Source organism: Sorex araneus, chromosome X (genome assembly GCF_027595985.1).
Source record: "Sorex araneus isolate mSorAra2 chromosome X, mSorAra2.pri, whole genome shotgun sequence".
NCBI lineage: Eukaryota > Metazoa > Chordata > Mammalia > Eulipotyphla > Soricidae > Sorex > Sorex araneus.
The window spans coordinates 183,365,375-183,436,501 of NC_073313.1; the positions used below are offsets into that span (position 1 = coordinate 183,365,375).

At 45.5% G+C, this 71,127-nt stretch overlaps 2 protein-coding genes across 3 annotated transcripts; one reads left to right on the forward strand and one right to left on the reverse strand.

Annotated features, from left to right (window-relative positions):
• Window positions 1–432: 432 nt before the first annotated feature.
• NIFK (nucleolar protein interacting with the FHA domain of MKI67) lies at window positions 433–10,513 on the reverse strand. Its single transcript, XM_004608184.2, has 7 exons — window positions 10,340–10,513; window positions 8,911–9,051; window positions 7,821–7,929; window positions 6,202–6,413; window positions 4,257–4,304; window positions 4,049–4,135; window positions 433–1,898 (listed from the first exon to the last, which is right to left on the reverse strand). Exons 1-7 carry the CDS (start codon window positions 10,445–10,447, stop codon window positions 1,713–1,715), a joined length of 891 nt encoding a protein of 296 aa, XP_004608241.1. The 5' UTR covers window positions 10,448–10,513; the 3' UTR covers window positions 433–1,712.
• A 2,932-nt stretch (window positions 10,514–13,445) lies between these two features.
• TSN (translin) lies at window positions 13,446–27,971 on the forward strand. 2 transcript variants are annotated; one of them, XM_004608140.3, is made up of 6 exons: window positions 13,451–13,649; window positions 14,918–15,011; window positions 17,230–17,326; window positions 23,069–23,184; window positions 25,240–25,319; window positions 25,980–27,971. In XM_004608140.3, the coding sequence occupies exons 1-6, from the start codon at window positions 13,584–13,586 to the stop codon at window positions 26,211–26,213; spliced, it is 687 nt and encodes a 228-aa protein (XP_004608197.1). In that variant the 5' UTR covers window positions 13,451–13,583; the 3' UTR covers window positions 26,214–27,971. The 2 variants fall into 2 exon arrangements, with proteins under 2 accessions (XP_004608198.2, XP_004608197.1); XM_004608141.2 differs by lacking the exon at window positions 25,240–25,319 and having other exon boundaries at window positions 13,446–13,649.
• Window positions 27,972–71,127: the final 43,156 nt, after the last annotated feature.

Below are 71,127 nucleotides of genomic sequence, written 5' to 3' on the forward strand. Positions count from 1 at the left end.
TACTGCAAATATATTGTTGTATTCTCAGCACTAATTAACAACAAATGGATCAACTGAAAAACATTTAAGATGCGAGTATTAAATAGCTATTAAGTTTTTTAAAATATTAAACACAGGGACAGGGATACTATAGCAGGTTGCCACACAGAGTATACAGGGGCTTAAGGCACCTGTTTTGTACTAGGGTGGCCCGGAGTTGATCGTCAGGAGTGAATCTTGAGTAAGAACCAGGAAGCAGCCCTGAAGCCCAGGCAGGTGTGGCCCCCCAAATCAAACATGTCCAAGATTTAACATGGAAAGGAAAAAGTATTGCTGGTAATTTTTGAATGAATCTGAGCTATAGTGTTAATAACTAAGCACATTTCAAGAATTCAAGAATCTAAAAATACTTGAGAAGATAAAAAAGCTTTATAAGATAAACGTAAGTCTCACTTGTACACAAAATGCAGAGTTTATTCGCTGGTTAATGAATCTTGAAATACAAACCCACATAAATAATGGCAATTAATTCAAGCCGGCATACTCAAAGTTTAACATTGTCAAAAAATAATCAAATATGTAAATGAAGCTGTATTAGTAACAGAACTTTTTCTCAGTTCCCATAAACTGAACTTACGTTTGTCTATTTCAGTCTGATCCAATACTGAAGTGACAGAGCCCTCCACATTACAAGTGCACGGTCAAGTGATTTATCAGATGGTAACAAAGGATACAGCTTAGCACTTAAACCCATTAACAGTAGTCTTTTCAGGCAGATGAACTAAAAATAGTATTGTGTAAAAAAAAAAAAAACCAACAAAGATGGGGCCAGGGCGAGTACAGTGGGCAAGGTACTGGTCTTGTGCATGTGGCCCAACCTGATTTCACCCCCATCACATAGAATCCTGTGAGATTCCTAAGCACAGAGTCAGGAGTATATCCTGAGCATCACCTGGTGTGCCAAACATAACAAAAATGGGACCAGATAATTATAAAAGCAGGTAGGGTGTTTGCCTCGTGCAACGCCAACCTGGACTCAATCCCCGGCATGGTCCTATATGGTCCCTGAACACCACTAGGAATAGTTCCTGAGTGCAGGGTGAAGAGTAACCTCCGAGCACTGCCAGGTGTGGCACCCAAATCAGACCAAACCCCCACAGGACAAACCAAACCAACAACAAAACCCCAAAGATGATGACAGAGAGGCAGCATGAATCCGGTACTGAGAGTTCCTATGCAAGCTTGTATTTCATTTTGCATGTCTTTTTTTTTTTTTTTTTTTGCTTTTTGGGTCACACCTGGTGATGCACAGGGGTTACTGCTGACTTTGCACTCAGAAATTACTCCTGGCAGTGCTCAGGGGACCATATGGGATGCTGGCAATCAAACCTGGGTTGGCTGCGTGCAAGGCAAACACCCTACCCACTGTGCTATCAATCCAGCCCCTGCATATCTTATTCTGTTTTGAGTCACACCCGGAGTGTTCAGGGGACCATATGTGATGCCAAGGATGAACAGGAACCAATCACATTCAAGGCAAGTCCTCCTGTACTATTGTACTATTTTTCTGGTCCATTGGTTAAGCCCAAATAACTGTTTTCCTTACTGACATTAACCAACAGATTTTTCCTCCCAAAATTTTCTAGGTGGCTGCACTGAATTATATATATATTTATAAATCAGTTCTTGTAATAAAAACATTTCCCCCAATACTATACACAACACATTCAGGATCACTGATTGCTTTTTTTCTGTCTTTTTCTCTTTGAACGTGCAGGTGTCTGAGATGCTTGTTCGTCTTCTTTTACTTCAGATACAGGTTGTTTGAAAATAATTTCATCATCGTTATCATCATTCATGTTAAGTACTTCGGATTTTCGTTTCTCCAAAAATGTTGGTGTACAAACTGGTGTGGGGCCCTGGGTTAAAAAAGATAAGAAACGTTAACTAGAACATTGGAAAGATTAGTTAGGGATGACTTCAGTTCCATTGCCTCCTCTCAATTTACAAATTATGCTGTGTTATTTTGGGTTTCCGGTTGTGACTGCCTAGCTACTGGAAAATGGGGGATCTGGGCGGAAGAGGCCCAGTCCCAATCCGAGCAGGCTTGGAGATCTCAATACCCAGTCCCGCACACATGGGTTCCTCTGCTGGCTCCTTCATGCGTGAAGCTCGTCCAAATGTGTGGATAGGGGCCCTGAGCATGGCTGTGGCTGGGTTCCGAAGGTCTTTGGCTTCCAGGGCTCTGCTCGGGGTGGGGAGGGAAACTCAACCCTCCCTCTGAGGGGCCCCGGTGAAGACAGCCAGGCGCGGGGGCAAGAGACCCCGGCACCCTGTAATCCCATCAATGGCCAACATCCAGAGACTATAAAATTAAGCTCCCGGAAGAGAGCGACGCAGAGTGTCTTGCCCCCGCGCCTGGCTGTCTTCACCAGGGCCCCTCGGAGCGGGTGGGTTGAGTTTCCCTCCCTGCCCTGAGTAGAGCCCCGGCAGACGAAGACCTCGGAACCCAGCCACAGCCATGCTCAAGGCCCCTCTACAATATAGCTTATTTTAGGTACAAAATAAAAGTCCCATGTTAAGACTTAAGTTTATAAACACTGTGTTTATTTCTTCCTACTGTCTCAAAAATGCAATAAACCGCAGCACACCCACCCCCCACAACTGCTGCTATGTAAGCTCATCTACTGGCCCAGCTCCAGACTCATGGAATTCTCAGGAGATCAACCGGTTACAAAAATCTGTGATATACCTAGCAGTGCTTGGCTGAGAACTTTGGAGTGCCCTCCAAAGGGGGGTGGGCCAAATTTCTGCTCTGCCAAGCCCCCAGTCTCATGCACACATTCCAGCTGTCAACATGTGCCTCTGGCTAGACTGCACCTCACGACTGAGCTCCCAAGAGACATCAAACTGCCCAGAATTTCAGGCACACTGTTTTTTCACACCCTGCTATGCACAGGGGTTATTCCTGACTCTGCACTCAGGAATTCTCTTAGCTGTGCTTGGGGGACCATATGGGATGCTGGGAATCGAACCCGGGTTGGCTGTGTACAAGGCAAATGCCCTACCCGCTGTGCTATTGCTCCAGCCCCTCAGGTAACTGGAGGTCTTTTTTCCCCTGAAAACTCTGGGCCTTCCTGGAGACAACACCTGCCACCCCATACTTCCAGAAATGCTGGTAACCACCGGCATGTAAGCTTACAGCCCAGTTGATACTCTGGATTTTCTGGATATCTCCAAACTCTACAATACTAACATCCCAGTTGAACACCAAATTGGATGGGAATGTAACACAGAAGCCAACTAAGCTTGATGAATCACAGAAGGCTCAACTAGCAACAACGGCTTAGTAAACCCCCAGACAAGGACTCAATGTTCCCATAATGAGATACAACAAGTTCACAAATTCTCTTCTACTGAAGCATTTTTTGATCATCCCATTAGCCTTTTAGTGATATGAAGCAACATAAAATAATTTTGGGCCAGGTATGGGGGCAGACTTGAGGGGTGGCTGGGAAAAAGGGTGCAATAATGGAGTGAAGGTGACAGTGATGATGGGATTGGGGTTGGAATACCGAATGCCTAAAACAAAATTATCATGAACTTTGAAAAGCACTTTTTTTTTTTTTGCTTTTTGGGTCACACCCGGCGATGCACAGGGGTTACTCCTGGCTTTGCACTCAGGAATTACTCCTGGCGGTGCTCAGGGGACCATATGTGATGCTGGGAATCGAACCCGGGTCGGCCGCGTGCAAGGCAAACGCCCTACCCGCTGTGCTATTGCTCCAGTCCCTGAAAAGCACGGTTTTAAAATAAAGTGGAAAACATTTGCAATAAACCCATAGTATCGTTTGTTAAGCAGCAAAAATTTATCCAAACATTACAAGGTTAAATTTGAAAACTCAACAAAGTAATGGAAACAGGGAATTGCTTTTCCTCCTTCAAAGCTGATCCCAGGATATGTTGAGTATGTAACCTATTCTCTCCCACCAATGCAAATCAAGTGCCTTGCTGCCACTGAGTGGCAGAACTGAAGAGTACCACCACCAAACCCAGAGTACCATTTTACCTGGCTATCCACAGTGTTTTCAGAAGTTTTAGGACTGATTTTGTTATCAACTTTTGTCATCTTCTTCCTCTTCTTGTTCTTCCCTGTCTTTAAAGGTACATTCAACAAATTTTAAGAGATTTTATTAACACATTTATCAGCAAAGGCAGTCATGAATATATTTTCCTATTTATCTCTCTTTAAGTATGTGAGGTAGATAAAATTTTACCTTGGTCTTTTCAGAATCCCCAGAGCTGGACTCCTCGGTGTGTAAAACCTTATGTAAACATAAGAAAACATTACACTGGCAGTCTCACATGCCTAGATTTTCAGTTTACCATTAAATCCTTATCTACACAGATGCCAGCTGATTCCTTCTAAATGAGAATTGCAATTACATTAAAAAAAAAAAAAAAAAACACCACCTATGAATGATCCCAAGTAAAGGGCAACAGTAGAGGGGCTGAGTTAAGGAATGGGCAGAAACTGTACAGGCTGAAGTAAGAAAACCCCAGCCTGGAGCCAGCCAGTCTTGAATCAGGTGAAAAAGCAGGCCTTGGTAATCACCTGTTCTGGCTAATGGGGGGGCAGGATAGGGGGATGACAAGGTGGTTGGGACTGGCCTTCCCCACGATCTAAGGAGCAGACACAGGACAATCAGTTCTTGCAGGCCTGTCTCTAGGTTTCTAGAAGTTCACAAGTGTACCTGGGCCCAAAGAACTGTGATATACCTAATGATTTTCTGTGGGGGCAAGTGGGTCAATAATCAACAGGAACTGGGCCCAAAGGAAGGCACGCCAGCCTTCTTGGATAGGATTTGTTGTTGGTGCTGGTGCTGCAAACTGTTAATTCATTAAGCCACATCCAAGGGTGAGCCTCCAGAGGTACATGACAGTGTTAACACTGTTAAAGGAAGCAGGGGGACGGAGAGACAGTATAGGCACCTGCATGTGGTTCCCCTGACCATCACTGGGGATCACTCCTGAGCATAGGGCAAGAGAAGCTCCCATGTAACTCAGGGCAAGGCCCAACTTGCCCTCCAGTACAGATCTAATATACATGGGAATAAACGCACCACCGATCAATAAATGAACTTTTTGGAAATAAGCCAGAGTCTATAGAATATCCAAAACAGTCTCTGTATTTTATAAATATTTTTGCTGCCCGAGTATGGCAGAGAAGACACTTGCCTTGGATGTGGCTGACTTGGGCGCCATCCCTGGAAGCACATATGGTCCTCTCGGCCCCACCAAAAGTTATCTCTGTGCGCAGAGCCAAGAGCAAGTCCTGAGCATCACCAGGTATGGTCCCAAACTCTAGGTGTGACCGCCCATTCCCCCAAAACACTGGATTCAAGTAATCAATAATACATCTTCATGCTGGTGACTCTGGTACAACAGAATCCCTGCTCATTTAATTGGGGGGGGGGGAGGTTTGGGGTTGGGGTGGTGACAGAGTACTCAGCAGCAGTTAGGGGCCAACTCCTGGTGGAGTTCAGAGAAACTGAAACTGGGTTGGCTGTGAGCAAAGCTATGGCCTCACCTACCATGCTGTGTCTCCAACCCCCTGGTTAATAATTATACGCACTTGAAGAATATTCTCATTGTGGGCCAGGGAGATGGCTCACAAGGCTCAGAGTGGACGATTTGGATGTTGGGATCCCAGGTTCAATACTGGCACGTGTTCCTATGAACACTGAGCTCTGAGCAGAGGGAAGACAGCAGACCGTTGGTGACCGTCGGCCCCTCCCTCGGAGAGTCAAGCTGTCAACAATCTTGCATTACCAGAAATGTCTGGTTCCTGGCTTGAGTGCGGCCAATTTACAATCTTAGTATTTACTGATACAAGGAAACAAGGTTTAACTCTAGCCATATCTTTTTCTCTTGAGGGGGGCACCGGTGGTGGTGGCAGTGGTATTTGGGCCATACCCAGCAGTGCTCAGGGTTTATTCCTGACTCTGTGCTCAGGGGACTGTATGTGGTACCAGGGATCAAAATGAGATCGGTGGTGTGCAAGTCAAGTGCCTGATCTCTGTCCTCTCTCCAGTGCCTGGTAAGAACTTTTGTGAGTAACCCACAAGCACTGTTTTTCGGTTAAACAGAGACATGCTACAGTTAGAGAGGTACGACACCTGCCCCATAAAAACACAAACACCATCCCTTGAGAGCATTTACCAGAGAAGGGAAACTATAATCAATCCCCCTTTTCGCCAACTTCTTTCTGAGTAGTTTTTCTTTCTTCACAAATCGTTTCTCCATCCGCAGCTTTTGAACAAGATTCCGGTTCTTATTATACCGCCGTACTGCTGGAAATGACGGCTTTTTAAATGGCTTATACCACTCTCTAAAAAGTTCTTCATGTACCTTTTCTGGCGGCACAACATAACCTATATTGAACACAGGAAAAATATTTTAGATCAAGTAGGAGAGAGAGGATTTTAATGTTCAGAATTTCCAGGGTCATTCCTCACATCACACTTGAGATATGCTCCCACTCACGTGTAGGTCTCTGAAGGAAGAAAACAAAACCAAAAAACCAAACAACCAGTATCCAAAGGGAAAAAACAAAATCACACAATTTACCTTGCAGCTGCAATCAGCCTGTCTCCCTGTTATGCTACAGAATGGAGACCAATGCCCTCAAACTTGCTTAGTACTTTTATTCTTTTCTTTCTCCTATGTCTCGTTTTCCCACTTCCTACAGTTTTATTAAAATCACATCTAAAATAATAATTTATCTGCGAATGTAGTTCAGGGGAGTATACACTTTATCTGGATGACAACCTGGGTTCAACACGAGCACCTGGGTTGGAGATACAGTTCAGTGGGTAGGACACTTGCCTGGCACATAGCCAACCTGCGCTCTCTTCTTGGTACCACAAGTCCGCTAGGAGAAAACTCCTGAGTGCAGAGCCAGGCAAAACCCTGAGCACTGTCAGGTGTAATGGACAGAAAGGAAGGGGGAGAGAGGGGACCTGTGGCTCACCCTGGTATCACATGGACTCCAAGATCTTGGTCAGTCCAAAATGGCCTGGCTAATGGATGGACACGGACACGAACATGGACACACGGACACACTCTCTCTCACGTACATATTATTTATAGGAGCCAATTCTGGGGATGTTTTAGCCTGGCTAATGGATGGCTATGGCTACACCAGCAGCACCGGGGACTTAGTGATCCCTTCTCTATCCCAGCTACCTTCTCCCCCAGCTCATGAGGCAGGCTTCTAATTGTAGAGCAATTTTCCTGGCTCTTGTCTCTACTGTCCTTGAAAATCACAGATTCATAAAATTGCCAGCAACCCGAATTCCCACACCTATTTCCATTCCAACCTCCCGCTCCTCACACATTCCTCCAAGGGCAAACGCTCCTCCTGCATTGCTATGGCCCCCGCCAGGATGGTCTCTATCTTCACTCCCTCCCCCTAAACCTGCTTAGGGGGATTTAAACCTAAACCTTCCTTTAGGTTTCAACTTAAACAATTTTCCCTTGGGGGAAATTTCAATATGACGTTAGGATTAGGTTTAACTGCTCATGAAATCTCATGAAATACAATCTTTCAAAAAAAGGAAAGAAATACAATCTTTGAGTAACTCGTCCCAATTTCTCCTCAGCATAACACTACTACTGGTCTGGAAAAGCTAAATTTTCCATCCAGGTGAACTGTCTAGAAAGTGCACTTAAACCCCTGCACCATTCCTTGAGAGAACCACTGCAGAGATGCAGAACAGGCAGGACACACCACTCATCACCTTCAGACACTCCTGTAAGCCCAGAGGGGCATCACTTACACTTCAACATTCTTTCACCAAAAAGATAGTTGTCCATTGTTTCAGCAACTATTTTGGCAACATCTTCTGATTCAAACTCCACGAAGGCATATCCTTTGCTATTTCCAGTCTGAAATGGAAAATCCATCACAGTAACAATGAAATCCATCAAGTTCTGAATTTAAATAATGCAGATTAACTCCATTATTAAATATCAGTATGACACCTTTAACTCCAACTTTAATTCAAAGATATCATGCAACAGGAAAAGATCTAAAATAATCCGACCATGTCACTAACTTTAAGGTATTCTGAATTAGAATTTATTATTTATTTATTTGGGGGGGTGGGGAATCCCTGGTGATCCTAAGAGCATACTCCTGACTCGGCACTCGGGAAAACCAACAATCTGAAAAACTCAGGTTACTCCTAGCAGTGCTTAGGGGACCATATGGAACGCTGGGGATCAAACCTTGTCCAGCAACATGCAAGGCAAGTGCCCTACTTTCAATATTATTGCTCACACCTCTGGACTGAAATCAACTTCACAGCAACACTGATCATATAAAGGACATTTAGTAGGTCCCTGTAGTCCTTTGCTCCTTATTAGCATCCATATTATTCACATATCCCTATTATTCATCTATCAACACTCATAATATTGAGCAATGCTTCAGAAAATGCAGATATTAACATTTTTTATATTTATTTCGGGTGGGATTTCTTTCCTCCCCCCTCCCCCGTCCCCCAGCAGTGCTCAGGGCTTATTCTTGGCTCTATGCTCAGGGAACACTTCTGGTGGTGCTGGGAAACACAATGACAGGGATAGATACGGGGTTAGTCTAATGCAAGGCAAGCCTCAACCCCTGTATAATATCTCTGGCCGACATTATTTAGGAAAAAAAAGTGTTTTTTGAGGAGTTGAACATGCCTGTTGGTGTTCAGGGCTTATTCCTGGCAAACTGGGATCGAACTTGGTAGATTGCATGCAAGGCAAGCACCCTACTGGCCCTACCAACTGCACTATGTCTCTGGCCTACATTTTTGCTCTTGTGGCTATTTCACATAAACTGTCAGCTTTTGAAAATTAAACTCAAGACAAAAATCTTACCTTTGGACTCCTGCACAGTTTGAGTTTCGTGACAGCGCCAAATTGAGAGAAGTACTGGAGGAGCTGAGTTTCATAAAGTGCAGGTGGTAAATGGCCCACATAGATCACTCCAGGAGTAAGTTTTTCAGATCGTTGGTTTTTCTGAAATCACAATGACCAGGCAAACACATATTTAACTCCCTGCTTCTTGGTCCAAGACAAGAACTTAAGAGGGTACCTTGTGCTTGCAATAACCACAGTAAACTAAAAACTCAGCTGTTTAAAGTCTATCTCCCTATTAAGCCATTCACCAGCACCCAGCACAGTATAAACGCTCAATAATTATGTTAAATCAAGGGTCCTTTCCAAAAAAGGTTACCTTTTTGGGGGGTAGAGATATGTGTGTGGGGTCACACCCGGCTATGCTCAAGGTACACTTCTGGCTCTGCACTCAGGCATCACTCCTGGTGTTGCCTGGGGGGTACATCTGGTGTGCAAGGCAAAGGCACTATTGCTAGGGGCCCCTCTAACACGTGATTTAAGGTCTTTTGGTGGCGTACTACATAAACACACCTTGAAGACGCCTGCTCGGCTACTCCTATCCATCTAATCAATTTCGAGGACTTTTCCGGCATCGCGCCCACGCCTCCTACAAACACAAGTTTGAATCCTCCCAACGTGCGTTCTCTGCTACAAAAACAGGGTAAAAGGGGCTGGGTAGACATGGGACTTGCTAGCACCTGGCACTTGCCAGGCAGGTTTTTTTTTTTCTTTTGGGGTCACACACGGTGATGCTCAGGGGTTCCTCCTGGCTCTGCACTCAGGAATTACTCCTGGCGGTGCTTGAGTGGCCGTCTGGGATGCGGGGATTCGAACCTGGGGTTGGCAACATGGTAAGGCAAACGCCCGCCCAACTGTCCTATCGCTCTTGCCCCCAAGTAGTGTCTTTTTGGCTTTTTTTCTTGGCGGGGGAGGGGAGGTCACACCCGGCGATGGTCAGAGGTTCCTCCTGGGTCCGCCCTCAGGAATCACTCCCGGCAGTGCTCGGGGGACCATCTGGGATGCCGAGGTTGGAACCAGGGTCCACCGCGTGCAAGGCCTTCCCTCCGGCCCCCAAGCGGTGTCTTTTAAGCGTTTTATAAAAGGCATGGGCCAGGGAGACGGCTCAGCGCTCGCTTTGCAAGGGCGAGGCCCACACCTCCCAACCTCACGTGTGCGACCTCCTCCTCCCCCAGGAGCTCCCGGGATACAGCGGGCTTCCCTTAACACACCCAGGTTTGGGGTGGGGAGGGGAGAAGAAATGCACAACTTAAAACGGCTCCCCAGACCTCCCGAGTCCCGGGCGGGGTGCGGCTCATCCCCCAGGCGGGGGTCCCGGCCCCCGGCCCGCGCCTCCCCGGCGAGCTCCGTCACTCCCCGGGCAGGCCCGTTGGCCGGGGCTTCCGCTCACCGTCTTCTTGGCGCGCCGGCGGATTTGCGCCACCTCCTTCCGAAACTGCTCATCTGTCTCCGGGTTCAGCGACAGCAGCGGCTTGGCGGGGCCGCCCCGAGAAGCCATGGCGAGAGCAGCCCGCGACCCAGCACACGCGGCGCACCCGGAAATGCAGCCGGCGCCTCCGGAGCGGAAGTGGGAGGAGCTCGCGGCGGAGCGCGGGGGCGGGACGACTCCCGGAGAAGCTCGGGCGCCCCCGATTGGTGGGGTGCCCCTGTCTCTCGCATGGGGTGGGGCGACGCGCGGGGGTGGGGGTGGGGCGACGCCCACCGGCGCTCGGGCGCCCCCTATTGGTGAGATGCCCCTGAATCTCGCGCGGGGGCGGGGCGATGCCTGCAGGAGCTCGGGCGCCCCTATTGGCGGGGTGCCCCTGAATCTCGCTCTCCAGCCTCTTAGTGGGCTTCACTTTTATGCCTTCTTGGAGGTCAATTGGTATTTTTTAAAAAATAATTTTATTTAGTTTTGGTTATAGGCCACACCCAGTGATGCTCAGGGTTCACTTCTGGCCCTACATTCAGGGATCACTGCCGACTCTGGCTTAGTTGGGACTGTGTGAAGTACTGGGGGCAGAATCCAGGTAAGCTGTATGCAAAGCAAGTTCTCTGCTACTAGCTATACTCTCTGACCCGGGAAAAGTTGTTATTAAACATAAATTCCAGGGAAAGGGAGACAAGCCAAAGGATTGGACTTCAATTCTGGGCACCGCAAAATCCACCCAGCACCATCAGGTGTGATCCTTCAGGCATAGTAGCTCTGCATATCCGTCCCAAGCTCACACGACTAGATCTAGTGTCATTGGTCTTTGAGTTTCCTGAGCCCCATTTGGAAGCCCTTCTTCAAATAAACTCTAAAAGAATATCTATCCTCTTATTAGCTATTCACTGATTTTCAGTATTTTTCTCTTTCACTTCTGTTTTTTTTGGGGGGGGCCACACCTAGCGGTGCTCAGGGGTTACTCCTGGCTCTGCAGCCTCAGGAATCCACTCTTGGTGGGTTTGGGGGACCATATGGGATGCCAGGGATTGTGCAAGGCGAGCACCCTGCCTGTTGTACTCCCTGGCCTCTTTGCTTGTTCCTTGAAACCTGATGAGTGGGTTGGTGCTAGAGGAGAGTTTATGATGTGACTAAGTGAGTGAAGGGTGGTTTCCTTTTGGTTCTGAGTGCTGAGGATGGAACCCTGGGGCTCATATGAGCAAAGTCAGAGCTCTAAGGCTTGTTCCATACTCCCCAGCTGGGAGGTTGCATTTGACTGGAGATCAAGATCTGAGGGCTGGAGAGAGCAGTATGTGAGACCAGAAAGCCCTACAGTGCTGTGATTGACAGTTTGACAGTGACCCTAGGCTGGAACTAAGCTAATGCATTTGGTGGTGGCCAAGACTGAGGACAAGCTGGAGCCAAACAGCTCTGTGCTCTGTGCATCAGGTTTCATCATCATCATCATCCAGTTGATTGTTGATTTTCTCGAACAGTCTTAGTAAGTCTCCATTCGTCCTAGCCCTGAGATTTTAGAAGTCTCTCTTTACTTGTTTTTACCAATGGTGCCGCATTGGAGGCTTTTTAAGGGCCGGGGAATGAGACCCATCATTGTTACTGGTTTTGGCATATGTAAACGCCATGGAGAGTTTGCCAGGCTCTTTCATGCAGGCAGGAAACTCTCGGTAGCTTGCTAGGTTCTCCGAGAGGAAGAATTAGGCTATAAGGTCCAAGAGCTTGGTTTTATAGTCTCTGGATGTTGGCTGTTGATGGGATTACACGGCACCAGGGGCAGTTTCTGGGTGTGACCGCCTAGCTATTGGAAAATGGGGGATCTGGGCTGAAAAGGCCCAGTCCCAATATAAGTAGCCTTGGAGATCTCAGCCCCGGGTCCCACACAGCTGGGTTCCTCTGCCGGTTCCTTCATGCTTGAGGCTCGTCCAAATGTGTGGAAAGGGGCTTGGCTGTAGCTGGGTTCTGTAGGTCTTCAGCTATTGGGGCTCAGCTTGGGGCGGGGAGGGAGACTCAACCCACCCCCTTCCAGGGGCCTCAGTGAAGACAGCCAGCCGTAGGGGCAAGAGACTCAGTGCATCAGGTTTAACATCTATAAAGGCAGGGATATGTGATGATTTGTCTCTTTCTCCCAGTTCTGTTCTACAAAGATGAGGAGTAGGCTGCAGTGGAAGCAGGGAACCCCGACTACTGTAGTAATCCCAACATGGTGGCTTTGGAGAGTGTTTCGAATCAGCTGGGTTGAGATGGGAGTGTGTGTGTAAGTGTGGGAGAGAGTGGTGGGGTCACACTGGACAGATTGCATTCTTTCCCCTTGTGCACTTACAATAGTCTTTTAAGAATTTGCTGGGGGCCGGAGCGATAGCACAGCGGGTAGGGCGTTTGCCTTGCACGCGGCCGACCCGGGTTCGATCCCCGGCATCCCATATGGTCCCCCAAGCACTGCCAGGAGTAATTCCTGAGTGCAAAGCCAGGAGTAACCCCTGAGCATTGCTGGGTGTGACCCAAAAAGCAAAAAAAAAAAAAAAAAAAAAAAGAATTTGCTGTACGTTAAATGGTAAAATGTATAATGGTAAAAAAAATTAAGACACCGTCATTTACAATTGACTCTCAAGTGTATAATGTTCCAACACCAGTCCCACCACTAGTGTCAACTTCCTTCCACCAACGTTCCCTCCCACTCCTGTGCATGTTTTGCATATAGGAATGCACCGCCTCCCCCAACTCCAACTTTTACATGAAAACCCGTATCTCTCTACATCCTTCTACACCGAGTTTCTTATGCACACTCTTCAGTACTGAGACCATCTTCACGCCAACAACTAATTGGCTTCAAGCTAACTGCCGACCTCCACAAACAAGCTCCAGCCTTAAGCCCCGGAGCTTCTGGCTCTCGGCCCACGTGCTCCGAGGGCCCCTTTTCCAGGGCTGTTTCAGGCGATGCCTGTGGGACGAACCCAACGGGAGCCCCGCCCACTCCCCCGCCTTGCCCTATCCTCTCTGGGCGCGCGCTTCAGGCGGCGCGGCGGACAGACCGGCGGATCGCTGCGCGCCGAGGGCCTCGGAGGACCCCAGCGACCTACGTAGCGAAAGACCCGGTGGACGCGGCCGTAGAGGCAACGGCGGTTGGTGTTGCGATTGACTGCCCGGGTTTTCCCTGAAACGCTCGTCCCCAGTCAACGTGGTTGTACTGCTTGGTTGTTGGGCTGCGGGCGCCATGTCTGTGAGCGAGATCTTCGTGGAGCTGCAAGGCTTTTTGGCTGCCGAGCAGGACATCCGAGAGGTGAGTGTCGTCTCTCCCCCATCCCCTCTGCCTTTCCCTCGCGTGTCTGGGCCACGTCGCCCGGCCGTGCCCCGTCGCTTTCTTCTCTAAGCGGGAGTGGGGAAGGGGGGAGGGCCCGGGGGGTGGTGGTGTGTGGGTTGCGATCCCTCTTGTTTCAGTATCGAGCACTTCCTCCGTGGTGCTTCGATTCTTCAGTCCCGGCTTCCTCGGTTCCAGTCTCAGCTGCTCGCATCTCATCTCATCTCTTGAGTATCCCTCGTGTTGATTGATGTCAGGAGCGCTCTGGGCTCAGCCAGCGCGCTTTGGGTGTTTGTGTTGTTGGTATCTTTATCTTTCAAGCTCGCTTTCCTCTCCGCTGGCTTCTCAGTCCTTGTAGGACAAAAATGCCAACTTGAATATTCGACTCAGTGGACTCTTCACTGGACTTTCGAGTCTCCTTTTATTCTCTCTTTCGTTCCATGGATAGCTCATTCAGTTTACCTCCTTATCATTACAGTGGTTTCCCAGTTTCCTCTTACAGGACTTTCATATTGTATGGTTTGCTTTACCTGGAATGTGCTGCAAAGCTTACAATCATCTCCTTGGCATAAAGTGGTGGGTTTTTTTTTGTTTGTTTTTTTAATTAGTGCAGTGCGGAATGTAACTCGACCATAGAGCTAGGCAAACTACCCCCTGTACCGTGGCTCCTGTCCGATTCACCAGTATTTAAACACGGCCTAGCACATAAGGCCTAGTACAAACACAGAGAGTATTTGTGAAAGGACTCAGTGAAAAACACCTAGCCCTGTACTGTATTTCATTCTTCTTTTTGCAAATTCCGTTCCACTGGGGTTTTCTTTTGTTTTTGACCTGGACTGGACTGTGCTCAGGAGCTTCTCTGACATGCTGTAGAAGGCGTTTGGGAGTGGGAGGGGATGTCACTCCTGAGAACAGTGTAGTTCTAGTGCCAAGAACCCAAACAGATTCCTGCATACGGAGGATGTACTTGGTTTTCTGAGCAAACTCTTAGGCCATCTAGTGGCGAATTGGTGGTGAGTGGGTGGCTTTGAAAGTTAAAGTAAGAATTAGACTTTTTAGTGACTCTCTGAAATTCTCCGATAAAGGCGCTAAGTCGAGGTCAAGATTCGAGCCTGGACATTTTGTGTACCTATTCAGTCCTTGTGAAGATGTTTACCGCTTGAATATATGTGAAAGTTCCGTAACTTAAAAGCTGACTGTAATAATTATTGAGTTGAATTTACCTGATATTTTCATTTTTAATTCTCTAGGAAATTCGGAAAGTTGTACAGAGCCTAGAACAAACTGCTCGGGAGATCTTAACTCTACTGCAAGGCGTTCATCAGGGTACTGGATTTCAGGACAGTAAGTTCTTTGTTTTGGTTGTGAAAGTTTTAATCCAACTTACCATGCTGTTATTTTGGTCAGTTGTAAGGGTCATATCTTGTGGTGCCCTGAATAGACTTGTGCTGGGGAGGGAGACCAGGTACTTGCATATGCTGATATGTGCTCAGCCACTTGAAGCACCTCCCCAAACTATCATTCGCTCATTTTAGAAAGTTTGTTTCAACTGAGAAAACCTATACACTTGTGACTTTATTGTGAAGTGGTGTTTCATCCTACTGGTGAGTAAAATTTGGAGAAATAGAGAGTTAATCATTTTATTGGTTTTAGTATTGTCTTTGCTTGATTTTGCACTTTCCTATAGTGTGGCTTAAATAGAAATATTTGTTGTCTTTCGTTTGGGTTACACCTTAATGGTGCTCAGGGATCATGCTGAGTGGGGCTACGAGGGTCATTTTTGATGCCTGGAATTGCACATGGGTAGGCAGCTTGCAAAGGAAAAAACCTTGCTGTCCATACTATATCTGCCCAGGAATATTTCTTTTTTTGGGGGGGCCATACCCAGGAGTGCTCAGGAGCTATTCTTGTTTTTCTGCTCAGGAGTGACCCCTGGTGGTGGTGTGTTACCACACATGGCATCAGGGATTTGAACTAAGGTCTGTGGGGTATAATCCCTGTACTATCTCCGACCTTAAGTAGTGGTGTTTCTAACTTGATTGGATTCTGGTGACTGCACTAGTTAGACAAATCTCTTGAGTATCTGGAAACTTTTTGGGTGGATCCACACCCTTTGGTGCTTGGGGTGGTACTCCTGGCTCTGAGCTCTGGTCACTGGCTCTGGTCACCCCTGGCAGTACTGGGGGACTCAGGATAGATAGGTAAAACATGCACTCCACCATTGAGTGCATATCTCTTTGACCCCTCTGGCTACTTTCACTTGGCTACTGTTTTGGGGTTTGGGGTGGGAGTGTATGTGGGTTGGGCTTCACTTGGACTCCTCTAGTCACTTTTATTTGGTTCCTATTTTTTGGGCTGTGTGTGTGTGTGGTGGGGGGGTTCGAGCTTCACTTGGCTGTACACGGGGCTTATTCCTGGCTCTGTACTTACTTGATCATATGGGATACTAGGGATCAAACCCATATCGCCTGCATGTAAGGCACTTGCCTTACTTACAGTACTATCTCTCTGGCCCTTGATTCCTTTTTTTTTGCAGGGGTGGGGGGGGGCTCACATCCAGTGATGCTCAGGTACTCCTGGCATTACACTCAGGTATTACTCCTGGCAGTACTCAGGGGACCGTATGGCATGCTGGAGATTGAACCTGGGTTGGCTGCCTGCAAATGCTCTACCTGCTAGACTATCTCTTTGACCCTAATTCCTTTTAAAATTCAATTGTTTATTGATTAATACGGTTTAATTTTTTTCTTTTTGATTTTTGTGTCACACTCAGTAATGCTTAGAGATTATTTATGGCTCTGCATTCAGGAATTACTGCTGGTGGTGCTTGGGCACCACGTGGGATGCTGGGGATCAAACCCAGGTCGGCTGCGTGCAAGGCAAATGTGCTGCCCACTGTACTATCACGCTGGCCCCTAATACGGTTTAGTATACATTTGCAGAGATGAAATAATCAGGTTAAAATGTTCTCAGTGTGCTTACATTCAGCCTCATGAATGGATATCAAGTATGATAAACTGATGTTTAACCTCCACTGTAAGTTGAAAGCAGTATAGCTAAAGAACAAGTGATTTTAGATAGTAAGTGATATCATGTAATATACAAGTTTCAGGGCATTAATTTTTCTCAGTGACAGGCAGTGGCTTGATTAACTATAATTAATAAAGCCTGTTTTGACCAAATGTGGGTACTGAAATAGTCCCCAATTTTATGCATCATTTTATGATGCAATAGATGTTGCAACTATCTATATATCCCTTATGTAGTCCCTTACAGAGTTATGATATGTTGCTGATGTGCTTCCCAACATTTTTCCTTTCAATAAGGTTTAGTTTAATTTTCAGTGTTGGTTACCATTAGGGAGACTTGGGGATGATACTTTGACTACCAGGATGAAGAGCAGAGATTTACCATGAGATTTGATCTTGAAACTTAAGAAATTGATCTATATCCAGGTAGAGTGCATAGATTATTGAGCAAGAACTGTGTTTAAAATTTGTTTTTTCATGTTTACCATGATTAACATTTGATTTCAATTTTCTTTTGATTTTCTTGTGATCAGTTCCAAAGAGGTGTTTGAAAGCACGAGAACATTTTGCTACAGTAAAGAAGCATCTAACATCTTTGAAGACCAAATTCCCTGCTGAACAGTATTACAGGTTTGTATGAAAATAAAATGTTATTTTAGAAGTAACATTTTATACTTTTTGAAAAGAAAAAACAAACTAAAACTTATGTGCTGAGTCATTGCTTGTAGAGAATTAGGTAAAAAGTCTTCTCTGTAGAAAAATAGGGCAAAATGGAAAGAATAAAATTGTTTTGTTTTGGTCTACACTTCGGACGGTGCTTAGGGCTTACTCCTGGTTCTCTGCTCAGTACTCACTCCTGGAGCTCAGGAGACCATTTTGGTGTGCCAGGGATTGAACCAGAATTGCTGCATTCAGGGGCAAGTGCTTAAAACCCTATCTCTCTGGTCCCCCTTGTTCTCTCTGTCTCGCTCTGTCTCGCTCTGTCTCTGTCTTCCTCTGTCTCTGTTTCTCTCTCTCTCTCTCTCTCTCTCTCTCTCTCTCTCTCTCTCTCTCTCTCTCTCTCTCTCTCTCGCTCTCGCTCTCCCTTTTTTTCCCCATGGTTTTTTTTTTAATTTTTATTACTGAATCACCATGAGGTACAGCTACTTATGAACTTTCATGTTTGCATTTCATTTACATCCCTCTACCAGTGCCCATTCTTCTCCACCAATGTTCCCAGTATTCCTCCCACCACCCCCACCACAACCCCTGCCACCCCACCATGCCTCTGCAGCAGGGCATTCCCTTTTGTTCTCTCTCCTGTTGGATGTTGTAGTTTGCAATAGAGGTATTGAGTGGCCATTGTGTTCAGTCTATAGTCTGCTTTCGTCATGCAGCTTTCAACCCGAGTGGGTCCTCCTAACATTTTCTACTTGGTGTTCCCTTCTCTATTTCAGCTGCCTTCTTCTCCAGCATGTGAGGCCAGTTTCCAAGCTGTGGGGCAGACCTTCTGGTTCTTATCTCTACTACTCTTGGGTGTTGGTCTCCCATTCTGCTACTTTATATTCCATAGATGAGTGTAATCTTTCTATGTCTGTCTCTTTCTGCCTCATTTCACTCAACATGATACTTTTCCATGTTGATCCACTTACATGCAAATTTCATGACTTCATCTTTTCTAACAGCTGCATAGTATTCCATTGTGTAGATATATCAAAGTTTCTTTAACCATTCATCTGTTTTTGGGCATTCTGGTTTCTTCCAGATTTTGGCTGTTGTAAACAGTGCTGCAATGAACATACAAGTGCAGATGTCATTTCTACTATACCTTTTTGCCTCTTTGGGATGTATTCCCATGAGTGGTATTGCTGGGTTAAATGGGAGCTCAATTTTTAATTTTTTGAGAATCGCCCATCTTGTTTTCCAAAAGGGCTGAACCAGTCGGCATTCCCACCAGCAGTGAAGAGAGTCCCTTTCTCCCCACATCCTTGCCAACACCGGTTACTTTTGTTCTTTGGATGTGGGCCAGTCTCTGTGGTGTGAGATGATATCTCATTGTTGTTTTGATCTGCATATCTTCCTGATGATTATTGATGTAGAGCATTTTCTCATGTGCCTCTCAGCCATTCAGATTTCTTCTTTGGGAAAGTTTCTGTTCATTTTATCACCCCATTTTTTGATTGGATTGGCAGTTTTCTTCTTGTGGAGTTCGACCAGTGACTTGTAAATCCTTGATATCAACCCCTTATTGGCTGGGTATTGGTTGAATATCCTTTCCCATTCTGTAGACTGTCTTTATACTTTGGTCACTGTTTCTTTTGAGGTGCAGAAGCTTCTTAGTTTAAGATAGTCCCATTTATTTATCTCTGTTTTCACTTGCTTGGCCAATGGCGTGTCATCTTTGAAAATACCATTGGCTTCAATGTCGTGGAGGGTTTTTCCAACCTTGTGTTCAATATACCTTATGGATTCTGGTCTGATGTCGAGGTCTTTACGTGGTGATAGGTGGGGATCTGAGACAGTTTTTTTGCATGTAGCTGTCCAGTTTTGCCAGCACAATTTGTTAAACATGCTTTCCTTGCTCCACTTGCTCCACTTCACATTTCTTGCTCTTTTATCAAAGATTATATTTGGGGTGGTGTATCAGAATATTTAACCCTGTTCCATTGGTCTGCCGCTCTGCCTTTGTTCCAGTACCATGCTGTTTTAATTATTACCACTTTGTAGTAGAGTTTGAAGTTGGGGAGGTTGATTATTCTCATTTTCTTTTTCCCCAATAACTGCTTTAGCTATTCGTGGGGGCTTGTTATTCCATATGAATTTCAGGAGTGTTTGCTCCATTTCTTTGAAGAATGTCATGGGTATCCTTATAGGGATCACGTTGAATTTGTACAATGCTTTGGGGAGTATTGCCATTTTGACAATATTCTTCCAATCCATGAGCAGGGGATACCTTTCCATTTCCTGTGTCCCCTTTTATTTCCTGAAGTAGTGTTTTGTAGTTTTCCTTATACAAGTCCTTTATCTCCTTAGTTAAGCTGATTCCGAGGTACTTGATATTTTGAGGCACAATTGTGAACGGGATTGCTTTTATCATGTTGCTTTCTTCTCTCTCATTATTTGCATATAGGAAAGCCATGGACTTTTGGGTATTGATTTTATAGCCTGCAACTTTGCTATCTGAGTCTATTGTTTCTAGGAGTTTCTTGGTAGAGGCTTTAGGGGATACTATACTCTCTAAGTATAGTATATCATCTGCAAATAGAGCTTGATTTCTTCCTTTCCTATCTGAATGCCCTTAACATCTTTTTCTTGCCTAATCGCTATTGCAAGTACTTCCAGTACTATATTGAACAGAAGTGGGGAGAGTGGGCATCCTCTTCTCATCCCTGATCTTATAGGGAAAGCTTTTAATTTTTCCCCATTGAGGACGATGCTTGTCATAGGCTTCTTTTTTTTTTTTTTTATTTTTTTTTTATAGTTTATTTTTAATTAGTGAGTCAACGTGAGGGTACAGTTACAGATTTATACATTTTTGTGCTCATGTTTCTCCCTTACAGAGTTTGATAACCCATCCCTTCACCAGTGCCCATTCTCCACCACCAGTAAACCCAACATCCCACCCCCCCTTCCCAGTCCCGTCTCCCCCCACCCCACCCTGCCACTATGGCAGGGAATTCCCTTTTGTTCTCTCTCTCTGGTTAGGTGTTGTGGTTTGCAATAAAGGTGTTGAGTGGCCATTGCATTCAGTCTCTAGTCTATATTTGGCCCGCATCATCTTTCCCCCACATGACCAACAACCACATTTTACTTGCTGTTCCCTTCTCTGAGTTGCCCAGAGTGAGAGAACAGCCTCCAAGCCATTGTCATAGGCTTCTGATAAATGGCTTTGACTATATTGAGAAAAGTCCCTTCTATACCCATTTTGGTGAGAGTTTTCATCATAAAATGGTGCTGGATCTTACCAAATGCTTTCTCTGCATCTATTGATATGATTATATGATTTTTATCTTTTCTTTTGTTGATATGATGGATTATGTTGATTGATTTCCAGATGTTAAACCATTCTTGCATCCCTGGGATGAATCCCGTTTGGTCGTGGTGTATGATCTTTTTGATGAGTTGTTGAATTCTGTTTGCTAATATTTTGTTGAGAATCTTTGCATCTGTGTTCATCAGGGATATTGGCCTGTAGTTTTCTTTTTTTGTGGTGTCTTTGTTTGCTTTTGGGATTAGGGGGATATGAGCCTCATAGAAACTGTTTGGGAGGGTTTTTTTTTTTCTTTCTTTGTTTCTTGGAAAAGCTTGAGAAGAACTGGCAATAGGTCCTCTTTAAATGTTTGGAAGAATTCGCTAGTGAATCCGTCTGGACCTGGGCTTTTGTGTTTGGGTAGACTTTTGATTACAGTTTGAATTTCCTTGATATTAATAGGACTATTCAGGTATTCCAGGTCTTCTTGATTCAGCCTTGGAAGATTATAGGAATCCAGTAATTTATCCATTTCTTTTAGGTTCTCTTGTTTTGTGGCATACAGATTTTCAAAGTAGTTTCTGATGATCTTTTGAATTTTTTTGGTTTCTGTTGTGATATTTCACTTTTCATTTCTGATTCGGTTTATAAGGGTTCTCTCTCTCTCTTGTTTATTTTCTCTAAGAACCAGCTCTTGGTTTCATTGATCTTTCAGATTGTCTTTTGGCTTTCCATGTCATTGATTTCTGCTCTAAGTTTTATTATCTCTTTCCCTCTGCCTGGTTTGGGCTCCTTTTTTTTGGTCCTTCTCTAAAATCTTGAGCTGTGAGGTCAGTTTATTTATGTGGGCCCTTTCTTCTTCCTGAGAAATGCTTGAAGGGCTATAAATTTTCCCCTTAACATGGGTTTAGCTGTGTCCTACAGGTTCTGGTTGCTCGTGTCCTCATTCTCATTTGTTTCCAGGTACCTTTTGATTTCTTCCTTGATTTCCTTCCTGACCCACTCATTGTTCAACATTGAGTTGTTTAATTTTAAGGTGTTTGATTTGGTTTTCTGCTCTTATACATGATTAACTTCTGTCTTTAGTGCATCATGGTCTGAAAAGATAGCTGGTACAATGTCTATCTTCCTGATTCTGTTGAGGTGTGTTGTGTGGCCCAGTACATGGTCTGTTCTGGGAAATGTTCCATGTGCATTGGAGAAGAATGTATATTCTTTATTTTGGGGATATAAAATCCTGTGTAGATCTACTAGCCCTCTCTTTTCTATTTCTTTGTTCAAAGCCAATATTTCCTTGCTGATTTTTAAACTTCTTGATCTATCCAGAGGTGATAGGGCAGTGTTGAAGTCTCCAACTCACTTTCTCTGTATATTGGAGCCACCCCTATTGGTGCTGTCAGGTCAGGGTAGGGCTGTGAAAGCACATGTTATGTTTGTATTCGACCACTCTAGCTCTTTCTCCTGGAGCTTTCCTGAGCTTGTATGTCCTTCTAGATGCTAATAATGAAGGGCAATTATTTTTTTTATGTGTGTGAATCATTATTTTCTGGTATTTTCATGATATCCTAAGCTGACATCAAAATGTGGCACTTTGAGTTAAGTCTTGAGGTTGAAGTACAGCTGCAGTTCTTGTCAGTCTTAAGCTTCTTTTATTTCCTCAGCAGTTTCATTTTTCATACTGCTTCAGCTTTTGAAGTATTGCTTGTTCTCTTGTCATTTAGAAATTCTTGCTGTCACTGATATTGGAGCACTGTAGCACTGTCGTCCCGTTTTTCATCAATTTGCTTGAGCGGGCACCAGGATGTCTTCATTGTAAGACTTGTTACTGTTTTTGGCATATCGAATACGCCACGGGTAGCTTGCCAGGCTCTGCTGTGTGGGCGGGATACTCTTGGTAGCTTGCTGGCTCTCTGAGAGGGGTGGAGGAATCGAACCTGGGTTACCCGTGTGCAGGACAAACCCCCTACCCTCTTATCTTGTCGCTCCAGTTCGATATTGGAGCACACTTTATAAAATCAAAGTGATAAATTTGTCTTTATCACCTTGCAATATCACCTTGCAAAATTCCTACTGGCTCCTTCTATATGGTTTAAGTACCCTGGTACTCTTTAATTTTTTTCCTGACATAAGATTTTCTTGGTGGGGGTGGAAGGATAGTATAGTGGGTTGGGCATTTGTGTTGCACATGACCTATCAGGAGTTCAATTCCTGGCATCCTATATGGTCCCCTGAGCACCACTAGCAGTAATTCCTGAGTGTAGAGGCAGGAGTAACTCCTGAACTCATCGGGCGTGACCCAAAAAAAAAAAAAAAAGGATTTTCTTGGAAGGGAGATTCCATTTCTAAGCGTCTGAATACAGCTGGAGCACCCTTTCTTTCTCAAGCCCCCTCATCCCTCAGTGTCACTGTGCTTCTCCATGCAGGTTTCACGAGCACTGGAGATTTGTATTGCAGCGTTTGGTCTTCCTGGCGGCGTTCGTTGTGTACTTGGAATCAGAAACGCTTGTGACTCGAGAAGCAGTGACAGAAATTCTTGGCAGTAAGTGTCTTCATTATTCTTCTCATGCAGGCTCAGGAATGGTACCCTACTTTTCGATGCAAGGTGCTTTGCTTGCTTGCTTAAAACAAACAAATCTAAATGGGCAGAAGTGGTTGGGAGGGAATCCTGAACATGGTGGAGGGAAGTGGACTGTGGTGGAAGGTGTATGGTATCCACGAAACCCTCTCGTGGACAGTATTGAAAATCTCAGTGCCTCAGATTGACGAGATTTTCAATTATTAATATTGGTTCTTGAGCCATACCTGGGAATACCCTGGGCAGACTCCTGGGTTTATGCTCAGGGATTGCTCCTGGTGGTGCTTAGGGGGCCATGTGGGATGCTGGACTTTTAAACTCAAGTTGGCCACATGCAAGGCAAGCGCCATATCCTCTGTACTATCGTTGTCAGTCCAAGAATTTTTTTTAAAAAAAAACTAGGCAGAAAATCTGCTACTTGGAAGCACAGAAATTGAAAGTATTCAGTGACATGACATGCTCATTGTGCTTGGGGTATGTCCCTTACTTCCCCTCTCTCCTTTTCATTTACAACAACTTTTAAATTGAGGTTCCCTAATGGCTCACCATCCTGTAGCTGTTTTAGAAGTACAGCTTCATACTGGCTTGGGCTTTATTAAGTTTTTAAAATTTAGCGTTTTGGGGTTTGCTTTGGTACCACGAATATACCTAGGACCTCATTCAGGCAGAGCATAACACATGTCCTTTACCACTGAGCTGTCGTCCCGAGCCTATAAATTCAGAATTTGGGTTTTTTTTTCCACCCCTTTTTTAGTTCTTCTGTTTGGTGTGAGGATTGAACTTAGGATCTCACACATAAAAGGCAAGTTTTACCTTTGAGCAACATCTCCAATTCTAAAATTCAGTTTAAAACATTTTAAGTGTAGGCTGGCAAGATAGCAGTTGTAAGTAAGGCACTTGCTTTGCACGAAGGATCCCCCTGTTCTATCCCTGACCACTGCTAAGAATGATCCCTGAGCAGAGTCAGGACGAAGCCCTGAGTAGCACTGGGTGTAGTAGCCCAAACCCATCCCTACCCCGAGTTTTCAGTTTATAGACCAGTGGAAGGAATAATACACCGTGCATGGCAGACTTGGAATGAGGATGTTCATATTTGCTTAGTCTTAGGTGGTAGACCAAAGATTTCTGCTCGTGTGTGTATGTGTGTGAGAGAGCAGTTTACAAGTCAGTTGCAGATAGTGTGACTTCCTAAAATTCTTCAGTTGCATCTTCTTTTGTGAATTCTAATTTTTTATTTTTTGGCTTTCCAAAAGTGATGCTCAGGGGCTGCTCTTTTGTTTTGTTTTGTTTTTTGTTTTTTGTTTCGGAGACCACAAAGGGAGGTGCTCAGGTCATACTTCTGACTCTGCAGTCAGGGATTACTTCTGGTGGTGCTCTGGGGATTGAACTTGGGTCAACCAGGTGTGAGGCAACTTCTCTGCTATACTGTTGATCTGGCACCCGTGGTGCTACTCATGGCTTTGTACTCAGGGGACATGCAGTGTCTGGGCTGGAACCTGCAAAACATGTTCTCATCCCACTGAGCTATCTCTGGTTTCAGTTTGCATATTCTCTCTGTTTTTTAGCTCTTGGGCCACACCAGGCTGTACTAAGAGGTTACTCCTGGCTCTGCACCCAGGGATTATTCCTAGCAGACTTAGGGGACCATATGAGATGCTGGGGATCGAACCCAGGTCAGCCATGTACAAGGCAAGCGCCATACCCTTTGGACTTTGTCTTTAGCCCATCAGTTTGCATTTTTTTTAACAATAAAGATACAAAATTAAAAAGTAGATATTGTTCTTAGTAGTACTAGTTTTTGAGAGAAGAATGCAAGGACAAAGTTGAATTTTACTTAGGAACTCCAAGGGCTCACAGTAAAAGTCAAGTTTTTGAGGGTATGAATACATTAAAATGGTTGTAAAAGTCATCCTTTCTTTGCTTGGAGGGAAATTTTACATATATACCAGTAATTTTATATGTGTGGACTTAAATTATGCTTACAATGTGACCTCACTTTTGTCTTGATACAATTTGCAGTTGAGCCAGATCGGGAGAAAGGATTTCATCTGGATGTAGAAGATTATCTCTCCGGAGTTCTAATTCTTGCTAGTGAACTGGTAAGAAGCTCGCTCAGTGATGGCATGTAATCTGTTCATTTCATTATCAGCTTTTTTTTTTTTTTTTTAAATTTATTTTGGTGTTGGGACCACACCTGCTGGTTCTGAACCCAGGCCTCCTGCATGCAAAGCATATGCTTAGTCTGTTGTGCTCCCTCTCCAGTCCTAGTGTTTTTAATGGATGAAAAAGTTTCAGGAAATGAATTGTTTTCTAAGCATGTAACCCTCCGTTGACATTGCACGTCTTGTATCAGACTTCATTGGTCATCAGAAAAGTGCAATTTCATCAGTGTTATGCATGCAAACTAATGTATGAATTTTGAAAAGTGATCCCTTTCAAAATACTGACAAGCACTGGTGACTATAAAGAATAGTTTTGGTGTTGTTCAGATTTTTCTTGTGCCTTTACAATCTCTCTCCTGGGAAATTGTGCAATTAAGCCAATTGTAAGTGAGAGAAATGCTCTCATAAAGGTGCTCATTGCAGGAGCATCCATATTTATTAAAAAGTGTGGGCCACAGGTATTTCAGCACCAGGGAATTGGGTATGGAGACTAGGAATGTCATGGGGAGGGACTGTAGGGGCAGTTCTGTGGCCTGGGGTTTTAGGCGTGTTTGGGTGGATGGTGTGTTAAGGAGAGCCCTGTCCTTCCTTCTGCAGTCCAGGCTGTCCGTCAACAGCGTCACCGCTGGGGACTACTCCCGGCCTCTTCACATCTCCACCTTCATCAACGAGCTCGATTCTGGGTTCCGTCTTCTCAACCTGAAAAATGACTCCCTGAGGAAGCGCTATGACGGCCTGAAGTACGATGTGAAGAAGGTGGAGGAGGTGGTCTACGATCTCTCCATCCGAGGCTTCAACAAGGAGACAGTCGCCGCTTGTGGAGAGAAATAGGACAGTTGCCGTGAGGGGAGCACAGTACCTCTCGTAGTTAGGATGCTCCGTTGCTACACACCCCTCGCTTTCTTTTCTTAGAATTGTGTGGTGTAAATAGCAGAATCGCAACACTCTTTTTGGGGTGCGGGGAGGGGGTAAACAAATAGCCTTTACTGGGCCAGATTTTTCTTTGTCATTTCAGTGAGTTTGCTCTGTAATTCAGTGTGTTTCAGTTTTGTCAGAAAGTGTAATTTTCTGCCATAAAGTCCTTTTCTTCCTTACCTTAGTACTGTTGATAGACTGATTGAGAAGTAATTGTCTTCTGTGTGATTCTTCTAGAAGTACTCTTGATGTTTTTTTATAATCCAAATTAGCCATCCATGCCTAGGTATAACCTGGGACACAGTATAAAAATAGTTCATTAAAAAGGATGGTTGCCAAGCAAAGGACAGTTTATTTTGTATTTCCCTTATTTAAGCCTTGTGAATAAATTAGATGTTGATTGGGGGGTGGGGAGGGATGGGTGAATAGGGAGTTATAGCCCTAGGGTTCTCTTTCACTGCCATCAAAATAGAAAAGGTCAAACTGCAAAGTCAGATTCAACAGATTATTTTGGGAAATTTTCTTTGTATCAGGGGATTCAGTAGCATCTTAATTTGCCTCTTTTCAGAGTAGTAGGGCTTAGTGTTTAAAAAAACAAACCTGTTTTCTGATGTTGCCTTAACATTCTGCTACTGCAGCACTTAATTGTACACACACACACACACACACACACACACACACACACACACACATCTTGAACTACAACGTCATGTGATGTTCAAAGCTACAAAACCTTACTCCTATCAGTTGGCAAGACTGATTGACCTGGGAGTGTGAAGCTCCCCAGTTGAGGTAATTAGCAGTACCCTAACTAGTATGTTCTGAGCAGAAAAAAATGCTGTGTTTTGTCTGGTAGAAAGCGAAATATTTGGATTAAAGAAAAATCAGCTGACTTAGTAATGCTTTTTTGAACACACAATTTCAGGTGGCTGTACCAACAGCTGGGTTTTACATTTATAATTTTGGGCAAGTCGTAATCTTGGCACCCTTCGCTCCCTCTTCATTTTCAAGTAGTACTAAGAACACTTGCTACGTAACTTGTTGAAATGAAACGGTGACTTCACCCAGTGTTCCAGAGCTCACTGTCAGGAAGGTGCTAGTGCTTCCAGAGAAATCCCCCGCCTTCATGCCTGGTATGGATTTGGGCTTCCTATTCACACAGTGGGGGATATTTGGCATTTCGAATCAAATTTTTTTATCAGGCCGAGTTATGGGCTGACCACGTGTTCCATGACAAGGAGAGAAGTAGAAATGAGGCTGATGTAACACGTTGTAAGTTTGAGAATGTGTTATTTTTTTGGACACCTTTTTCTGCAGAAGTGTCTGTAGACAGGAAGAAGGATGTGAGGGTTTTTAAAGTGCCTCAAATGGTTGGATGGCTATCTGAAATGTGCAGTGATAGCAGCACTTGGATTGAGCTTGAAAGGCATTTATCACAGCAGAGGCAGAGGCAGCAGGCTTCAGAATGCTATGCTTTACTGTCAGTTCGGCTTGAGAAGATTCAAGTTCTTGGCAGAAGTTGTGGACTATGGTTTTAACAAATCCATATTGGGTGGAGCATATTTTGATCTTGTAAACTCCATTAGAGACTTTTTTAAGTGTCATGTTTATAATTATTCAGTTGTGTTTTGTTGCTGTGGCTTGTAATGCAATAAAAACTTTTTGTTTTTTTTTTTGTGGGTGTTTGTTTGTGTGTCTTGTGCCCCATGAGTGCTTCTGTGGAAAATAGGTTTAGGTTTAAGGCTGAAGAAGACCAAGGGGCATCAGCACGTGTTATGCAATAGTTATGTTACTCAACACACCAGCCACTCAGTTAACACTGTGAAGTGCAGGTAACAGTTGTATAATGTACTTATACAAGAGGTTTCCGAACTTCGCTAATGCTTTTTTTCCCTCAGACAATTACTTTGCATACCTCTTCCCGTCATGAAAAAAATCTACCTTCTTTAAAGTGAAGCAACAAGAACCACCTTTGAGTTGAGCCCTGGGTCATTCTGGCCCCTGGGAGTTTCCCCGCTTTGGGGAACACTGGTCTGGAGTAAGTATGTTCTGGTCTGTTAATGATGTGTGCACCTTGACTCCTGGTCAGAGATGGCATATGTTGGGGCCCTGGAAATGGCTCAGTGACCTGTAGGATGACATTACTTTGTCCTTTCCCTCCTTGCCACAAGTAGCTTGTCCCGGTTTTCCCCGGAGTTTAGGTTTACCCCAGTCATACCCATCAAGGTGTTCCCGAATCTCTCCCATCCCTTTGTTTAGCTATAATCACTTTTCCATGCTCTCTTCCCCAAAGGAGTTAATCCGAGGCTTTCCCTTAATCTGACTCTGCTAATTTGTAAGGTCAGACCTTCCTAGGATACTGAATTTATATTATATAAGTTAATATTGCCTTTCTCCTCTTCTTGTGCCTTTTGAATAATTTACTTTAAAGCTATGTCTGTTTTGTATAGACACAAGAAGACAATATTATGTTTTTATAACTTGGGAATTAATTGGCCTCGAATATTATTCCCTCCCGGGCATCTGCTTTCTCCACGTAAGCCTCAGTTGCCCTCAGTTCCTAGCACCCCAAAAACAGGGTCCCGACGAGGGATGGGAAGGATCCAGGGCAAGCGGTGAGTTATGTGCTACCCTGGCATCGAGATGGGCCTGGCCAAAGTGCCTAATTCTTAACTATAAGTTAAGAGCTTGATCATAAACAAATGCTGTCATGATCCAATAATAATTATGAGACTGGGACCCTGCCAGGGATAGGAAAGACTGATCTGGCCTGAGCACTGTAGTCTGAGATTGAGATGGCCCCAGGAGAGCAATTCCATAAGCTTTAATGCATCTCTTATTGTGTCCATACAAAATAATTAATATTATGAATTCTTATATGTTTGCTGGCTGAGGAGAAGAGAAACACATTCATGGGACTCCGCCCTTGGGTGGATCCTTCTGCTGAAAGAGAATTAAGTCCTAGGAGAAGCATCCCCTAAGGGAAAGGAACCTTACCCTATTGATGGTGACCACACCTATGTGTATGCCCCAACCCCCTCATGCTGTGGAGATTTAACTAGGCTGTAAGAGTGGGTTGGGGGGCCAGATCCACGGGGGCCAGATCCATAGATCCTGAGAGAGACTGAGAGCCGGGAGAGAAGCAGGGAGAGAGAATGAAATAAACTGATCGATCAACCAGTTTGGCCTTCTTCCTTCCGTTGCCTGCCCTTGACCGACAGCACACACAGCGGTTCCGGGGCACCGAACGTGGGCGGTGAGACAGAGCCGCCGGAGACCCCGAGAGTGTTCACGCAAGCCTTAGTTTTTTACAGTGACCAAAGTGAGCTTGAGTCCCACTGCCACCACCCTGTGCTGAGGGTCCCAGTGAGCCCACTCTGGGACCCTCATCTGCAACAGTGTGATTTGCACATAGCCAGGTTGGTGTATGCGCTGCAGCTAAAGTGCGACTCTGGCGAGCTTTGCTAGAAGGCACAAGAGCACTGTGGGAGTTTAGCCCCTACTGAGCATGTTTGTGGCACCACGGCAACCCCCTCCAGCGGGAAAGTGTGTGAGCACCATAGGTAGAGTGTGGGCCCCAGCACACGTGCACAGCGCAAAGAGTGTGAGTCCTGCAGCTCAGTGGGCTAACATGGAAGCACTGCCACCAGACGGGAAGGCCCTGGTCAGCACAACCATAGCAAAGGGGAGGGGTGGGCAGTGGGTGCTGGATATGCTGAAAACTGGAGGATAGGAAGTGAAGGCCCGTGTGGAAGCATTAGATCCTGCAAATGGGTGTGTGTGTGTGGGGGGGGAGGCATATGAACTAAATATCGGAGTTGACAAATTTTACATTATTTGTATTGTTTGGGCCTTCCAAATTGCAGTCAAGGAGGCCAGGGCCACACTGGTGATTCTTGGCTAGCCAGGTCAGTGGTTTAATAGAAGGCCCCGAGGATGCCACATTGCTTGGAAACTTTGGTGCTGTGGATTATCTGAGCCACCCTGGTGTTCTTGGGGGGCTCTCAGGCTACACTCAGAGGTGCTCAGGCAGATTGACGATGGGGGAATCATATGCTGGGAAAGATACTTTCTAGGCATGCACCTTAACTTTGACTACCTACCAGCCCCTAAGTTCTTTATTTTCATTTTGACTTTGGTGGTGCTGGGGACCATATTCAGGTTGGATATTAAGCCCAGGTTGTCCTTTGTATTGCTAATTCTTATTTCCTTGAGTGAATTGAGCACTCTTGTAATGAAAATCCTTGCATATCAGCAAGAAAGGGAACACAGCTGGGCTGAGCAGAGCACGTACTCAGTCCCCAGCTGAGTATCAGAGGCAGAAGGAACCCCCGTGCACTTCAGGTCTTCCCCTGGTGGCATGACCCCACCTCCTACTCATGACCTAGAGTACTGTCTTATTTGGACTGTGTCCTTTGCACTAGTCCACTTGTGCATTCCTCACCCGGTCTGAGTTCTTTGTTGGCAGTCTTGTATCTTGCTCATCACTGAATCCCAGGCTCTGACACTTGTGCTTTGCATGTAAAAACAGTTCAACAGACATCTTTAGATTGGAGCGAGTAGAAGAAACACACAATCCAAATCTTATAGCAGCAGAGGGGAAAAGTGTTACTCATTGTGGACATCTTAGCCTTGGGTGAGTAGATAAAAACTGATGCCAATGCTTGGAATATCAGGTCTTTTGGGACATGCAGAGAGCTGAGTATAACACTCAAATAACACTGGTTTATTTGAACCCTGATTTTTTGGCCTCTCCCCATTTTCTCAGTCCCATACCCTGAAAAAAGATGGGTGGCAAATTGAGATCAGCAATGTGACTACTTTCATGTCTAGATTGGGGTCAACCTGACGAGGGGCACTGAAAGGAGGTACTGGTGTGCAGTGAGAGAGACTTGGAGAGAAGAATCTGGGGGAGATTTGATGCTCAACTGCTCAGATGGAACTTGGAATGGATTTTGCTCTTATTTATTGGTCTATTGATGGGAAAAAAAACCACAAAAAGTCTGTAGTTCAAAGATAATTGATATCTTTGACACATTGGGGTGGCTTTCATCCTGAATGTATCTTACAGCAGGTGGGACATTTGATAACTCCTTGTGATTAGTTAGTTATACATCTCTTTTTTTTCTTTTTGGGTCACACCCGGCGATGCACAGGGGTTACTCCTGGCTTTGCACTCAGGCATTAATCCTGGTGGTGCTTGGGGGACCATATGGGATGCTGGGAATCGAACCCAGGGCCAGCCTCATGCAAGGCAAATGCCCTACCCACTTAGTTGCAAGAATTGTAAATTGTATAAACAGACACCACCCCCAAACCAGACTTCTTTTTTTTTCTTTTGAATCACAGTGAGATACACAGTTACAAAGTTGTTTATGATTGGATTTCAGTCATTTAATGTTCCAACACTCATCCTTTCACCAGTGTCATTTCCCACCACCAATGTCCTCACTTTCCCTCCCCCAGTCCTCCCCCACCCCACCTCTCATCACCTGCCTCCATGTGGCAGGCACTTTTCTTTTCTCTCTTGTGATCCTTATGGTTTGCAATATAGATGCTAAAAGGTTTTCAGGTATATCTCTTTACCTACTTTCAACACTCATGAACTGCACTTAAAAGAGAATTGACCTAGGGAGAGTGGTGTTGGGCACTTAGGTGATGGTGGGGTCCTGTAGCTTTGTATGTGAATACTGTGCATGTTAATAATATTGTAATTGTGGTATCTAAGCCTACAATGAGAATGAATTCTACAAAACCCCTGAGGATAAAAAACAAACAAACAAATCTTTTGGGGGGTATGGTGCCACCAGCTGTCAACTTCTACCTGTGGGGCAAGTACATCAACAACTTGATGGTCATGATTTCAGGCTTCCTGATACCCGCAAATTGCTGCTATTCCTTTGGCCAGACCCAATAACTTTTTTTTGTTTGTTTGTTTGTTTGCTTTTTGGGTCACACCTGGCAATGCTCAGGGGTTACTCCTGGCTCTGAACTCAGGAATTACTCCTGGCGGTGCTCAGGGGACCATATGGGATGCTGGAATCAAACCCAGGTCGGCCGCGTGCAAGGCAAACACCCTACCCGCTGTGCTATGCTCCAGCCCCAAGATCCAACAACTTGGTGTATAAAAATAAAAAGAAAAAGAAAAGGCGCGCGGGCGGCGAGGCAGGCGAAGGAAGGAAGAAAGCCAAACTGGTTGCTCGATCGGTTTATTTCATGTCCATCTCCATTCTCCTCTGATTCTCCTCCTGCTTCTTTCTCCCCCATCCTACTTCATTCTCTCTCTGCCTCTCTCCCGGCTCTCAGTCTCTCTCTCTGGATCTGTGGATCTGGCTCTCGTGGATCTGGCCCCGGTGGATCTGGCGCCGTGGATCTGGGCCCCCAACCCACTCTTCCAGCCTAGTTAAATCTCCACAGCATGAGGGGGTTGGGGCATACACATAGGTGTGGTCAACAATAGGGTAAGGTTCTTTTCCCTCAGGGGATGCTTCTCCTAGGACTTAATTCTCTATCAGCAGGAGGATCCACCCAAGGGCAGAGTCCCATGAATGTGTTTCTCTTCTCCTCAGCCAGCAAACATATAAGAATTCATAATATTAATTATTTTGTATGGACATAATAAGAGATGCATTAAAGCTTATAGAATTGCTCTCCTGGGGCCATCTCAATCTCAGACTACAGTGCTCAGGCCAGATCAGTCTTTCCTAGCCCTGGCAGGGTCCCAGTCTCATAATTACTATTGGATCATGACAGCATTTGTCTATGATCAAGCTCTTAACTTATAGTTAAGAATTAGGCACTTTGGCCAGGCCCATCTCGATGCCAGGGTAGCACATAACTCACCGCTTGCCCTGGATCCTTCCCGTCCCACGTCGGGGACCCTACTTTGGGGTGCTAGGAACTGAGGGCAACTGAGGCTTAAGTGGAGAAAGCAGATGCCCAGGAGGGAATATCGAGGCCAATTAAGTCTTAAGTTATAAAAACATAATATTGTCTTCTTGTGTCTATACAAAAAAGACATAGCTTTAAAGTAAATTATTCAAAAGGCATAAAGAGGAGAGAAAGGCAATGTTATAATATTCAGTGTCCTAGGAAGTTCTGACCTTACCAATTAACAGAGTTTGATTAAGGGAAGAGCAGATAAACTGGTAGAATTGGTTACAGATAAACAAAAGAATGGGAGTGACTCGGGAGCACTTTGATGGGTGTGACTGATAAACCTAAGCTCCTAGTGGCAAGGGGGAAAGGACAAACCAATGATATCCAACACTTGGGACCAAGTTTCCCAAGAAATGAAATGGCCAAAGTTAGGTATTTGGAAGACACACCCACAAACCACCTCCGGCTCAGCTGTACAAGCTCATTTATTAGACTTATTTCAGCACTGTAGCACTGTCGTCCCCTTGTTCATTGATTTGCTCTAGTGGGCACCAGTAATGTCTCCATTGTGAGATTTGTTGTTACTGTTATTTCAGAGACCCATAAACAAATCTCAAAAGAGATCAAAAGCCGCAGTTAATCTTGGATCCATGCATGGCTGAATAGAGCTTGGTAAGGGGGCGGGTCAGCCTGAGCCTGTCCAAGCAGAGCCCCGACAGCCACTTGCTTCCACAATCCAAAATCGCCAACATATCCCTGGCCTGACTCCACCTTCTCAGGAGGGCTTCACTGGGTTGTTATCTGCTGAAAATTTGGGTATGCAGGTTTTGTGACTAGGCTTTCTTGGAGTTGGGTGGGCTACCTCCCTCACCTTCCACTTCCCAATACTTCTGGAAGCTCGGGCAGTCACCCCCACAAACCAACTCCAGCACCACCATATAAGCTCTTCTATCGGCCTTGCTTTAGAGACCTATAAATACATCTTCTTAATTTTTTAATTTAAAAAAATTTTTTATTATTGAATCACTGTGAGAACAGTTACAAAACTTTCAGGTTTAAGTCTCCATCATACAATGATCAAATACCCATCCCTTCACCAGTGCACATATTCCACCACCAAGAACTGCAGTATACTCCCATTCCATCCCCCACCCTGTCTGTGTGGCAGATGATTTTCACTTTACTCTCTCTTTACTTTGATAACATTCAAAGTTTCAACAGAAAACCCACTATTATTATTTGGAATCTTCCCCCAACAATCAGACCTGCCGAAAAGGCATCATTAGATCATTTGTTTTCTATTGCTGAGAATGAAGAGTATATGAGGTCATGTGGCTGCGACAGAGGTCGCGTGGCCGCGACAGCAGCCAAGCGGTTTTGGATTTCTGGTATTTTAGTAATTAAATCCAGAGAAATTTCTGCCAGAAGCTGCTGGGTTCCAAAGTTGGTTTGTGTGCCTCTGGCATCATGGCCATTCAGGAGTGGAGGAGCTGTTCGTGGGCGGCCGCTTGGGGTCTCGTCTGGGCAGGGAGCAGCACCGATATGGCCCCCCATCCCAAGATTTCCCTCGCGCCTTGAGTCACTGGAGATCGTACCTCTGTCCAGTGGGCTCTGATACCTCTGTCCAATGGGCTCTGAAAGACAGCGTCACCGTGCTGCCACAGCCAAAAGGAAAGGCTGAGGGACAAAAACCTTTCCCCTCCTGGGGTGGCACGGGGCCATAGCTTAGTTCACAGTCTAGAGGCATTTCTGCAAGAAGCCTCTGGGTTCCAAAATTGGTTTGTGTGCCTCTGGGATTGTGGCAGTTCAGGAGTAGAGGAGCTGTTAGTGGGTGGCCGCTCGGGGGGATCCATAAATAAATCTTGAATGAGATCAAAAGCCACGGTTAATCTTGGACCCGTTCAAGGTTGGCAGACTGAAGTAAATCAGAAGGGTGGGTCAGCCTGGTGCCTGCCCAAGCAGAGCCCCCAGAAGCTGCTTCATTCTACAGTCCAAAATTGCTGTCATATGTTTGGCCTGATTCCACTTTCTCAGGACCAACCTCACTGAGCTATAATATGCTGAAAACTTGGGTTTCCAGGTTTTGTGACTGAAATCTCCAGACTTTCTTGGAGTTGGGATGGGCTACCTCCCTCCATTTCCCGATACTCCTGGAAGCACTGGCAGTCACCCCCACAAACCAACTTCACTGCCACCCTGTAAGCTGTATTACTGGCCTTGTTTCAGTGACCCATAGGTAAATCTCAAAAGAGATCAAAAGCCACAGATAATCTCAGACCTGTGCAAGGCTGAACAGACTGGGTTATATTGGAAGCTCTACTACTGGCCTTGCTTCAGAACCCATAAACAAATCTTGAAAGAGATCAAAAGCCATTTTTAATTTCAAAACCATGCAAGGCTGAACAGACTGGGTTATATTGGAAGGGGGTGGGTTAGTCTGGTGCCCACCCAAACAGAGTTCCTGGCAGCTGCTTACTTCCACAATTCAAAATCGCTGCTGTATCCCTGGACTGACTTCACTGTCTCAGGACAGACATCACTGAGATAAGTTATGCTGAAAATTCTGGTATGTGGGTTTTGTGACTGAAATCTCCAGGCTTTCTTGGGGTCAACATGGGATATCTCTCTGCATGTCCCTGTACTCCCGAAAGCCTTGGCAGTCATATCTATAGCCAAAAGGTGCCACCCAGTTACAAAGCTACTCCAGCCTTACCGTCCCAATAAAAATACTGAATGCTGTGAACAATCATGGTGACCTCTTAGTACCTGTATTGCAAACAATAATGCATAAAAGAAAAAGGAGAGAGAGAATAAGATGGAAAGAGCCTCCCATAGAGGGAGGCTGGGGGTTGGGGTGGGGCGGTGGGGGGTGGTGGGAGGAGAAACAGGGGACATTGATGGTGGGGAAATGTACATTGGTGGAGGGATGGGTGCTCTATCATTGTATAACTGAAACCCAATTATGAACAGCTTTGTTATGATCTATCTCACAGATATTCAATTAAAAAATAAAAAAAGTGATGTGGAGTTTATGCCAACTTCAGTCATCTTAGTCAGTGGCTGAATAAATAGCAGCACTCCTACATTAAAAACAAAACAAAACAAAACAAAACTTTTCACTTAAACCATTTGTAATTATACAGTTCTGTGGCATTACGGACATTCACATTTTATCACGATCCTTTACCATCCTTGGCTGCTGGAAGTCTGTATCTGAACACTCAATGCCTTAGCCTCCCTAGGACCTGCTTTTGTTGTTGTTGTTGTTAAAAACGTCCTAGCTTGTTTTTATTTTTTTATTTTATTTTTTGCTTTTATGGTCACACCTGTCGATGCTCAGGGGTTACTCCTAGCTCTGCACTCAGGAATTACTCCTGGTGGTGCTTGGGAGATCATATGGGATGCTAGGAATTGAACCTGGGTTGGCCACATGCAAGGCAAACGCTCGACTGGCTGTGCTATTGTTCCAGCCCCAGACCTGCTTTCTTTTAATCTGGACTGGAATCTGATACATGGAATCAGAATCATTGAACTCTGATTATTGGCTTTTCTCTCTTGTTTCTAGAATAATACCTTCTCCCCACAACTTAAAAATCATTAGTAAAGTAAAATACAATAGACTGGAAATTTTATACATATTACATATACGTGTGTGTGTGTGTGTGTGTATGTGTGTGTGTGTGTGTGTGTGTTGTTGGACACAGTGTGGGGCAGGAGCGACTCCATCATGCCTGGTTCCTGCTCCACATCCTGTATTATTTAAACCTATTGTTTTTCTTAAAACCCCCGCTTCTCCCCTTGGCCATCTGTGAGGGAAGGTCAATTGGGCTGAAAACTCGGCCTTGGCAAATAGTTTCATAATCGATATTCACTGTCTATAGAAGCCACCCAGACATAAGCAGGGTGAGTAGCTGCCAGAATATTCTGAAAACATGTCTAGATGACCTATCTGTAACTGCTTGTTTGTACTATTTGAAAAGTATGCTTCTTGATTCTTCTGAATCATGAAACTCGCATTTTCACTTGTTTTTGTTAAAATTTGTACGTGCCTGTTAGGATGTAAGCAGATATAAGCACTATAAAATTTGCAGCTTTTCCTTTGTTCGGGGTCTTGCTTGAGCCTGCGTGCCTAGAAGCTTGACCCCAGCTAGCTGGCTTAATAAACTCTGCTTGTGTTTTACATTACTGGCTGAATTCTTTGTGTGGATTCGGAGGGGAAAATTATTGACACTAGACCCTAACAGTCTGTGTGTGTAATACACACATGTCATCATCATCATCATCATCATTCCATTGATTGTTAAATTTCTCGAGCGGTCTCAGTAACATCTCCATTCATCTTAGCCCTTAGATTTTAGAAGCCTCTTTTTACTCATCCTTCCCAATGAGGGAGGCTCTTTCAGGGTCAGGGGAATGAGACCCAGCATTGCTACTGGTTTTGGCATATGAATACACCATAGGGAGTTTGCGAGGCTCTCCCATGTGGGCAGGAAACTCTTGGTAGCTTGCCAGGTTCTCCCAGAGGGAGAAGTAGACCTTAAGATATCTTCCGGGAGCTTGGTTATAAGTCTCTGGATGTTGGCCATTGGTGAAATTACACGGTGCCAGGGGCAGTCCCGGGGTGTGACCGCCTAGCTACTGGAAAACGGGAAATCTGGGTGGAAGAGGCCCAGTCCTGATCTGAGTAGGCTTGGAGGTCTCAGCCCCGGGTCCCAAACACCTGGGTTCCTCTGCCGGTACCTTCATGCGTGAGGCTCGTCTGAACGTGTGGAGAGGGGCCTTTAGCATGGCTGTTGCTAAGGCTCTGGAGGTCTTCTGCCACGGGAGCTCTGCTCGGGGTGGTGAGGGAAGCTGGAGCCCATCCCCTCCAAGGGGCCTGGGTAAAGACAGCCAGGCACGCGAGCAAGAGACTCTCTGTGTCACTCTGTTCCGGGAGCTTGGTTTTGTCTCTGGATGCTGGCCGTTGGTGGGATTACATGGTGCTGGGGGTTAGTCCCTGGGTGTGACTGCCTAGCTACTGGAAAATAGGAAATCTGGGTGGAAGAGGCCCTGTACACACATATGTATTTGTTGTTATTGTCAGCCACATGCAAGACAAGCATTCTACCTGTTGTACTATTGGGTAGTATTGCTCTGGCCTTCAGGGACTACTCCTGTGAAACTCAGGGACCGTATATATGTGAAGGCAGGGATTGAGCTGTGTGCAAGTCAAGTACCTTACCCCTTTCACTGTTTCTCCGACCCATAAACAAATGGGTTTTTGGTTTTTTATTTTGTTTGTTTTGGGACCACACTTATGGTACTCAGGGATAACTTCTGGTTATGCACTTAGAATATTCCTGTTAAGGCCTGGGGGACTATATGTGGTGCCTGGGACCAAACCTGGTCAACCACGTGTAAGACAGGTACCCTACTTGTTGTACTATTGCTCTGATTCCTGAAATAAAGATCTTATTTCTGGTACCCAGAGGAGAGACCACTGTTAAAATTTTGGTTTATATTGATTTTTTTCTATGTTTCTATAAAGAATTGGATTGATACTCTATAAAGTAGTTTCCAGTTTTCCATTATTACAAATGATAGTGTTAGAAACATTTTGCTATATGCACTCTGATTGCATCTCTGAGGTTATTTACTGAAGATAGGTTTCATTTTGGGACCAAGAATATGAAATTTGGACTCTGGATACATGATTTTGAATTGTTTTCCAGAGAGTTTGTCTGAGTATATGCCATTGCCCGCTGAAGGAGAAGGTGGCTATCTCACCACTTTATCATATTTGTTTTTATTTGCTTGATTCTGGGGGCACACGAAGCAGTGTTCAGTCTATACTCTTAGCTCTCTGCTCAGGGACTGGGGTGGGGGTCTCTTTGGGCAGTGTGCAGGGGGTCATGCAGTGTCGGGATTGAACTTGGGCCTCCTGCATGTGAAACATTTGCTTAGGCCTTGGCATTATCTCCCTGGCCTCCTTCTTATTTTACTCAATTTTTTTTCTGATTTTACCAATGTAGTTTTTATATTTTGGTTTGGGGGCCATGCCTTGGCTGTGCTCAGAGCCTACTCATCGCTGTGTTCAGGATTCACCACTGGTGAAGCTCAGAGGACTATAGGAGGTGCTGGGGAGTGAACCCAGGTTTGATCGAACACAGGTGTGAAGGCAAGTGGTCCTACTTGCTGTACCATCACTCTGGTCCCAGATGACTAAATATTTTTAAAATAAGGCCAGGGGCTGGAGAGAGAGAACATCACTTGCTTACTTTGCACATGGCTGACCTGGGTTTGATCCCAGCAAACATATGATCCCCTGAGCATCACCAGGATACATGAGTTCAGAGCTGGTAGTAGTCCCTGAGCATTGTTGGGTGTAACCCAAACAAACAAGCACACAAACAAAAATGAGGTCAGAGAATAGATTATTGAACATTTGGCTCATTGCCCCCCCCACTTTTGTTATTTGAACACATCTGTGAAAATATTCAGATATTGTCTGGGCTTCCTAGAATGTGTTCATTTTTCAGAATTTTGTTATATGCCACAAAAACATATTCCAGAAAGGTGCGGCCAATGTGCTCTCCTATCATCTCTCTGCTCAGATGCTCAGCTGTGGGTTTTCTATTTCAAAAGTTCTTACTGAGCGCACACGAACGGCTCCTCCGCTCCTAAAAGACCATGATTTCAGAGGCCCACTAACGGCTTTCGGAACCCAGTGGCTTCTTGCAGAAATGTCTCTAGACTGTGAACTAAGCTATGGCCCCAGGCGCCCTGGGAGGGGAAAGGGTTTTCTCTCTCGGCCTTTCCTTTCAGCGGCAGCATGGTGACCGCCATCTTATAAAGCCCACTAACAGGAGGTACGAGCTTGCAGTGACACGACTTCTGGCAGAAATTTCTCTGGACTTAATTACTAAAATACCAGAAATCCAAAACCTCATATGCTCTTTATTCTCAGCAATGGAAAACAAATTATCAAATGATGCCTTTTCGGCAGGTCTGATTGTTGGGGGAAAATTCCAAATAATAATAGCGAGTTTTCTGTTGAAATATTGAATGTAATTGAAGTAAAGAGAGAGTAAAGTGAAAGTAATCAGCCATACAGGTGGGGGGTGGGTGGGATGGGGGTATGCTGGGGTTCGTGGTCGCGGAACATGTGCACTGGTGAAGGGATGGGTGTTTAATCATTGTATGACTGAGTCTCAAACCTGAAAGCTTTGTAACTTTTCTCATGGTGATTCAATTAAATATATATATATGTATATATTTGTATATATAAATGAGATGTCCCCAAAGTTAAAACAAATGTTCTTATTGACTGAAGAGCAAAAACCAAGATTTGGTTTCATGTCAGTCACCTCAGCTAATGATGGGTGTTGTTGTTAGAGGCTGTGATCTCACTGAAAGACAGAAAGCAGAGGTTGGGCACTTTGGAGTCCCCCATGTCCCTTGGCCCCCAGAGGCTAAGGGTGTGGGGTTGGGGCTCTGGGCGGAGGTTTTGTGACTTCTGCCTGTTCTCTGTTCTCTTTTCCATTTTTGGGAGGGGCCACAGCTGGTTGTGCTCACGGTTTACTTCTGGCTTTGATCAGGGATCATTCCTGGCCGTGCTCAGAGATCAATATGAGGTGCTGGCGACTGAGCCAGGCTGACCTCTGCAAGGCAAGTCCCCACCCTCTGGACTACCTCTCCAGCTCTGTTCTCTGCTCTGGGGCTTCTTCCAGGGCATATTTGTGCCCTCTTTTCCCTATCACCTGGCCCTACTCTGGCACTCACTCGGTGTGTGTCTCCATGTTCACGTTTGTGGGTATTTTTTAAATTTTTATTTTTCTTTAAAACTTTTTATTAAATCACCATGTGGAAAGTTACAAAGTTCTCAGGTTTATGTCTCAGTTATACAATATTCAAACACCCATCCCTTCACCAGTGCCCACATTCCACCACCAAAAACCCCAGTATACCCCCCGCCCCCACCCCCTACCCCCTACTGTATAACTAATGAATTTCACTTCATTTTCTCTGTACCTTGATTACATCCCATATTTCAACACACAACTCACTATAGTTGTTGGAGTTTCCAGTGTGGGTATTTTTTTTTAGATTTCATTTTCGGCACCATGACTACAATACTGTTAGTGGCAGGGTTTCTTGCACAAATCCTTTCAGCACCACACCTCCACAAGAGTGTTCACTTCCGTTCACCACTGTCCCAGTGTCCCCCCATCCTTCAATACTACCTCCTCCAGTCCAGAGTAACCACTTGCCTCCGGCAAATATAGGAGCTCAAATGTCTTTTCTCAGTAGAATTTTTGGGCCCTTGGAATAGATGCCAAGCCATGGAATTTCTGGGTCATATGGAAACTCAATTCCTAGTTTTCTGAGGGTGTCCATATTGTTTTTCAAAAAGGCTGCACCAGTGGAATTCCCACCAGCAGTGAATGACAGTCTCTTTTCTTCCATAGCCCTGCTTGTTCTTTTTTTTTTTTTTTTTAGTAATGTGTGCCAATCTCTCTGGGGTGAGATGATATCTTATTGTTGTTTTGATTTGCATTTCCCTGATGATAATTGATGCAGAATAACTTTTCATATAACTTAATTTTTAAAAAGGAGATATTTAGGGGCTGGAGCAATAGCACAGCAGGTAGGGTGTTTGCCTTGCACACGGTCGACCCGGGTTCGATTGCCAGCATCCCATATGGTCCCCTGAGCATTGCCTGGAGTGATTCCTGAGTGCAGAGCCAGGAGTAACTTCTGTGCATTGCCAGGTGTGACCCAAAAAGCAAAAAAAAATGGAGACATTTAACTTATATGTGGTAGACAGTATAGCTGAATTTTCATGTGTGGTCAGGCTCAGATCAAGGTATCAATATTCCTAGTTCTCCCAGTAAGTTCTCAAGTCTCTTCTCAGTCCTCATGTCCCTCCTTACCTCCCTCAGGACCATAACCAAGTGTACAGCCTCTGGTTACTAGCACAACTCTCTGTGTGTGTCTGTGTTTGTGTGTGACCATTCATTGCAACAATAACAGTCAAACAGACAAACAAAAAAGCCCCCAAAAGGTGAGGAATTGTTTTTGCAGGGCCAGGAAAGTGGCTCCGTAGTAGGACACACACCTTGAACTTGCATGGCCCTGAATTTGATCCCTGGCACTGCATGTCTCCACCTTCCCAGTGATATAGGCAGGTAGACAGGCAAAGTCCCTCAGTAATGAAACTTGGTCAACAGAACTTCTTGGAGGAAAATCCTAAGACTGATCTACTCTGTGGATACAGAAAACAGACCTGATAAGACCTTCAGCAGACCCTGAGGAGGTTGGACCCCTCCCCATGAAGTTCCTCAAACCTTCAAACCCTTCATCATCATCATCATCACCATCATCATCATCATCATCATCATCATCATCATCATCATCATCATCCCATTGATCGTTGAATTTCTTGAGTGGTCTCAGTAACGTCTCCATTCGTCCTAGCCCTGAGATTTTAGAAGCCTCTCTTTACTCGTCCTTTTCAATGGTGTCACATTGGAGGCTCTTTCAGGGTCAGGGGAATGAGACCTATCATTGTTACTGGTTTTGGCATATGAATACGCCATGGGGAGTTTGCGAGGCTCTCCCATGCGGGCAAGAAATTCTCAGTAGCTTGCCAGGTTCTCCGAGAGGGAGAACTAGACTGTAAGAGGGAGAACTAGACTGGGAGCTTGGTTTTATAGTTTTATAGATTTCATAGATCTATCCCTTAGTCTGATTAAAATGTGACCCAGCCCCGAGAAGACTCCAGAATTTACGGATCAAGACAACCCGAGAAGAGCCTATAAAAGACACCTTGAACAAAGGAAGGGTGCGCATATGCTGCTCGGGCACCACATGTGCTCAGCCATGTGGGTGCAAGCAGCACATGGGCCCGGGCAGCATATATGCGTCCTTCCTTTGTCCAATGTGGCTTTTATAGGATTGCTCCAACCTGCCCCCTGTCCCCATGCGGGGCTTCTCCCTAGGTAAAAGTTTGTTGCTAAGGAGGCTACCAGGGGGTTTGGAGTGGTGATGGTCTTCTCTGGGCTGATTCGTTAAAGTTAATCAGATTAAGGGAGAGGTCCCAGGTTCCTTCATGAGGAGGGGTTCAATCTTTTCAGTGTCCTGGTGCTGCTCAAGGTCTTATCTGTATCCATAGGGTGGATCAGCCCTGGAATTTTCTTCCCAGAAGTTTTGTTGACCAGAGTTTCTTGGCCGAGGGCCTTTCCCTATCTACCTGCCTACATCGGAAGGATGGGTTTTCCTCCATGATTAGCTTCTACATTGCTCTGTGCAGTATTTGTTTATGGAATAAATGAATGATGGGGGCGAGGGGGTCGGGGAGAGCAACTCACAACTGCGTACAGAGGGCTGTTCCCATGCACAGTACAGGAGAAGAAAGGGTCAGCAAGCTTTTCCTAACCCCCCAAGTCTAGGCCTTAAATCAGAAGCCACTGCTGTTTTGTCAAATCTAAAGCTGACTGCAAAAGGGAGCTAACACAGAGCCCGAAGATTTGCACATCGGTAGCCAACAACAAGCTCCTTGGCTTTACTTTCTGCTTTCTAAACACGAAGTGGTCAGCACCAACGCGGGCAGGCGGGACTCACAGAGCCCCAGGCTCCAGTTGCTATGGGAACTGTCTCTGATTGCGCCTCCAGAAGCTGTACTGCACAGGGCTCTGCCAAGGGAATGGCAGCCTCTGGCTCCCTACCCCGTGGGAAAATGTGGATGGCTTTTGGGATTGTCTTTCTTTTATTTCTAATTGGTGTGATGACAGGACAGTGAAAAAAAAAAGTAGCCAACAAGAGGTGTAAGTACAGAAGGACACTCACCTAGTTCAATGCCTCCCCTGGGCCCACATTCTGTGGAACCCCAATGCTCCACACTGTTGCCAGCCACGGAACTGCAGGCTCAGAGCAGGGAGTCGGCTGAAGGCCCCCAGCCCCAGTCCCTGCAGGGATTGGTGCCCCAGGGAATAGTGCTCTCTGCAAGATGCCCCACATGAGCCCGTGGTCCCTGAGCAGCCAGGACTTGTGAAGCTTCAGGGGAGCTACTGAGTTTTGCATACTGGTCACTAATTAAAATTAAGATGCTGGGGCTGGAGCGATAATACAGCGCGTAGGGCATTTGCCTTGCACACAGCCGACCTGGGTTTGATTCCCAGCATCCTATATGGTCCCCTGAGTACCGCCATGAGTCATTCCTGAGTGCAGAGCCAGGAGTAACTTCTGTGCATCGCCAGGTGTGACACCCCCCCCAAAAAAAAGCAAAAAAAAAAATTAAGATGCAGTGCTAACACTGCAGGATGAAAGGGAGAGGTGAGTGAGACATTGCAGTCCAGAGGGACAGAATTCTGCCTATTGTCACTCCCCACTTCCCTAACTGTGGCACTGAGCTCCTAACTTCTCCCTCATAGGCTCTGTCCCTAAGAGCAACCCACAGCCCCCGGCCTTTGGGAGGGTAGACAGTAGAGGGAGGCCTTTGGGAGCATAGCCAGGCTTCTGACTGGTAAAGACTGACTGTGCAGTTTACTTGCTAAAGGCCAGGTCTGAGATGGGGGGCGTGGGGCGGGAACACTGGCCCAGAGGATGCTGGGGGAGATGACTGCCTTGCAAGCACAAGGCTGCAGCTTTGATCCCTGCTGTCTCTACAGTGCCACCGAGGCCCTAAGGGCTCTGCTGTCTATCCCTGTACCCCTACAGTGGCTGCAGGACACTCACCTAGTTCAGTGCATGCCCTGGGCCTGCATTCCATGGAACCCCAATGCTGGGGCACAGGGGGCACCTGAGTGCAACTGTAGCAACGGCAGTTATACCATCACTGAGGCTGCTCAGGACTTACTCCTGGCTTTGTGCTCAGGGGTCACTCATGGAAGTGCTCAGGGAACTGTATGCAGTGCTGAGGATCAAACCTGGGTCAACCATGTGCAAAGCAAGCACCTTCCCTGCTGTATTATCTCTCCGGCCCCCAACAAACAGAATAAAAAAATTTGAAAGCCATCTGGCCAAAGAAAGGAATTTTTAAAATTAAATTAATTTATTTTGGTGGTTCTCAGGGCTTCTTCCTAGTTCTGCACTTAGAAATCACTTCCGGTGGGCTCAGGGAGCCATATGGGATGCCAGGGGAATTACACCTGGGTGGGCCACATGCAAGGCAAGTGCCCTACCTGCTGTGCTATGGCTCTGGCCCCACAGCAGGGGTTTAAAAGGCTCTCCTCCCCAGAGATTGTTTCTCAGATAAGTCACCAGCAACCCCCTCTCACTAGCAAGAAAGTCATAGCCCAAGGAGGCTGGATAAGCCCACGGCCATTAGCAGAGAAGCTGGTTTACCATGTGGAGGGGTCTGTGGCTGGAGCGGATGGACAGGCAAGACAGTGCCAGCTGTCTGTACCCATATGCTGCCCTCTCATCAGGAGGAGGCTGTCTCCTTCTCCCAAATTCCACTGTCCCGGGCACGTCCTCTGAGCAGTTCATCAGGTTAGGAGTAGCATGGTGTGTCTTCAGCTCCAAGCTTAGAGGCTCCTCAGCTTCTGCAGGCTCACTGAAGATCCAGGTTTATGGTCCTGGGATGTGGCTCAGAGGCAGAGTGCCTGCTCTACAAGGCCCTAAGTCTGATCTCTGAGCTTCCCTGCATGCCAAGTGTGATGGCATGGCACTGCCATTTGTGATCCCCAGTGTCGTAGCAAAGGGAGAGCTCTGTTGCACCACAAACAAGTGTGCGAGAACCACGGCTAACATGTGCATCTCCTTTGTGAGCACCATCACCAAGTGTGAGAGCATCATAACCCCGTGTGTGAGCATCGAAAGCAAGTGTGTGTGACTCCTGTCACTGCAGCAGTAGCAATAACAAACAACGAAGGGAAGTGAAGGGAAAAAGAAAGAAAAGAAGAAAGGAAGGAGAGAGGGAGGAAGAGAAGGAAGGAGAGAAAGAAGGATGGAAGGAGAGGGAAGGAAGGAAGTAAAGAGGAAGGGAGGAAGGAAAGAAGGAGAGAGGTAGCAAGGAAGTAAGGAAGGAAGGAAAGAAGGAAGGTAGGAAGGAAGGAAGGTAAGTAAAAAGGAAGAAAAAAGGCTGATTGTTTTGTGAAGAAACAAAGCAACCATGCAAAGTAATGTCATTATTTTAAACCATCAGCTTTGTTATATAGCCACAGACAGCTGAAAACTATCGCCAGCTATTATTTGGATTCTTTCCCCAAGTGATCTTGCCCCAAATTTCTGATAACCAGAGCAATCTCTTCTATTAATAGCAGTAAACATATCATTATTATGATGCACAGAGTTAAGAAAACATGCCTGCACTGTAAGTGTGAGGACAGTGAAGAGAGAGAGCTCAGTGGGCTGGCTGTGTGCTTTGGATGCAGGACGCCTGGCTCCATTCCCAGCACTGCATGGTCACCTGAGCATTGCTCAGCGATCCCTGGGCATGGCTGGTGTCTAAAAACATGAAACCAAAAGACTATACAAGTAAACAATCCACACTTATGTCAACTGCAAACTCCACTTACCTGGTACTTTTTCTCAGTTGTGAGATGAGTTGAGAAAATGGTCCTCCCATTTTCCCTGGAAGCATCAATGGAAATATATCCAACTACTCTCCTTCTCGGCAGGACCAGGAAACCCTTCTTACTTGCATCCATGGGAGCGTGGGGGGCAAAATTATAGGGACCAGTGTTTCTGAGATTTCCTTCGACCTTGCCTCACCTGTTTCTGATGAGAGAATCTGAAGGAGACGGACTGCATCCGAGAGGATGGACTGAAGGGGAGAAGGGAAGAGGGTCAGGGGCTCAGAGGTGGAGGGTCGTCTGTGAAGTGAGCGGGATGCATGGTGGCAGTCTCTGATTGTCACCCCAGGGACACAGGATGGTCAGGTCCTGGGCTGATGGATCACCTTCCTCCTGTACTTTATGAGCCCAGCTTTAATGAGCGCTCAAGCAGAAATGCCTCTGACTCCTGGGCTGTGAAGAACAGTTATTAATAAAGGGGCTCGCTGCTCGCTCCAGCACCATTGCATATTTCCATATTAATAATGCCATAAACTTCCCCGGAATGACGTCTCAGCCCCTCACAGTGCAAGGGCTTGCAGGCCGTGGACTCAGGGCTGTAGACAGGGCTAGTAAAATCGGGGAAGAGAGCAGATCAGAGGAGGGGTCCAACCCTCACACCCCCTCTCCAGGCTGCCTGGCACTCTGCTCACATTGGGCAAAGAGCTGATTCTATGGGGTGACAGGAGGTCGGCCCAGAAGTTCTGTCTGGTTTCAAAACCTTCCGTGAATCTCTTAATTTGTCTGAGATTTCATCCTTTGATGATGAATTAATTTGGGTCATCAAGTTCCTGCAAGCTCCAGTTTCCTATAGGTATAGATATAGAGACAATATTGTTTTGGGAATTTTTCCTGTTTGTTTTTGGGTCATCCCTGGAGGCTACATTCAGCTCTATGCTCGGGGATCACTGCCAGTGGTAGTTGGAGGGTCATGCATTGTTGGGAATCAAACCTGGGTCTCCTGCATGTAAAGCATGTGTTCAGTGCACTGGGATGTCTCTCTGGCCCCATTATTGAGAAATAATGTCACCAAGTCCACAGTGTATGTTTGCCAAACATTCACCGCATGCCAGGAGCTGTGAAAATGGTAGTGGAGAAAAGAAAATTCCTTACCCTCTTGGAGCTTCTATAATGTTAAGGGAGAGAAATGGTTAAAAAAAATTTCCCACTGTGCAGTGAGCAAGACTGTGATACAGATAAGTACAGAGCGGGGAGCGAAGGCGGGTGTGGGTGTGTGGCGTGAAGCCTGGGGGAGAATGAGTAGAATCCTTTCCCGCCAGGACAGTTGGCTGAGAGCTTTGGAAGGTTCTCGGAGGGCAGGCTTGGAGCACTTCTCCAGTGACAAACCGTAGCCAGTGGGAGATCTCAGAAACCAGGGCCTTTTTTTCTTAACTCTTTCATGGAATTACTGTGAGATAGACCCTTACAAAGCTGTTCATAGTTGGATTTCAGTCTACAGTATTCCAACACCCATCCCTCCACCAGAGTACATTTTCCAGCACCAGTGTCCCCAGGTTCCCTCCCATCAACCCCCACCTGCCTCTATGGTAGGCACTTTTCCTCTCTCCCTCTCTCTCTCTTTCCTTCTGCCACTCTCTCTCTCCCTCTCTCTCTGTCTCTCCCTCTGTCTCTGTCTCTCTCTCTGTCTTTGCACCACACCCAGTGATGGTCAGGGTTTACTCCTGGCTCTGTGCTCAGGAATTACTCCTGGTGGTGCACAGGGGACTATACAGGATGTTGGGGATCGAACTCAGGACTCTTGAGTGCCAGAACTCAGGCTTGCAGCAGCCCACGCCAATTCTACAGCTTCTTTCTTTATTTATTTAGGAGGGGCAGTATTTGTGGCCACTCCTGGCGGTGCTCAGGGGACTGTTTGCTGTGCCAGGAGTGGAAATGGGATCGGCTGTCGATCTCTAGAAATCCGCAGAAACGAGGGCCACATCTCTGGCTCTCTTCATGCTTTTGCGCAGGCCTTTGAGCCTTGTCTGTGTGGCCACAGATGCTTTGGATATAAACTGTCCACTCAGGGGCTGGGGAGAGGAGAGTGTGTGAGGTAGAGAGTTCACTAAGAGTGTGCCCCTGCCTCTGTGTCTCCAAAGCTGTGCCCAGCCCGGCTCCAGGAGAGGAGGTCTGGGTACAGTTTGTGCCACTGGCACTGTGAGGTTACCCCAAACACAAAGTCAGGAGTAACCTTGAGCACTGCCAGGTGCTGTCCTAAATAAAAGGATTGTGTGAGACCCTGGGTCCTAGCCTGGTACCAGCAAAATGAACAAAAACAAACAGGCCGATCCAGTTTGATCCAGTATTTCTTTGGTTTCTACACTGAATTTTTTTTTTTTTGAGGGGGTAGGGTTTGGGTCACACCTGGCGATGCTCAGGGGTTCAGGGGTTATTCCTGGCTCTACACTTAGGAATATACACCTGGCAGTGCTTGGGGGACCATCTGGGATGCCAGGAATCTAACCTGGGTCAGCTGTGTGCAGGGCAAATGCCCTACCTGTTGTACTATTGCTCTGACCTCTCTACATTGGATTTATACTACTAATAATTAGTCACTATCCATTCTCTTTTGTATTGCTCATAAAATACAGCCTTATTGTCCTAAAGGAAATGTTAAGTTTCTTCTCAAAGGAAAGATTAACTTTCTTCTCAAAAGTATGTCAAATAACATTAAACATTATTACTATTGTGATGAAATACCTACATTTTTCTGATTAGTTATTGCCAAATTATGCAGAGTTCATTATTTTGAATATTTGACTTCTATCCTAGTTTGCTGGATTATTATCAGTTTTGATAGTTTTAGAGTTTATTTGCTTATAACTTGTAGATAAGCATAACATCTGCCAAAAATGTAATTGTTCTCTCCCACACCCAGCCGGTTCAGGGTTTTATTCCTTGTAGGCTATGTGCAAGGCAAGCATCTTACTCACTGTGCTATCTCGCTGGCCACTGTTCTCTACCATTCTAAAAGTTCTAGTTCTATTTGTTTTGTTTTGGGCCACAGCTGGCGCTACTCAGAGGTTATTCCTGGTTCTGCACTCAGGAATCACTCCCGGTAGGCTCAGCGAACCATATGGGATGCCAGTGATTGATTCTGGGCTGGCCTATCCACTGTACTATCACTCCAAGCCCTTTAAAGTTCCAATTCTTATTTCCATTTCATGGTTTACAGTATTGGATAAAAAACAAAAACAATCTAAAAACATGTGTGCAACTGAGCTCATTACAATAACAACAAAAGGGAAGTAGGTGGGAAAAAAAAACCAAAAGAAGTGTCTTCCTAGCCATAACATATTTACCTCATTTCTTCTTACTCCTGAGGTTGGATTAGGGGAAGTGAATAATTTAAACAAAATAATAACAATTGTTATTATTATTATTATTTTTAATAGCACAACCAACATATTTTATTTTTTATTTTAATTTGTTTATTTTTAAAAATTTTTAAAAAATTAATGAATCACCGTGGGGGTACAGATACAGGTTTACATATTCTCATGCTTGTGTTTCAGTCATATACAGCTTGAGTATCTATCCCTCCACCAGTGCTCATCCTCCACTGATGACCCCATCATTTCTCCCACCCACTCCCACTCCATCCTCCTCCCCACCCCGCCTCTTTGGCAGGGCATTCCCCTCTGTTCCCTCTCTCCCTTTGGGTGTTGTGGTTAGTAATGGAGGTCTTGGGTGGCCAATGTGTTTGGTCTATAGTCTGCTCCGAGCACGCCTCTCCCATCCCGAACGGGTCCTCCCACCACATTTTTGCTTGGTATTCCCTTCTCTATCTGAGCTGCCCTTTCCCCCAGCATGTGAGGCTGGTCTCCAAGCCATGGAGCAATTCTGGTACTTATTTCTGAATAATAACAATTATTATTTGCAATGCTGAAGATCAAACCCAGGGTCTCATGTGAGGCATGCGCTCAAAATTATTTATGAAATAAAACATTTCTCATTTCATAATTCTCATTGTGAAACCAGAACAGACACATATTAGCTATTTTCTTTTGTGGTGCCAGAGATGACGGCCAGGCGCCAGGCATGCACTTTTCTAGTGCGCCATACCCTCGCCCTAACCGTCAAATTAAACAAAACCCCTCAAGAGTGCAAGTAGCTCTGGAAAGAGGGTATTTCCCACGGTATCTGATCAGAACCAATTTCTGTGCCATGCAGGAGTCCCTGTGAGGGTGTGGGGGTGGCCAAGACAGGGCCCCCCTGTCCCCAGGTGGTAACAGTCTGGTCTTGACCGACTGCCAGCAGGGTTTGCCTATTTCAATTGTAACCACATTCACTGCCAGCAACTTGAGCAGAAAAAAAATCTTTCAAGCCAATTGCTGACATATTTATTTGCAAGATGAAGTCAAATATTCTAATCACTTTCCCTGACACTTAATAAGCTCAGCTTTCCTGTAAAATTCTCTCTTAACTCTCCAGAAAGCTGTTTATTTTTCTCTTCAGAAGGTGCAAGTTCAACATTTCTTTTTAAATTGACAGAATTTCTTAAACACCCCAAATTATAGTTCCTTTTAGTGTTCCTTTTCCCCCAGTGTGATCAAATCCTTTTGCTCTTAGCTGTTTGGTGCCAGTTAGTTCTCTCTCCCCACCCCCTTTGCTTTCCTTCACTTCCTCCTTCTACTCTGTTTTTTCTTCCTGGAAGAGGAACATTAGGGCAGGAGTCTTCCTCTTTGGGTCTGGTCTTTTCACAAACCTTATTTCACATGCAATCAGAAAGGACTCCCAACTTTTGGGTCAGGATTCTACAACACATACTTGCTTTTATACTTTTCCTGGAATTTCATGTGTAATAAAAATGTCATAAATAACTTATTAACACTCAAATTCATCTAAGATATTTCCTTACATAATCATATTTTTTTCCATATCTCTTGAGATTAATGTCTAAGTGTGGCCCTTCATTATTTGTTGCTTTTACTTTTTAAGAAGCTGGAGCCATAGCACAGTGGGTGGGGCATTTGCCTTGCACATGGCCGACCCAGGTTCGATTCCTCCTTCCCTCTTGGAGAGCCCGGCAAGCTACCGAGAGTATCCTGCCCGCACAGCAGAGACTGGTAAGCTACCTGTGGCGTATTCAATATGCCAAAAACAGTAACAACAAGTCTCACAACAGAGACATTACTGGTGCCCGCTCGACCAAATTGATGAGCAATGGGATGACAGTGACAGTGACAGTACTTTTAAAAATCTCTAGCCTGGGAGCTGGAGAGATAGGACGTCAGGCAAAGCACTGACCTTACACACAGTTGACCTCAACTTGATCCCCAGCATCGCACTCAATCCCCTGGGCTCTGCCAGGAGTGGTCCTTGAGCACAGAGCCAGGAGTAAATACTAGCACAGCCAGATGTGCCCAGAATCCAATCAACTAATCAAACAAATTCAAACCTATTTAGGGAAAATAAAATTTCTCTTCAAAAAACAAAGCAATACATCATTATTAAAATCTACAAAATGTAGGATCTAGGAGATCCACCAAAGAAAAGGAATAACAACAATGATTGTATTAATGATTATACTATTAACTATATGTCATAAATAACAATGGCTTAAATCAGTTTTCATTCATTTGCTATATGGGTTGGCTATTCTTGTAAGAATAGCCCTTGTAAGGACTTTCTTTAAGCCGTCTACTCCTGTGAGTATGAGTGATGTGTACTTTAGAGAGGGGAAAAGAGAGATGTTCAGTAGATTCCCTTCAAGATCATCCAGTGAATAACTAACTGACAGAGCCAGAACCTGAATTCATGTTTCATTCAGTATCTATTCAAATAAGCTAAGTGAATTGCAAAAATTAGGAATTTTTTCAAAGTAGTGTTTTCAAAGCTTGCCCTGGGGAAAAGGAGAAAAAAATTAAGTTGTTTAGCTTTGGCAGGAAAAGAGAGTGAACAGGAAAAGTGAAGGCATTTTATTATTTTAATTTGATTTTTAGCATTGTTTATTTATTAAAAAGCCCTTTTATTAGAACATCCTGCTTTACCAAGTTGTTCACAGTACAGTTGTTTCAGGCACTAAATATTCCAACAGCAATCCCATCACAGGGTGACCTTCTCCTTACCAATGCCCCCAATTTCCCACCCACTATCCCAACAAGTTCACTTCATATTGTTTGTTACAACACAAAGGCAAGTGGAATTATCAAAACTTAGATCAATAAAAATCCATTTTGATAAGTGTTATATGTCACAATGATGTTACTGAAGTCGAGAATTTACTGTGCCGGTTGGTGCTGGAGGAGCCTTCTGTGTTATTGTTTTTGCTCCTTATGCTTGGTGGTCTTCTTTGCAATTTCCCCATCATGATTGCTGTGATCTCACTGGGCTGACAGCACTATGCAATTTGGAGGTATCCTGTGGTCCAGAAGCCGTGGAACTGGAACGATTTAGTGACTTGGCATCTTGATGAGATTCAGTTGTGGATCTGGGCTGTTTCTATGTCAGAGGGTGTTGGATGTGGCTGTGGGCTGCTGTGCCTTCAGGCAGAAAAGGAAATCTGCCTCCCCCCAGTTGAAGAAGGTCCTAGAGTTCCCAGCCCTGATCCATCGGCCAGGGAAGATTTAGCAGCATCCAGTTCTTTTAGAGACTAGTTGGGCAACAGGGCTGTTTCTCTGCTAGCAAGATGGCAAGTTTGGGTTAGCGGGTGCTTCTGGGTTTTCTGGTGTTGGGATGAGGTAGAGGTGTGTGTGTGTGTGTGTGTGTGTGTGTGTGTGTGTGTGTGTGTGTGTGTGAGTATGTGTGTGCAAAATCTGCCTCCTCCTATTCTAATATCAGCCCAGAGTTTTTTTGCCTGCAGATCAGTTCCATTTTATTTTATTTTAACTTATCATTTCTGGGTCTCACAAGCAATGGTCAGGAGGTTCGTCCTGGTGTTTCCAGGGCTGTGGTGTAATGCCTGGGCTTGAAGATGCAGTGTAAGGGATTGACTGGGCCAACCCAGAGGTACTCAGGGGACTTTAGGGTCCTCCCCAGAATGTTCAGGGACCATGTGGTACTGGAAATAAAACTGGGCTTGTCCTTATACAACGCAAAAACCTTCACCCTTGTACCATCTCTCGTCTGGGGAAGGCATTTTAGAAGAAAAGAATCAACAAATGACATGATGTCAGAACTTAAGGGGACATAATCACAGCGTCTTGCTGGTAGACTAGGTCAGAGATGGGAAGGACCTACCCTTAGTTGTAGAAGGTGTTGGGTCCAGGATTGGAGTCCAGGCCTATTTTTGTTTGGTCGTTTGCTTAGATGATCTAACAGCTCTACTCATTAAGCCAACCCATCACAGACCCTTTGTACACCTTTGCAAGCAGATAAAAGTTTTTTTGGGAGGTGGGGACACTTCTGGCTCTATTTGGGGCTTACTTTGGCTCTGCACTCAGTAATCACTCCTGGAAGGCTTGGGGGACCATGTGAGGTGCTGGAGATGGAACCCAGGTGAGCTTCATGGAAGGCAAGTGCCCTACTCACTGACCCCGAAGCAGTTCCAAAATTTTAACTGTTAGGGTCTGGTGTCGATAATTTCCCCCTCTCCGAACCCACATAAAGAGTTCAGCCAGTAATGTAATACATAAGCGGAGTTTATTAAGCCAGCTAGCTTGGGTCAAGCTTCTAGGCACGCAGGCCCAAGCAAGACCCTGAGCCAGGGAAAAGCTGCTAGTTTTATAGTTATTGCTTACATCATAGCCCACGCTTACAAATTCAAACAAAAATGTAAGTGAAAATTGCAAGTTTCATAATTCAGAAAAAGACATAATTTCTTTTTTTTTTCTTTTTGGGTCACATCTGGCGATGCACAGGGGGTCACTCCTGGCTCTGCACTCAGGAATTACCCCTGGCGCTGCTCAGGGGACCATATAGGATTCTGGGAATCAAACCCGGGTCAACTGTGTGCAAGGCAAATGCCCTACCCGCTATGCTATCACTCCAGCCCCAACATAATATCTTTTTTAAAAAAATTTATTGAATCACCATGGAATAGTCACAAGCTTTCATATTTGGGTTACAATCACACAATGATCAAATACCCATCCCTCCACCAGTGCATATTCCCCATCACCAATATCCCCGTATACCCCCCCCTTTCCCACCCTCCCCCTGACTCCATGGCAGACAATATTCCCCATACTCTCTCTCCACTTTTGGGCATTATTATGGCTTGCAGCACAGACACTGAGAGGTAATCATGTTTGGTCCATTATCTACCTTTGGCACACATCTCCCATCCCGACTGATTCCTCCAGCCTTCATTTTCTTAGCGATCCCTTCTCTATTCCATCTGCCTTCTCCCCTCCCCTCATAAAACAGTCTTCCGCTATGAGGTAATCCTCCTGGCCCTTGTATCTACTATCCTTGGGTGTTAGCCTCATGTGATGTTATTCTATACTCCACAGATGAGTGCAGTCTTTCTATGTCTGTCCCTCTCTTTCTGACTCATTTCACTTAGCATGATACTCTCCATGCTTATCCATTTATAAGCAAATTTCACGGCTTCATCTCTCCTAAGAGCTGCATAGTATTCCATTGTGTAGATGTACCCAAGTTTCTTTAACCAGTCATCTGTTTTAGGGCACTCGGGTTGTTTCCATATTTTGGCTATTGTGAACAGTGCTGCAATGAATATATAGGTACAGATGTCATTTCGACTGTGCTCTTTTGCATCCTCGGGATATATTCCCAGAAGTGGTATTGCGGGGTCATATGGAAGCTCAATTTCTAGTTTTTGAAGGACTTTCCATATTGTTTTCAAGAAAGGCTGGAGCAGTCAGCATTCCCACCAATGTGGGAATGAAAGAGCGTCCCTTTTCCCCCACATCCACGCCAGCACTGGTTGCTTTTGTTTATTTGAATGTATGCTAGTCTCTGTGGTGTGAGATAATATCTCATAGTTTATAAAACATAATTTCAAATAGTACAAACAAATAGTTACATATAGGTCTTCTAGACAGGTTTTCACAATATTCTGGGGGCTGCCCACCCCGCCTGCGTCCCTTCTATAGTTAGCGGATAGTGGTTATGAAACTACTTGCCAAGGCTGAATTTTCAGCCCAGTTGTCCTTCCCTTGCAGATGGCCAGGGGGGAGAATCGGGATTTTAAGAAAAACAAAAACGTTTAAGTAAAACAAGACGTGAAGCAGGAACCAGGTATGATGGAGTTGCTCTTGCCCTGCTCCATGTCCAACATAACAACCTTTATACCAATATCAAGGACCAGAGCAGAGTCTGGGGCCTGCTGTCAACCTTGAGGTTTGGGTCTGGGGTGGCCTTTGCATATCTCACTTGATGTCCCCGTGTTCCCAAATAGTTGTCAACTTAAATGAGTCAACAGGTCAGTTCTGGGAATTGAAAATGGGCATTTGGAGAGAGGACACCAAAGTGTACATACACATATGCACAAATTAAAATTTTCTCTGATTATAGAAGGACTGGGTATTCATTGTACAAAAGGAAGGAATGCATAGGAATAAAAGTCTCATAATTTTACCAGTAGAGACAGTTATAGTATATTCACCATTTATTTTCATGTTTACAAATATAGTAAATAGTTTTTGTGACTTATTTGGTTAGCTAATAACACGTGGTATTATCATATCATTTTATTACATTTATTCAAAATATTTAAAAAATTTTAGAAGATGTTATTTCATTTATATATTTTTAATGTGATATATATTAAGGATGACCTATTAGTTAGGAGTAACCCCTGGAATTGAAAGAACAATCCAACTGTGTTGGTTAATTTTGGACATGTTCTTTATTCCCTCGCTGCTGTCTGGATCCATTTTTGGATGGAGCAGAATCCTGTAGGGATGGCAGAGTTTGATTTCAGGAGAACAGGATGAGGAAGAGGTTTTGTTGTGGTTGTTTTTGCTTCACATCTGGTGCTTGGGAGCTATTCCTGGCTCTGTGCTCAGGGGTCACTCCCAGTGGTGGGTAGGAGACCATGTGGTGCTGGGATTGAACCAAGCCTCCAGCACAGACCGCCTGTGCTCTCGCCTGTCGGGCAACCTCTCTGGCCCGTGAAGGACATTCTTTCTCCAGAGGATGTGTGTATTTCTGTCTTTCACAGAGAGGGCGTGCTTTGGATACATAGCATGTCTTCACATGCCAACAGGTACTTCTTTGGTTTTGTTCACCTTAATCTCCAAGAAGCTTCCAGTTTTAGCTGGATAAAGTGGCTTTGGGAATTTTTTTTTTGCCGGGGGATGGGGTGTTCGCGTGTCTTTTTAATACAGTGAGAAACAAAGGTTACAAACTGGTTGCTTTTCCAATTCTTCTACTTCTGTGCTTTGAAGTCTTGAACTATTACTCCTTTTCCTTCCCTAAAGAAAAAGTCTATTTTTTTTTTTTTTTTATTATTTTCTTCCTATAGCTTCACTTGGTCAAAAGAAAGGGCTAGCTCTTTGGAGTCCCTTTTGTAAGGACAAATAAATTCATGAGGGCTTTGCCATTATGACCTAATTATCCTTGAATTACTCATCTCTTTTTATCTTTTCTTTTTTTTTTTAATTTATTTATTTTTAATTAGAGAATCACCGTGAGGGTACAGTTACAGATTTATACACTTTTGTGCTTATACTTCCCTCATACAAAGTTTGGGAACCCATCCCTTCACCAGTGCCCATTCTCCACCACCCGTAAACCCAGTGTCCCTCCCACCCTCCCCAATCCCATCTCCCCCCCACCCCACCCTGCCACTGTGGCAAGGCATTCCCTTCTGTTTTCTCTCTCTAATTAGCTGTTGTGGTTTGCAATAAAGGTGTTGAGTGGCCGCTGTGCTCAGTCTCTAGCCCTCATTCAGCCCGCAACTCCCTTCCCCCACATGGCCTTCGACTACAATGTAGTTGGTGATCGCTTCTCTGAGTTGACCTTTCCCCGGAACGTGAGGCCAGCCTCGAAGCCATGGAGTCAACCTCCTGGTACTTATTTCTACAGTTCTTGGGTGTTAGTCTCCCACTCTGTTATTCTATATACCATAGATGAGTGCAATCTTTCTATGTCTGTCTCTCTCTTTCTGACTCATTTCACTCAGCATGAAACTTTTCATGCCCATCCACTTGACTACAAAATTCTTGACCTCCTTTTTTCTAACAGCTGCATAGTATTCCATTGTATAGATGTACCAAAGTTTCCTCAACCAGTCATCCGTTCTGGGGCATTCGGGTTTTTTCCAGATTCTGGCTATTGTAAACAGTGCTGCGATGAACATACATGTGCAGATGTTGTTTCGATTATACTTTTTGCCTCTGAAAAAGTCTATTTTTGTTCTTGTTTTGTTTTGGGGACATGCCTGGTGGTACTGAGTGCGTACTCCTAGCTCCTAGGAGGACTTAAGGGACCATAGGGGGTACTGGGTTTCAAACCTGGTTTGGTCATATGCAAGGCAAGTGCCCTACTCACTGTATTATCTCTCTGGCCCCTATATAAATAAATATATTTGTTTTGGAAAAACGTATATGCACTTAATTAAAATAAATTGATTTAGGGGCTGGAGCAATAGCACAGCGGGTAGGGTGTTTGCCTTGCAGGCGGCTGACCCGGGTTTGATTCCCAGCATCCCATATGGTCCCCTGAGCACTACCAGGAGTATTTCCTGAGTGCAGAGCCAGGACCTGTGCATCACAGAGTGTGACCCAAAAACCAAAAAAAAAAAGTTGGTTTAAAATTAAAAGATATAAGTCTCCCTATTATTCCTGTCTGCCACTTGGTTCCTCTCCCCAAAGATTCCAATGTTACTTTTTAAAAATATCTTCTATAAAACTTTCTAATATTTATGTCTCTAAACTTTCATATGCCAAAGCCAGTAACAAGCTAGGTCTCATTCCTGTGACCCTGAAAAACCCTCCAATGTGCATTGTTGGGAAGGCCGAGTAGAGTGAGGCTTCTAACATCTCAGGGATAGGACGAATGGAGAGGTTACTGAGACCGCTCGAGAAATTTGACAATCAAGGGGATAATGATGATGATGATGATGATGAAGAAATTTTATATATTTGTGCATGCTAGCATATTATGGGTACACCCCCCCATAAAAAACCAGTTCTGGTATAATTTTTTTGTATGGCTGCCTAGTATTCTATTGTATTATCAAACTAAAATTTTATATTTTATTGTTGATGGGTATTTAGATTATCACCAATATTTTGCTATTAGAAAACAACACTATGTGGCCCAGGGAAATAGCCAATATGTGAGAGGGCATGTTTTGCATGCAGTAACCCCGGTTTTGATCCCCAGAACCTCTTGGTCCTCTGAGCACTGCTGGGTATCTCTCACACACACAAAAGAAGTGTATGAATAACCTTTTATAAATGCTATTTCTTCTTCTGTATTTGTCTGGAGGATATATTCCTAACATAACATTGTTGAATATTCTTGTTGAGTTCATAGCTCTGGTAGAAATTGTTCACCCACCTAGTGCTCAGGGCTTACTCCTGACTTTGTGCTCAGGGATTTCTTCTGGAGAACCCAGGAGACTATATATGGTGCCACCAAGATCAAATCTGAGTTTGTCTGCACACAAGACAAGTGTCTTAAGCCCCGTACTATCCCTCTGGCCCAGAGGACGGGGTTTTTGCAGGATTCCAAGAGATAAACACAGCACCTAGGCATGCAAGCAGCCATGGTGGGATTTGAACAACATTTTGAAGTGTGACACTCTGAAAGCTCAAGACAAGAAGTGTTGAATGATGGGGGACAAACTGTGCAGAAGGTCAAAACGTGTGAGGCCTTTCAGAGGGTGCTGGTCCAGACAGATAAACCACTGAGTTCTCCTCACCCTCTTCCTCTACTGATGTTGTTGTGATGACCAGGAGGACCCTCAGATGGCTTGAATACTGGGGCACAGGCTCGCTGGGACCTCACATTCCCAGCACACTCACACTCACTCACACTCATACTCCCCGTGTATAAGACCACGGTGCTTATCCATTGCTTTAGTTTTATTATTTATTTATTTTTTTGCTTTTTGGGTCACACCCGGCAATGCACAGGGGTTACTCCTGGCTCTGCACTCAGGAATTACTCCTGGCGGTGCTCAGGGGACCATATGGGATGCTGGGAATCGAACCCGGGTTGGCCCCGTGCAAGGCAAATGCCCTACCCATTGTGCTATGGCTCCAGCCCCAACATTGCTTTAGTTTTGGAGTTCACTGGGACTCGGCCCCTTTGTTGCTGTGCTTGCACATCTGGGGCTGTGGTGTGACTGGAAATGGCTGTGGTTCTGGGAGTTACAGCAGAGCTGCCTGGCACAAACAGCAGAGCTTCCCAAGACTGTGTTTTTGTGTGTGCGGGAAGCAGGGGCATTGAATGCAGAGCCCTGTGACAGCAAAACAGACATGTTAGCCCTGGGACCATCTTGGGGCCTTTCACCACTCCCCTCCCTTGAGTTATTTTTAGGGCTGAAAAGCAGAGCTATTTTCATTTACAAAACTGATATTCATTTGTGCGAGCTAAAACCAAATTCTTAGTTATTCTGCATTTGCTAAGAATCTACCCAACCAGCAATCTTTTCAGTTTTCTAGAATACACCAATCCTTGGCCCTGGATTCTAGTTTAGTAATTTTTAATGTACAATATTAAATATATTAATACCTGCTTCATTCATAAATGAGCTCCCGCCCAGACTTTTGGCCAGTTGCAATGACCTTTTCCCTAAACCAGAAGCGAAGAAAAAGTGTTTCAGCGTTGAAAGCTGCCGTTTACCTTTCTCGGAAGCTCCATCAGTGCAGTTCTCAGAAGCGGCCGAAAGATGGCACCAGACACAAATGATTGTACCTGGCTCGCAGACCCTGGTGACTTCCGAGAAACCTCAACCCCCTCATGCTTTTTGAGCTTCCTGCCCTTTTCCTCAGCACCTGAAGCACGTCATCCTTGGTAGAACTTGTTATCAATGAGGAAGCCACAGATGGGGAAGGAAACAGAATGAAAGTAAGTCATTACTTTCATTCAAATACAAATACAATCAAAGAACACCGCGGAAAGAGAGAGCAGACTGTGCTCGCATGTTCTGGGGGGCTGGCTCCAACGTGCTGGCATTAGAGAGCAGAATCTCTTCGTGGCCCCAGCTTAGCCCATAGGTTCTCACTGGGGCATCCTGGGCACAGGGTGAGGAAGGCAGGGGTGCAGTCTTATACAGGCTCCATTCGCTAAGTTCTCCAGCACTGGCGGCTCTTTGTTAAGGACCTTTGCTCACCTTCTGTGGGGGAGCTTCATCTTCTGTCAGCCCCTATTGCTCAGTGGGGAGGGATTTGTGTCCAGGCAAAGGTCAATGGTTGGTGTCTGGGGTGAGTCTCCACCCCATTATAACTGGTTCTCATCACCTCACGCCCCCATAATGTATCTTGGCTCTCACTGACTGTGTCTTGAGTCCAGTTGCTTTGGATTCCACTCAGTGCTGTGTGAATGACGCCAGATACAGGGAGAAGGTTTGAGTGACAACCGGGTTATGATATTGTGACAGCCAGGTGCTTGGTGGAGAAGGTAAATGGCCAGAAATGTTAATAAGACTCAAGTCTTCGCTTCAGCTAGACTCGGGAAGGGGAGAGGAATATGAAAAACAGAAGGAAGAGGCAAAGCAATAAAGAAAATGGAAATTTCGAGCTGTTTGGCGAGCTGATGTGCAAGAGCTCGGCGAAGCACTAAAGAAATGAATTGGAGAAAGGCACAAAGGCTAGCTTTCAAAGACCAGAAATTTCCTTGGGGCAAAAAAAGGGCAGCTCTGTCCTACAAAGCAATCTTTTTCCTACCTTTTGCAGATGCCCGGAATATTAACTAAAAGGATGAGAAAAGTGTCCAGCTTCACACAGCTTCTCCAGCTGGCTGGCCCTTTGGCAGAGCGCGGGGTGGTCCAGGCGTCAGGCAGACCTGTCAAAAGACAGTGGAGTGATGGAGCTCTTTGTCTCTCTCCAGTAAAGTGGATAATGGCCAGCGCTTATCGGCCACTTAAAGAAGGCTGGTTTCTGTGCCAAGTTTTGCTCATATAGTTCTTCATTTAGTGCTTGAATTGACTCTAGGAGTTAGGTCCTATGCTTATTCTCGTTTACAGCGGAGGGCACTGAGGTTGTGAGGTTCTGGAAGTTGCCAGGGGGTTCTACACTGGGAACTGGCCCTGATTGGAAGCCAGGATTCTGGTCCATAAGCTCCAGAAAATATAGTTCACAGGATAAAGCTGGCAACCGTCTGTTGCTTATGCCCAACCCTGAGATCCAAGGGCCAGAGAAAAACATGTTTTGAGTTTTGGAAAAGTCAGATAGAAAAATTGTGTGGCCTCTCATCAGCGGAGAATGGGCACTGGTGGAGGGATGGGTACTCAAGCAGTATACGACTGAAACACAAGCACAAAAATATGTAAATCTGTATTTGTACCCTCACGGTGATTCATTAATAAAAAAATAATAAAAATTAAAAAAAAGAAAAATTGTGTGGTCTCTATTCTCCACTTAGACAACATTCCTCCAGTTTTCTATCATTTTCCCTTCTCTGTCGGCCACCTGGCTACCCTCGGGAACATGTGGGATGACTCAGAGACATTTCAGCATATGAGGGAGGTTTTGAGGGGGGCATGGGAGATAGAAAAGGGAAAGGATCAGGCCACATTTGGCTTTCTTCACAGTTGTGTGTGGGAAACTTGGCTTTCAGCACCACTCAACTCTCAGTGTGTGGAGTTCCTCACACGTTCCCTTGGAGAGGGTGAAGGTTTTTAGAGAAGGACAGAACAGGAAGAGGATGCCATGCCCCAGATACTCCAGTTTTGCAGTAAGTGCTGCTGAGGCGCCGCACAGCTCAAGGGGGAAGGTGGCAAGTGGTGGGTCCTCTAGGGCTAACCCCAGGCTGCAGGGGCCAGGGCTGGGGCAGTCTTGCTGCTGGAAGGAATGGAGGTGAAGGATGGAGAGTACCTGCTAGGCATCCGGTCCGGCGCCAGGAACCACATAGTTCCCCTCTCACTGAAGTCATCAACGGTTTTGGAACTGTGCTGGAAATGCCGGCTGCCACCTCCAGGTCCTCACAGCTGTTCAGGGAGCCGCCTCTGCCCACCGCCTTGTTGGCTTAGGTGGTGATGAACGGGGCGGGGGTGTTGGACGCTGGGCTGGGTGCAGAGGGCTGAGGAGTGGGTGGAATTCATTCTCAGATAGAATATAACTGAGAACAGGAGAAAGAAGTCACCAGGAGGCTGAGGGAGTGAGGGGGGTCTCAAAGAGGGCTGTGGTAGTCAAGTGGGAGGCGTGGATGTCAAGATTGTAGAGATCCCGATTGTGGTCAGCTGGTAGAGAGAAGAGAGACCTGAGACGCCGGTGGAGACAAGGCAGATTCCCCAGGTAGGTCCAGGAGGAAAGTGCCCCTCTGAATCCAGCCAGTGCTCCTCCAGACCACGCCCACCGGCCACGCCCACCAACCGGCCAGGCCGCGCCCACCTAGGGTGGGGCGCTGGAATGTCCAGGCTAGGTTGTCCCGAGCATTCTCTGCTTTCTGGTCCAGGTCACCTTTCCAGCCACATTTGTCTTTCTTCTTAGAGAAAAAAAAAATTTCTGGCCTTTTCTGCAGGCCTAAAGGTATTTTTTTTTTTTTTTGCGTGTCCTGCACTTCATTTTTCTTCCTCTTGGTGGCTCCCCAGTATCTGTTTCTGCACCCCTTTTTCCTTCCCAGCACCGGTCAAGGCTTCACTGTGATCAGGAGCTCCAACGCCCACTTTCCTACCGACTACGTCTCAGCGGTGTCCTGTTCTGTGGATGACCCCCTGCTTCCTTCTGACGGCCCGTCTCTCACCGAGGAGAGCTGGCCCCCATTCTCGCCCTCATTTATCCTGTAATCTCCACCGTAGAGATGGTGGTGGAGGCGGGGGAACGACAGGATTGAGTCCCCTGGCTGCTTTTCCCGCAGTCCCACAGTGGCTGTGAAGCCCCTTGAGGTTTTGTAAGGGGGTTAGAAGAGGCTGCAGAGGGAGGAAGCCCTCTGGGAGAGGATGACAGGGCTGGTGACTCTGAGTGTGATGCTCTTCCACCCTGCCCCTCTGTGCCAGGCTCCAGGTCAGCTCCTGGTCGCCCCCCTTCTCCAGCCCTATCTGCTCTAGGCTGATGTCTCTGTGCCTGGGCGTCTTGGATCTAGCGATTCCCTGTGGTCACTTTCTCTAGGAATGTGCTGTCTTGAGAGTGAAAGCCAACACAGACTCTAAATGTGAGTTTCCACTACCCTTCCCGGTCAGGCTGATGCTCAGGACAGAGGCCAGGGGTCTTCCAGCATCTGCATTGCAGGGTGCCCTGCTGCAGTGGGGGACAATGCCCCAGCATTCCCCTGGACTCCCCGGGTAGTCTGCTCCTGGAGCACTTTTCACCCTTTCCTCTGAGAGCTGCAGTGGGAAGGCAGAGCTGGTCTCTGCAGTGGAGCCGAGCTACAAGACTGTGACGACCCCTTACTCCCCCTTTCCCCATGTGCACTTCGCTTTCCCTCTAATTCTAGTGCAAGTTATCCCCCTGTCCAGCCTGATCTCCTCTGTTGGAGGGACAGGCTCTCAAGAGAATTGCTCGGAAGGCTTGAGCAACAGACCTCAGGGCCCGGAGCTCTCTGGCAGTGAACAGTTCTGAACATGTTGTAGGTCAGCCATGCACAGCGATGATAGTCTGTGGATTTGAAAGTGTTGTGTTTCTTATGTTTTGGTGCATGAAGGATTGAACCCAGAGCCTGTTTCTGTGCCAAGCATGTACCCTACCACTTGTCCCCACTCTTTAAATGAATTAAACTAGGGGCTAATCCCAGCCATACTCGGCCCGGTAGAGCTTCATGCTCATGCCCAGTGATGTGGGGCTCAGGCTGCTACCAGAGCCAGGCACAGCACAGAGAGTGCCCAGGATTGAACCTACATGCTAAACCTGTGCGCTACGCTACTACTTCAATGAACTCCCTGGCCTTTTGGTACATCTTTGACTAAATGTTTTAGACTTGGATGGGTGAATCCAGATGAAACCCCATTGTAGGTTCTTTTCTGTGGCACAATATTTAGAACCCAGCTCTGGGCTCAACATCTAGTATTTTTCCATCCAGGTGAAGAGAGGAGGCCGGGCAGGTGCTGAGGCTGGCTGCTACGGTGAAGACTGAGCTTCTGCTAGAATTCGGGGCGTCTGCGAGGAGGGCTGGTTGTTTTCCACAACATCAACCTCAAGAGCCAGGGATGCTCCTTAACAACCTGCTATGGATTGGCCATGAATTTATTTAAGTCCTCCCTGAACCTGTTTATGTTTCATTAAGCTCTTTTATCGATCCTCTTAATTTTCTCTTTGCTGATTTACTCTGGGCCTTGACTTCACAGCGCAGCTCCCTGCCTCTCAGTCTCAAGGGTTTCCAAGGTGTGTCTGCACCCTGGGCCTGGGCCAACTGACCGAGCTTGCAGAATCGCCCTCTGCGAAAATCTTATGACACACCTCGTTTCAAGTCAGCATTTGTGTTCTATTTACCTTGTAAATCGAGTGCTTGCTGCAGACCAGGGGCTGTGCAGAATGGTTTTCAAATACAATTTTCGAGTCAGATAGATAGTGCGGGGGTGAAGGCGCTTGCCTTGAACACAGCTGACCCAGGTTAAGGCACTTGTCTTGGACATAGTTGACCCAGGTTTGATCCCTGGCCTTGCATAAGGTCCCCCAGCCCCAACAGAAGTGATCCCTGAGTGCAGAGCCAGGGGAAAGCCCTGCGCACCGCTGGGTGCACTATTCCCCTCGCCCCCTAAGCCTTCCCCAAACAAAAATAAGAACTAAAGTACAATTTTATTTCATTTACTTCAGTTTTGGAGGCTATGTTATTGTGGCCTCCATCCCGTCACTGAGGTCTCGAGGCTTGCATTTCAACACATTAGGTCTCTCAAAGGGCATAAGTGATGGGGCAAAGCCATGATCCCTTCGACTTCACCTGAGAAAATAAATATTGGTGAAATTTCAGGTTGCCTTTGGCCAGTGATAGATTGTTAGCCAGGGAGGCCCTTAGGTCCCTCTCCAAAGGACAGGAGACATAGTACAGGGATTGCAATTCTTGCCTTGCATATAGTTAATCTGGGCCATTGCATATGGTTCTTCAGCACTGCCCTGGGTTACTCCTGAGCACAGAGTCAGGAATAGGCCCTGAACCTGTGGTGTGCCCGTTTCCTCCCCGTCCCCTACTCCCCACAAATAAGTTCATTCATTGTGTGGTTCTCTCGTTCCCTTCTGACAAGAATGATGTTTATGAAAGCTATATTCCCTCAGGGAGCTGAAGGGCAGCAGGACCAGCTGGGAGAATTTTCAGACTATCTATTCCCACCCATTCTCCTTAGCTCATCCAGAGGACAGTGATGCCGGTCACTTAAAAAAGAACAGGTGTCCATCCTGTTGGATGTCCTGGTTGGAGAGGACACAGGTGTGGCTCCCCAGCTCTGCTGGCATGTGGGATCTTGCTACCGTGTGAAGTGTGAAGTGAAAGTGTGAAGACTTTCCCCCTCGTTCTTCTGTGTGTGCTTGGGGCCCTCACAGGAGAATTTCCCCCCAAGCTCTATTTGAGAGTGGGGTTTCTAACCCCCACGTTATCTCACTATGGGGTAAAGGAAACCACAGTTTATTGAAAATGCGTTTCTTGTATTAGTCCTTCAAAAATTTCTGTGTATCTGGAGTGTTGTGCTGGGAATTTTGTGTTCTCTTATTTCATCATTTCTTTTCGCAAACAGAAATTCTGTGTTTCAGTTTCCCTAAGGAGAGAAAAGTAGAAAATATTCTTCACAAAAATTCAGAATATATATGGTTGACCCTTGAGTTTCCTTTTCCTCTTCTCACTTCCCCCCCTAAATGCCATGTGTCAAGGAGAATGATGCAAAATCCATAGAAAGCTAGACCCTTCCTTGACCAGGGTTCAGAGGTTTTCTTTTTATTATTTTTATTCTATTTAAAAAATTTATTGAATCACTGTGAGATACAAGCTTTCATGTTTGGGTTACAATCTCACAATGATCAAACACCCATCCCTCCACCAGTGCACATTCCCCACCACCAATATCCCCGGTATACCCCCCTTTCCCACCCTCCCCCTGCCTCCATGGCAGACAATATTCCCCATACTCTCTCTCTACTTTTGGGCATTACAGCTTGCAACACAGACTCTGAGAGGTCATGATGTTTGGTCCATTATCTACTTTCGGCACGCATCTTTCATTCTATTTTTAATTTTACTTTTGGTTTTGGGGCCACCTGGGGTTGTGCTCAGGGTTTACTCCAGGCTCTATGCTTGAGGATCACTCCTGGTGAGGCTCAAGGGACTCTATGTGGTGCCAAGGATTGAACTCAGTTTGTCCACATGTGAGCCAAGAACCCACTGTACTATCTGCCTGGGCCCATAAATTTTTTTTTTTAATTGTTGATCATTTTTATTTTCTGTTCATAATAAAGATAATTTTATTCAATATGCCAAAAACAGTAACAACAAGTCTCACAACTGGTGCCCGCTCAAGCAAATCAATGAGCAACAGGATGACAGTGATACAGGGATACAGTGAATAAAGATAATTCACACATAGTTAAAAATTTTATTTTTTGGGAAACTCAACCAGTCTAAGGGAAAACACAGCTTGAGTTCCTAGTGAAAGTAAAAGATCTCACGCTATCATATAGATCGGACCAGGTTTTATGTTTATTTATTTAATTTTTTTGGAGGTAATGGCATACTCAGCTGGACTATGGGCTTAGTCCTGGATCTGTGCTTAGGGAACCTTACGGGGTGCCTGAGATCAAACCCGGGTCTGCCATGTGTAAGGCAAGTGCCCTACCCAGTGAACTACTCTGTCTCTTAGGATTAGGTTCTAAATCAGCTATGTCCCTTACTAATATGTGATAATGAACACATTGCTAGAACTGGAATGTCACCTTTTTTTTTTAAGTATTAACGAGAGTGAATGTATAGAGAATTGGGGACATATATTTATACTCAATAATGTTTAGCATTGTTTTAAGCACTTACACATACTAAATCATATTAATTTGGGAGTAATGTTAAGTGGATATAACAAAATCTCTTTGATCAAATGGCCTTAAAATTGATAACCTATGGAAGGTCCTGTGTGCATCATTGCTACCCCTCCCCCAACAAAAGATTTTTTTTTCAATATTCCCTTTCTTGAGGATTCCTAAAATGCTTATTTAATGTTTTTGTCTCAGGTTGCTTTGGAGAAAGACTCTTTCATCACCTATTCTCTCTGACCACACCCAGGCTTCATTTAGCTCTGTTCATTTGGACACACACTTTCTTTTCTTTCTCTCTTTTGTCATAGAAAATAATATAAAATATTTTTTCTCTTTCTTCCTCACTAAAGCTTCCCACACACATTCTGTTCAGTCAATGCTTCTTTATCTGATCCCCACTAATGTGGCTCTCCTTTCTATCCATCCCCCTGCTCTTTCTCCACCAACCTTACCCCTCTCCCTTTTCCTTTTCTTTTCGACAAAACTGTCTTGTAAAATCCTGAGGAATAACAGGATTCCCAACTTCCTTGTCAGGAAGCAAAGATACCACGGTAGCCCCATAAATTTTTAAAAAAATTGTTGAAGGGTCTACTCCCTGTAGTACTGGGATGCAGGTGAGACATGTAGGGCTGGAGATTAATCCAGGGCCTTGCATATACAAGGAATGTGCTCTAACACTTGCTTTGTATCTCTGGTCCTGTGAGGCAGGCTTTTTTTCTTTTTTTCTTTTTGGGTGGTTACACCCAGCAATGCTCAGGGTTACTCCTGGCTCTGCACTCAGGAATTACTCCTGGCGGTGCTTGGGGGACCATATGGGATACCGGGGATCGAACGCGGCTCGACCGTGTGCAAGACAAATGCCCTACCCGCTGTACTATCGCTCTGGCCCCATGTGAGGCTGTCTTGACTGCTCTCTCTGAGGGCTTGGTTCAGTGACCGTCCAAGGGTCTTCTGGGGTGGTGGGGTGGACTATACTCTGGAGACCTTGGTCTGTGCACTCTCCCTCACAGCCGCTGCCTCGACTGTTTCATTCACACTCCCTCTGGGGCTAGCTTGGAAATGCAAGCTTTGAGGATCTGGGGAGCTCTGAGGAGGACTTTTGGACAGATAACCTTAAAGTGTCCTGGGAGAAAACCTGGTTCTAACTTGTCCCCATCTGGGGCAGTGTGGGACTCTTCTTTAAGTGCAAACGTTGTTGGTTCTGCAGGGGTTTGCACTTTCAGATGTGCTCTGTATCTTGTTCCTGTTCAACGGTAGCAGCCATAATAATCATTTGATGAACTCCCAAGAACTCCCATTAATCATTATTGACATTTATCCAGGGCTTGCTACGAACCAGGCATTGGGAGGGGGCTTTTAAAAATGCATTTTTGTTCTACCTACTTCAGCCTGTGTGGTAGTGCCAGTGTGATCCCAGTTCTGGCACTGAGGACCCGAAGCTTAGCAGGGTGGAGTGACTTGTCAACTGTTACCAGGCACACACATGATGGGGACTGGGACCAAACCCTGATCTGTTTGCCTCTGTATTCTCTTGGGGCTGGGTCCCTGGGAGTTAGAGTTGAGGCTCACAGTCAACCAGTCAACATGAGACATGGTCTAGCACACAACATAAGGTAGGGGATCCTGAGAGGGAAAAGTGGTGACTGACTGGGGGTAACAGGAGAAGCTTCTTAAAGGGGGATGCATGTTTCCCCTATTAACCTGGGAATGACATTTACAGTTTGATGTGGCTCTATGCTCCTCTTGGCCAACATCTTTCACCTCTGCTCCTGGATGTGGTCAATATTCAACATAGCACTATCCTGTAAAGGATTATGTTTCCCATTGGCTGGAGGGCAAATCTCTGAAGGGAATCTAAGCTTTCCATTACAAAGACAATCAATGAATAATTATGACACTTCTTGACCAATTCTTTTTAAGGTGGTTCTGGGATTTCTACTCCAAGGTTTTCACCAGTGACTTACGTACTCTTAGATGAATTCGATCTTTTCAGGCTGATAAAGGTAATTTCTGTGAGCTTCCTTGTTCCACACAGTTAAGAAGACTAGATTTTTTTCTTTGCTCAAAAAACAGTTAAAACACTTTATTTTTATGTATTTATTTATTTATTGAATCACCATGAGATAAACAGTTACAAGGCTGTTCATGATCTGGTTTCAGTGATAAAATATTCCAACACCCCGTGTACAACTCCACCTGTGTACATTTCCCACCATCAATGTCCCTTTTCCCTTCCCCTTCCCCCACCTGTCTCTATGGCAGGCACTCTCTCTCTCTCTCTCTCTCTCTCTCTCCCTCTCCTCTTGGGCATTATGGTTTGCAATGCAGATATTAAGAGGTTGTCATGTTTGTTCCTTTATGTACTTTCAGCATGCAGTTCTTATCCAGAGTGATCATTTCCAACAATCATTGTCATGGTGGTCCCTTCTCTATCCTAACTGCTTTCTCCCCCAGCACTGGAGGCAGGCTTCCAAACATGGACCAATCCTCCTGGCCCTTGGTTCTTTTGTCCTTGGGTATTAGTCTCATATTAATAAGACGTTAAAATACCTTTTTTTTCTTTTTTGGGGCCACACCTGGCAATGCACAGGGGTTACTCCTGGCTCTGCACTCAGGGATTACTTTTGGCGATGCTCAGAGGACCATATGGGATGCTGGGAATTGAACTTGGGTTGGCCGCGTGCAAGGCAAATTCCCTACCTGCTGTGCTATTGCACTATTGCTCCAGCCCTGTTAAAATACTTTTTGATACAACCAGAGACTGTTCAATTTCCAGTCAAAGAAAATAATATTTTTATAGGGCTGGAGCAATAGCACAGTGGGTAGGGCATTTGCCTTGCACGCTGCTGACCCTGGTTCGATCCCCAGCATCCCATATGGTCCTCTGAGCACCGCCATGGCTAATTCCTGAGAGCAAAGCCAGGAATAACTCCTGTGCATCGCCAGGTGTGACCCCTCCCCCCAAAAAAGAGAAATTAATATTTTTTTGGTCCTGTGTCTTGCAACACAGAATTTCAAATAATTGTGAGTGAAATGAAAGAGCTGTAAGCTGTTTTGCTTCCTACTCAGTCCCCTCCATCCTGAGAAACGCTGGGGCAGGAGAGACAGATGGCTATCCTTCAGCTCTGGGAAACACCATCAGTACACAGCATGGCTCAATATTGCTGGGTTTGCTGTCTTTGAGGAGAGCAGGACTGAGTGCTGATGGGGGTGGGACTATCATCCAGTCAGTGGGTGGTGTTACTAGCTAGGGATGTGTTGGGTGACCTGGAAGGCAGGAGAAGAACATAACCCGTGACTGGAAAAGGCACCAGGGACATTGCTTTAGGTCCAACCTAGAATGGATGTCTTTGGAGAGAAACACACTGGGGAAAAGCTCAGGGCTTCTGGGCTCTGCCTGTCATTCTGGGAGTTTCTGCTACCTTATAAGTAATAGGATCAGACCTA

Excerpts from the sequence above, each read along its gene's own strand:
- NIFK (XM_004608184.2), bottom strand. The coding sequence starts at position 10,447 with ATGGCTTCTCGGGGCGGCCCCGCCAAGCCGCTGCTGTCGCTGAACCCG. Across the intron at positions 4,305-6,201 it reads ATTATAGTTTCCCTTCTCTG|GTTTTACACACCGAGGAGTC; the intron begins GTAAATGCTCTC and ends TGTTTACATAAG. Across the intron at positions 1,899-4,048 it reads AAAACACTGTGGATAGCCAG|GGCCCCACACCAGTTTGTAC; the intron begins GTAAAATGGTAC and ends TTTTTAACCCAG.
- TSN (XM_004608140.3), top strand. The coding sequence starts at position 13,584 with ATGTCTGTGAGCGAGATCTTCGTGGAGCTGCAAGGCTTTTTGGCTGCC. Across the intron at positions 13,650-14,917 it reads CCGAGCAGGACATCCGAGAG|GAAATTCGGAAAGTTGTACA; the intron begins GTGAGTGTCGTC and ends TTAATTCTCTAG. Across the intron at positions 17,327-23,068 it reads CCTGCTGAACAGTATTACAG|GTTTCACGAGCACTGGAGAT; the intron begins GTTTGTATGAAA and ends TTCTCCATGCAG.